The following is a 72,089-nucleotide window of genomic DNA, read 5'->3' on the forward strand; positions in this document are numbered from 1 at the left end:
ATAAATGGGGGGAAAAAAAAATGAAAGAAGAGAGCCTTCTCTATAACCTCAGGAAGGGTACCAATCTATTTATATGCTTCCTGGAATGCTCAGAACATTTAGTCTTACTGGCCACAAGAAACCACTTTTGTTGTGCAAAAGGTTTCACACATGAACTGAAGCCAAAAGTTTTTTTCATGGCACTGTGGGAATTAAAAACATGATTGTACAGTTTTGTGAACTCCAGACAGAAATCAGTCTGTAGACCTGCCTGGTAAAAACTTTCTGAATTTAGGAAAACGCTGCCGCTCCCCCAGGCTCCTTCAAACCATAGTCTTGAAATTCACTTCTTTTGTTACGCAGAGGGAAAGCTGGCACCTCATCAAGGACAATTACTGCTCTTGATTAGCTAAAAACTACGCACACACTATCATTTTTTGTCAGGCTGTCTCTCCCAACCTATCCTTCCTTTTTATCTTACCCGCCTGTTACAAGTCATCAGCATCCTGTGGGGCAAGGAACCCGCTTTTCTCTAGACCTGTACACAAACCAGCTTCAGCCCACTCTTCCACGGGCTGCAATGGAAATACCAGAGACTTATTATAAGCATGATGGGGTTTTTCGTGTCAGAAAGCAAGACAGAGAATAAATTTCAGTAAAATTATAGAGAAATTCAAGTTTAACATAAAAATTAATCATTAAAGACAGATTAGGAAGATTCAATTTGTCAGAGCATCACGATAAGGAATAAGATACAACTTTAGTCCTTTGTTGGAACTTCCAATTATCTATGTAATTGATTTTTCCAGCTATTTAATTTCAGATGTTCCTAATCTATTACTCTACCAGGTGGAACCTAGCTTTTGGATAGCACTTGGCCAAGGATCACTCGTGATCACAACTGTGATTCTTGTGATCCAGTTCAAAGCTGTGAAGTAGACTGGACCGGCACGTTGGGGAGGGGGAAGGTCCAGGAGCTCTAGAAACAGCCAGTCCACCTTCACAGCAGGTAAATACGTCTGCACCCTCGTATTTGAATCTGCAAGTAGGAGAAAACAAACGGAAGCGGAACCCAGCCGTTCTTGCGGCTAGACTGAAATGCGCAGTTGGATATAGAAGCCCAGTTCTCCACGTCAGTGAGGTATGAGCTTGAACTCCAAGCCTTTGTATTCTTTCAACAGCTTCATATTTTTAAGTAAAGGTTTTGTTATTTCAATAGCTCCATACTTTTAATTAAAGGCTAGTTGCTCCTGCTGAGAAGCTGTGTTCGGATGCTGTTCTCATCCTCTGGGCTGGCCCTGGGGAGCAAACCTCAGTGAGCACGCGGCGGTGCTCTTCCCGAGCAGCACGGCTTCGGACGCCACCACACCGGGGTGGAACCGGGCTGTGGTGCGAGGTACGGCTGTCAGTTGCGCTAGAGCAAAGGCAGGCTCGTGCCTTTAAAGTCTGTGGATTTGTTCTGTCCCGCCGTCATTCCGGCATAAAGCACAGCGGGAATTTGACCGCAGGAGCAATATGGGCATGAAAATATGACGAGAACAGACATTCTGGAAGACAGTGTCTGATATTACACCCTAAAAGCAGGCAGGAGAGAGAGCAGGGGATGGACAAGGCAGAGAGGTGAGTCCTGCCTTACAGGTTCTGTCGGGAAAAGCAACAAGTGAGAAGTGTGCGAGTACCTGTAACGAAGCGGAACTGAGCTCTCCTGGTTTTCACGTGAGAGCCACCGTATCACAGCATGACAAGAGAGGGTTGTCAGCCTTTTCTCACTACACATTTCCCTTATTCACTCTGCTTTTTTTTTTAAAAGTCTCCCACATTTATGAATCTGCTAAAACACATAGCTTCTCACCAAAACAGACAAATATGACTGCAAGCTGTCAAGATAACAAAGAGGGCTTGGATGAGGACTCGGGTCACTGGGAAGGCACCGCTTACTATGAAAAGCCCTTGGATGATGCTGAGGAACAACTTGCCAAAATGCACTGGAAAAAAATGAAGCGGCCTGATGATTACAAGAGATCGGTGTGCGCAGTTCCCAGCCACTTTAGTATGAGATGCTCGTGGGTACTCTCCTGTGATGGCTGGACTTGAGAGATTTCAAAGAATTGTACGCAAAAAAAACAAACCCTGCACAGATCTAACTGTTTCCCCTGTAAGGCTACGGGAGAAAAAACAAAAATAAAAAAGGAGAAGCAGTTTCCAATGCAACTGTCTTCTTCCTGCTGTAACATCTTTCATGTGCCCAGCAAAACAAATCCAAACGATCACCACAGACACACACCTCTCAGGAAGTCTGCGCTCACTGCTGGCTTCAAACACTCGCTGGGGTTTTGCAGGGCTGAAGCTATTCCTGCATCAAATCCCAGAATTACAGCGAGACACCACCCTGTCTGTGGTTACCGGCGGCACAGACAAAGCCGTGGAGAGGGTGCTGGGTGCCTCCGACGGTAGAGCACGGGCGGGAGGGGGCTCAGGTTGTCCTCTGCTTCCCCACGGATTTGCCCTCCTGCTGGGAAGTGCGGCAAATCCGTTCAAACCTTGGGGCTGCTGCCAGTTTGTGCTGGCGATGTGCACGCAGCTCCTTCCTCTCCAGTCATCCTCACTGCAGCCTGTCATCTTTTTTTTTTTTTTTTTTCCTGTAGCCTCACAACATTTTAATGCACAAAACTGTGGGTAGGATACCTTTCATGATAATAAATAGGACTAGCAGTGCTTTTGTGAATTTAGGTCAGTGCATCACCCTTAGAGCGCATTATAAATTCATCAGAATCACAGCCTGAAGAAAATTTTATTCCCTGGCATCAGCTGCTTTTAGCCGTGCCGCAGATCTTTAGCAGAATTTAAACTCCAGATTAAGTATTGATTGAGTTTAAATAAATTATAATATGTTATAGCCAGGAAGCTGGGCTGTGACTGGTACGGATGGTTTCCCTTTTTACCTCCCTTCGCACCTCAAGTATTAACAAATTTATTCCTTGCATTACGACTGTAATGAACAACCAATTCAAAAATGTGTAACGCTGAAGTAAGTATTAATTTAAGCAGCACCCTCACCTACTCGACTCAGGAATGAACAGAAATTATAAACTAGGTACAGAATTAACATACCAACTTAAAGGATAACGTGAGCGGGAATAAATTCCTAAAGAATTAGCTACGGGGGAAAAGCAAATGCAGAACTGCAGCTTGTATTAACATCTGATTACATTTCAGGTGCTTTGTGCCTTTTTTTAAGGTTCAAAAATATGTCTGTGATGATGGCTATCCACGGGCTGTAACACAACGGCGGACTCTCTGTCGCGTTTGGCAGCATCAGCTGCTTGTGTACCCAGCACGTTATTTCTGGGCAACTAACAGAGGAGGGTATCACCCCGAACTGTATTTACTAGGGAAGGAAAACGTCCTTCAGCAGGTATTCAAAACGTAACTCTGGTACGGGTACCAAAGCCAACCGAGAAACAAAACCGACCGAAACTTCATGGAGAAGAAAACAACAACTATCTGCAGTTAAAAGAGAACACGAGGACACATAAGGACATATAGTTTTGTGTTTGACCTATTTTGGTTGATTTAATTTTCAGATTTTGTAAGCCAAGCTCCAGTGAGTTTCTGAGGAAAAAATTCTAACTGGCATTTTCCTGTGAGTCAAACCTCACACAAAAAGTGCTTTGTGCATCAAGATAACATTAGGAGCTGTCTAGCTGCACGTAGCAAAGGGCCAGTAGAAAAAAAGAAACACAGAGCTGTGATGGACTTCTCACAGCAATAACACTTTGCACTTCTGTAGTACGTTTGAATTTGAGATCTCTATTTTTTTTTCAGTGCACAATTAAGCCTATCGCTTGGAAACTTCAGTGGAAAACAATTATCACAATTTCATTGAAGAAGAAACTGATGTCCAGAGAAGTTGAATGACCTTCATGAGATCTCACCACAAACAGGACGCCAGTGCATCGTCAGAAACGCCAGGCAGTTTGTTTAGACCTCTGCTTCGGCACGGGCACTAACTCCCATCTACAGACAGCCTGTCTCCCAGCTAAGTTATACGGCAGACTAACATTTCCCCAGTTTCACGAACAATAAAACATCTTTTCATGGCTAAGTAGCTTAGTTCCTGCTGTTGTTCTTACCAAGCTGATGACAGGAACATTCATTCTTTTAATGAAAGTGCAGACAGTTTGGGGTACAACAGCATTTCAAGTCCGCTTAGAGATGGAAGGAGGGACTGAAATGGCATATATACCATATGGCATACAGACATACGGCGTGAGAAACTTGAGTCCGGTTGGCATGGGTAGCAATTGCCCATTTTAAGAGACAACTGTAGAACTTTACCAGCAATGTTGTCTTCAGACCGCACACCTAGGAGGATCCCGATAATCTTTTTCCTCCTAAGTAATTCTCTGTGACTAGAAGTAGCAAGCTTGGAATGTGACTGTTTTTTTTTTCTAGTTACCACTGAGTAGCTGCAATATTTACTGCTTTCTTTCCTTTCTCTGCTAAGAAGTGATTGCTTTTTTTTTTTTCTGAAAAAATATAACAAATTAATGATTTTTCCAAATGCCTCTTTTTCTAGTTCGACCTCACACTGTAGCTGGAATAGCCCAGCCCTTCTTCAAGGCCTTAGTAAGATCAAGAGGCAGTGGAGTTATATTTTGCAGCGCTGTACGTTGTCACCTGCCTACACCTAGCTTAACGACCACCACCGTCTCCTTGGAATTTAACCCCAGGGAAGCCAAGCAGGGCTCCCAGTAGCAGTAGCATACGTAAGTGCATTGCTGCAAGGGTGCATCCGAAGGCCTTCGGGGATTAACACGTAATTAGAAGAGGTGGATGTTGCCATTTCAATCAGGTTTCTTTAACACGAACCCAGAATCACCGCTTTAGCATGGCTACCTGGGAATATGTGAGGGAACTCCTCATGGTCTGGATGTAACCAGTTATTTTGGGGGAATGAACGAGACTCTAATTTGGTAATCCACACTAAAAACAACCCCTGTGCACCTTATGTTACTGTACGGTAGATACTTTAATCAGAGAATGAGGGTTAAGAATTACCTGCGTGCGTTTTCCATACACGTGTACGTGCAAGCACTCAGTAAGACAGAGGAACAGGTGTTGCCATTGGCAGTTGCGGGGTCATGGTTGAGCGGCGTAAAGATGACCAAGATTTTCATAGTTGTAGAGCATGAGTATTTCAGTGTTTCTAAAATTGGTGTCCTATTACTAAGAATTCTCTAGTTTTCACACGGAAAATGCAACAGCATAGCATCTCACTTTCTATCCTCCACTATTCTTTAGGGGTGTAGTAACCTTCCAAATCTTTGCACAGAGAACTGATAAAACGTGTGAAGCCAACCCTTGCAGCCATCCCTGTATCATACATACCTGACACATCAGAAGTTATCCTTTCCCTTTTCCATGCATTTGTGATTTTGATCTTGTACCTTTATGTTCTGTTGTTTTCTCTTTTCTTGAAAATTGATTAAATTTTAGATTTCTAAAATAACAGAGACTATGCAAAGACCTGTGTGATGATGGCTAGCTACAGCTGAAAATTCTTTAGCCTGAAAGCCTGGCAAGAATCTGAAGGGAACTGCTAAAGCAACCTGACAGAAATCCCCTGCAGTGCTTAATAAAAAAACCCAGCCCTCTCTCCTCCCAGCTAAACCCTGAAACAAGGTCAATGCACTAAAGGTTCTGGAAGTAATTTTTTTTATAAATAAATATCCTGGGGAATTAGTGCAGTAAGTGCAACAGTCACATCTCTAAAACAAAGGCAGTTACGAGCACGGGAGCGTTTCCTTTACGCGCTAGGGATAGCGCACATCAGTCAACACAAGATTAAACGCAGCCCGCAGAAGAAAGCAATATTTTATTCTCAGAAAGAAAACATTGATCATAAGCTCAAATCAACAAGTTCTTTAAGCGCGTGCCTAATGCTAAGCCTGTGAACAGTCCCATGTCGTTCGATATGCTGGAGTCACACACCCCCAGAAGAGCGATCGCGGTCCTAACAAGTGCGGTCAATAGCACAGCGATAGACGTAGGAATCTCCCAAACATGAGCTAATGCTGAGCTATCAAGGCTTTGGTGGCTGCTCTGCTGACCAGACTCCGACTCCCCAATGTTCACCTCTGACTGACTCCTGCCTATCGAGGACAGTGCCCTTCTGACCCCTCTGATCAGCTCAGACACTGCATTACTGCCCAGCAATAATTAGTTTTCCTTTAAAAGGGATCAAAAGTTCTAATCTCCTACGACTGCAATCAATGGCAACCGTTTCCCTGGTCTACAGGGCACAAATTACACAAATGTTCACTGTAAACCTAACTAAAGCAACTGAAGGAGGGCATTTTCAGGTGAAAAAAAAAATGTTCTTTTGGCAAGGATGCAATAATTCAGGAAATTTACACACTATTTTGTGACATCACTGGGAGGCTTCGACCTACCTTAGATTAGTGTTTTGAATATTAATTCAACTCTCCCTCCTTCCACTTTATTTTTATCCAGATGAGCTGCTTTTTCATTTGCTGCAAGGAGAAGAGCATGGAAGAAAAGGGGATCGTTCAGGCACAAATTTTCCCTGCATCTGTGATGTTGTTCCCTAAGCAGCATCATCTCCCACCTTCAGGAAACCTGCACAGGTTTCTCGCAGGAAAAGCACGACGTCGGAGCCAGTCGAGAACGGGAAGAAATAAAAGGAAGCAAAACCCAAGCTAAACAAAAGCCCAACCCAAAACCTTTTAATTTCTTCTCCATCAGAACATCAAGTAACAGCCATTTAAATGAAGAAGATATACATGCCTTCCTCTTTTGGAGGTAATTTCCTAGGGTTTAAAATGAGCTAAAAGGCTTACAACTCGGCATTAGCCCAGCCTGGTTTGCAGTTTTGCTTATCACCGCCCGCCATGCCGCTGGGCCTGCTTTCTCTCTTTGAAAGTTCTTCACAGAGCAATTACGTTCTCAAAGCACAGTTGAGAATCCTGATGTTACAGCCATTTCCAGAGGCACGACGTACGTTACTAATTGTAGTAACTGACTGCATTGCACATGCTGAGAGCACCGGTCACCAAAACACCATTATAAATTATCAGGTAAGGGGAACGAGGCCAGCTTTATGTTTCTGACCTGGTGAAGGTGTTGATAGCTCGCGCTGAATGGAAATTCTTGTAAAAAAAAACGAGGCTGGAAAATGTTCTTTTTCCTGAAGTCTTAAAATGGTAAATACTAAATAAACAGCTGCAAGTGAAATCATTCCCTGCTGTCCAGCAACTACTTCTCTACCTAAGAAAGTAGCCATAAATACAGCCAAGTTCAGCTCTGATATCCAAAATAAACAGGGAGCACACAAAGCAGGAATCACTTCATAGGTTTTCCAGTGCATTCTTTTAAATTGCAAGCAGGAAGAACTCTAATCATCCACAGTTCCCAGTTCAGAAGAGATTTGCCTGGATACATTAACTGGACATTACCAAACCGCTGAAAATTACTATAAACAGGACAAACTCAGCAAAATATTTAGCCAAAAAGGAAATGCATGTGCACAACAAGACATAACACTGGAACACTGGCCCAGGTTGCCCAGAGAGGTGGTGGATGCCCCATCCCTGGAAACATTCCAGGCCAGGTTGGCCGGGGCTCTGAGCAACCTGATCTGGTTGGAGATGTCCCTGCTCCTGGCAGGGGGGTTGGACTGGATGGGCTTTGAAGGTCCCTTCCAACCCAAACCATTCTATGATTCTATGATAACGAGCGTATCTCACGAAGAGCAGAATAAAATCCCTATCTTCCGGTGTCTTTACACAGCCGTTTGAGCACGTGAGGAGCCGAGTTACGAACCAACACAGATTTCAAATACTGTGAAGAGAGGTAGCAGACAAATGAAAAGTAGATGCATCTGGCCAGATGCAGGAACTAGGACTGCAAGTCATTTGTTTATATATACACAACCCCTCTCTCTTATCTTGACTGGGATCATGACTGTCTCCAAGAAGCCGACAAGAAACCGCTTGGCACCCTGTTCCCGTTAACTCCTTAGAAGAGCAAACACGGTTCGCATTACAAAAATTGCGGGATTCTTTTCTTCACAGAATATTGTAAACAAACATTTTCTTATTTAATCTATTTAATGAAGTGCTATTTACTACCAGTTTCTGAAGCACTTCAGATAATAAAATCTAAATCCTTGATCCTAGTGGGAATTTTAAGTGCAAGTTTTCTTAAAAGTAATGTTACCCATTAAATGGTTTAATGATGGCTTTAGGAATTTTTAGTCTCACAATTTTTAATGTCTTGATGCCGAAGAGAAGCCATCTTTTGACCTACATTAACCAGTTGAGACTCTTTCAACGGAATACGCAATCAATACAGGAATACCGTCCCACGCATTAGCACTGAACACACCAGAAGGTTAGAAGTTACACAGTTTTCCCACAAAGCCTTTTTTTTTTTATTTTTCCTTGTCGTGATTTTTCTTCATCTGGGAGTGAGTAGGTCCAGTTCTAGATCTAGTACTCTAGAGGCTGGAAAACGATGCATTTTTAGCCCCATAAAACATCAGGCGGTATGCATTTTCCCAGTTTCCCATACGTTGCCCTGAGTACTCTTATCAGAAACCCGCGTCACATATGACAAGGGCTGTAGTCTGCAGGAGAGAAGCCACAGACGGGGCATGACAGTCTGGCAAGGCACCATGAGCATTTTGCAGCATGTTTCATATATATTGCCCCATCCTTCTCTAAGCAGTTTCATTTGGAAGTCTATTTTCTTATTTTTTTGAGCTAAATACCATTACCGGTTTTAAATTCAGATGGAACATGAAGGAGAAAAAGAAGTGCTTTATTTCTTGCTCACATTAAGATTATTTTATCAATTTCTAATTTAGTTCTTCTCCAGTTTTGTTTGTTAGGCATAACTGGGTCAACACTTTCATTCTTTCAGGTTGAAAATCCTGTCTGAAGCAAAGCAAAATTACTTGTCACGAAGCAAAGCAAACGGCTGTGAATAATTTATAAGAAAGTTAAAATATTCTGCTTTTGAGATTTTTAACAGGAGAACAACCTCAAGTTATGAATTATTATAATTACACTGAAATATGCTATCCATCCGCTTATTCCTTTGCGCTGATCACTGCCACAATACTTTTTGCTTGAATGGCTCCCGAGCACTGCGGACATCGACCCTCCAGGCCCGTGGCCAGCGCCCGTCGAACCGTGAATTTATCTGCGACTACAACTCCGCTTCCCACTTGTCTCAATATGTTGATTGGGATTCTTGCAGATTTCTCTCCTTACACAGATAGGCGTTAAATGCCTGGTGGGATGCGAGGCGAGGACTGCGGTAAAACTGAGGGTTCCAGAAGCGCAACTGGTGCTCACAGGAGGTTCTGGGATCGTTAGTAAGACACAACACACAGATCCACACATCCGCTGCTCAGGTACAAAGCAACACTGGTAGTAGATATGTAGGTAGTCAAGTTCTTGAGATTTGTTTAGTTCTGGCTCCTAAAGCCACAGCGTTCAGAGATAACTGTTGACATAATACAAACAGGGTCCTCCTCTGTATAGAGATGGCAGAGTTCAGAAATACAGTGTACTTAAGGGAACAGTAGGATTACAGCAACTTGGTTTGATGAGAATTCAGTTTCACTAATGCTCTTAGTAAAACGCCTGCAATGAACGTGCCAGTTCTCTGTGGTTCCAAGGGAAGAAGATGAATTACTTAATATCAAACTCTGTCACTTCTTTCTTTAAAATCCTTTATACACTTTCTGCAATACAACATCTCTAGCGTGCTAATGCTGACATAAACCACCACAGTTCCCAGCGTCTTTTTCTCATTAATAGACTTCTGACTTTCAGGGTGAAAGTTGAGAAGCAGAAGTGAAATAACTAAATGTAGGAACGGATATATACATAAACCAGCTTCCATAAATAAATTCATATAATTTGTTGCAGCTGCCATTGAAGTCGATAAATTCATACGCCTTCCTGTGACAAACATGATCTTTTACAATCCTGACCCAGTTCTTACACTGAGATCAGACTGGCAAGAGAGGGAAAGGCCAGGGAGTCCACAGGTTCTTACTGGCATGACTGATCCCAATCATTTGCACGTGCAAGATTTCAGCTGTACGTTCAATATTTTCACATGAGGTGTGACCAAACACACTAAGACTATTGCTACCAATGTGTTCCCACAGGCGATACTCCATTATCGAGTCCTACAGGAGGAGTCTGAAGCGTGCAACATCTACCGCTCATCCTTCTTACCACGTTGTTGATCAATGACTGTTTGGAGACAGCCTGAGTCTTGCAGGAACCACAACATCTCTTGTTTTCCAAACTTAGCCCTGGCTCAGAACAGTTCTTAACATGAAACCTCTGCCCAATATTCCCCTAAATCTCCCCCAAAATAACTAAATTCCCGATTGACATACTTCTTATGTTTCTCCCCTCGTTTATCACTCCATGAGGATGCTACAGTTCTTTGATCAAAAGTGGTTGGTGAAGTGAACATTCATTTTGAAGTGGAAGACCTAGCTAAGTAATAGCACAGGGGCCCCAGGCTTGCTGGAAACGGTCCTGCTTTTCTAGGGGACTCATAATTTAAGATTTAGGCCCTCAAATTTTAGATTTCAGGAAAGGCAAAATACCTGTGAACAGGTTCTGAGCATCCCAACCGACTGGCCCCAGACATACCAAGTGTCAATTGTGCTTATTATCTTTTTGTATTTTTATATACTATTTATATTTTATGGGTGAATATTACAGGAATATAAAATTTGGACATTACAAAGCTTCCTTCAAAGTGAAAAACAGTTAGTCTTTTTCTCCTGGAATACCACAGAGTTGTGGCAGCAGCTCCAAGTACATTTCAGATTAATGTCATGGTGATTGCCCTTGAAGGGCTACTGGATATCTTCTCACATTCACGTCCTATTAAATTGTTTTCATTCTTCCACAACTCACCCTTTGTGCAAGCATCATGCAGAATATCACTGCACTGGCCTTCCTAGGCGTGCAACACGCCATGACGTGCCACAGAGGGAGTTCAAAATTACTCTTTGCTCAGTTCCTTCGCACTGGCTAGCAAAGAGAGGAATCACTGCGCTGGTTGCCTGTGCCGTCAGGAATTCCTACTGATTTGACCTTGTCTGACCTTCTATTCCAGCTCACCAATTGGATTTCTCTCAGCTTGGCAGCCGTTAACGTTCTCAGTGGAACTGTATTTCTCTACGGCAGAATTACGCTCCCAGCTTCACTTTTTCTCTTGGCTGCCTACAAACTTGAACCCAAACATCCATACTTTTCATACTTCATTCTTATCCAGCCAATTACTATACGTTTACTAAAAAATGTCGGTGTAATTAACTCAAATCTGTACATTCTTGCGGTGTATAAAAGAAATACGTGCTTTGATTTCCCCCTCAGAATAATGTATTAAACTTCAGAAATTAAAGTTTTGATGTTTGTACTAAGAATTAGAAGTAAACAGTCCCAAGCAGGCCACTACTAAGTGATGCCCGGCATTTGACTGGGCTGCAGGATTTCCAGGATTGCACGTGATGACCATCCTTCTAAGGAACTCCTTTCTGTAAACTAAAAGCAGCCCTGGGCGGGTGGCGATCACCCTTGTGATTTTCAAAACTCCCCCTGTGATTTTAATACCCAATTCCATTAACTTCAGCGCTAGGCCCGCTAATCCTGTAGGTAGGCCAGAAAATCTTTAGCCGTGCGCAGGTGCCTCAGAGATTAAAATGCAAATCACTCACATTTCGCTGCTACTATCAATATAAGAAGGAAGGCAAAGACGGCAGAAGAGAGAGACAGACAGGCTTGGATTAACAGCGAGGCACATCCATCCCATGTGCTTTTTGCCTTTTTCTGAATGAGACTAATTCAATCTTCTTTCCATCATTCTGATCCTACAGTTTTGGAGCCTAAAGCACCAGACAGCTTTCAACAAATGGTAGTCTGGAGAACAAAACCCGCTGCAGGAGGGGGTTCCCTTGTCCCCTTCAGCGGGTTGTTTTCTTATATTATCAAACAAATCAGCAATTTTATTCTGAAGATTTTCCTACAGCCAGAACTTCTGCAGGAAACGTGTAAGGTCTGCTCCTATCATATCATCTTTGGATATTCCGTTATTTTTGTTTGAGAAGATATTGTTTCACCTGAAACAACTGATGGCTACTGATCCCTCCCTCCCTTGGAGGGGATGGCTTTTGGAAGATGGAGAAATGAGTAGCCTTTCCAACAGATTTTACTCCAATGGGATCAGTTATTGCGCCGAGTTACCTGGATTTTCCTTCTTAGACGTAAACAGGGGAGAGAAAAGGATGATATTTGTGATAGTAACTGTATTTTTTACTTTTTTGGTCTTGATTTGTGGATTTTTCAATATTTTTCGCTAAGAAATTATATCCAAGACTCTTTGTATTTGGAAACGTATTCATACGGGAAGGTGGCTGGTACACTGAACAGCCAAATCACATTGCAGAGACCACGGGGAGCTGCCAAATTAAAACCAGGGCTGCCTGAGAAACCAGGGGGAGGCAGGACATCCTATAAATTAAAATGAGAACTTCTTTATACACTCTAATAGAGAGTCATGAAACGTTTGATTTGTCGAGGTTTTGGGGTGGAGAGAAACGTCAAAGGCAGAATTCCTGGTTTTACGAAGACCGTTCAATGCCACTGATTTCAAAGAGATATTTAAGAGGCTGCAAGGCTTTTGCACACATCAGTGCTCTCTCACGGAGAGGAGATGTCTCTGTTAAGTTGAAATTAAGTCCAGTGTTCTGGTTTTGTTAGTGAGGGGGGGCCTAAGGTGGTAGCTTCTGTAGGAAACTGCTAGAAGTCGCTCCCCTTTGTTCAGTGGACTCGGCCGGGCCTAGGGCGGACCTGCTGCTGGCCAAGGCCGAGCCAATTGGTAGCAGAATGTCCCGTGATAACGCCTCTGCGATAACGTATTTAAGAAGGGGAAAACAGGAAAAAGAGGAGGAGAAGATGTGAAGCAGCTGAGCGGGGGGCAGAGAGGGGGAGGCGCGAGCCTCATGGGCCTTGTAGGCCTCACCCTCTGGCCTCCCGCCGGGCAGCCGACTGGGCCCAACTCGGCCCGGCCTGGCTGCAAGAAGTGGAGAGGAGATGAGAAGTGAATAAGATGTAAAAAGGATCCTGAGAGGCGTCTGCCAGCCTGTTGTGAGGAACGGCTGCACACACCAAGGTCAGTTCAGAAGGAGGGGGAGGAGTAATACGGCTTCTGGCCAAGATTCCTCTGCAACTCGTGGTGAAGACCATGGTGGAGCGGGTTGTCCCCCTGCAGCCCATGGAGGTCCACGGAGGGGCAGAGATCCACCTGCAGCCCGTGGAGGACCCCACGCCGGAGCAGGTGGAGGCCTGAAGGAGGCTGTGGCCCGTGGAGGGCCCGCTGGGGCAGCCATTCTGGAGGGACTGCACCCCGTGGAAGAGATGACCCACGCCGGAGCAGTTTCACAAAGGACTGTGGCCCGTGGGAGGGACCCCACGCTGGAGCAGAGGAGGAATGCGAGGAGTTCTTCCCCCGACGATGATACAGCGGCGTAAAACAACGCGTGATGAACTGACCGCGACCCCCATTCCCTTTTCCCCCCCCCGTGCCGCTCGGGAGGGGAAGGTAGTAGAGATAATGTTAAGCCCGGGAAGAGGGAGGGGTGGGGGGAGGTTATCTTGTTCCCTGTCTCATTCTCCTGCTAATTTTAGAAATAAATGAATAGTTTTCCCCAAGTCGAGTCTGTTTTGCCCGTGACGGTAACTTTAAGGATTTCTCCCTGTCCTTATCTCAAACCTTGAGCCGTTTTTCTTATATCATCTCCCCCTGTTCTCTCGGAGGGTGGGGGGAGCGAGAGAGAGACTGCGTAGTCTGGTCCCCATCGGGGCTGAACTACGACATCCAGAAAGCTTATACTTTGATGTAAGATTTATTGGTAATGTCGACAACTACTTCCCAAAACCTTTGTCAGAAAAGGTTCAAGAAATAGATGCCTGCTGTCTCTTCCTCCTCCATACCTGGTCTTCCTGGGCCGAGCTGCTACCTGGTTATAAACAGTTCCGTTTAGGACACCTTGCTGCACTGGAATGATTTTTACTTTATTTTTTTTCAAATGAAAATAGTGCAGTGACTTATACTGTTGGGATTTTTTTTTTTTTTCCTCCGGGCCTAAAACGAGACTCTGCATCTGTGCAGAGGACAGAACATGATATAAGGCAGCTGAGAACTGAAATACTTACCATGATAAATTCCTTGCTTTTGTACACCCATATATTGACGCAATTACTGAGAAAGCAATAACGTAAAATAATTTATGCTTGTGGATCTTAGATTAATAGAATTACTGAGAATTTTCTGTAGCATAAGAATGCGGCAGTTGTCTACTATAAGCAGAAGAAATAAAAAAATATCATGGATGGAAACAAAGAAAAGTGGTGGGAAGTTCTGTTTTCTTTGAACAATTTTTTCCAAACTGCATGTGGAAAGCCACATGAGAAAGGATACAGCGGCTTTCCAGTGCCTAAAGGGGGCTACAGGAAAGATGGGGAGAGACTCTTCAGCAGGGCCTGGTGTGACAGGACGAGGGGTCATGGTTTTAAAATAGAGGGAGGCAGATTCAGACTGGATATTAGGAAAAAATTTTTTTCCAGAACACTGGAACAGAGAGGTGGTGGATGCCCCATCCCTGGAAACATTCCAGGCCAGGTTGGCCGGGGCTCTGAGCAACCTGATCTGGTTGGAGATGTCCCTGCTCCTGGCAGGGGGGTTGGACTGGATGGGCTTTAACGGGCCCTTCCCATCCAAACCCTTCTGTGATTCTATGATATCTGTATACATTGCAGAAAATCGCCTCTGCCCTCTGTAATGCCAATTAGAGAGTAGAGATGTGTCTGTCTTCCATGGCACAGCGTGTGTCTTTATAACCATAGTAGGAACGAAGGAGGAGGCTGGAGATGGCCCTAAGCAGAAACTTAAATTTGTTCCTGTCAATGTTGAGAAAACTGTTTGGACCTTTTTTCTCAAGTGAAGAAGAAAGGACCTGATAAGAAAAGGCTCCAGACCTCCTCGGATGAAAAACTGTTCCTGAGGAGACATCAACAGGGAGAGGAACTAAGAATAAGACTAACAAGAATGAGAAGAACTAGATTAAAGCATTAATCAGCAGGAAAAACGTACTTCTTAAAGGCTGGGAAAGGTAGGAGCAAACAGAGAACTGACAAAAGCAAAGTTCAGCTAGTATTGCAAAAAAAAAAAAAGTTACGAAGATTGCTGAAGGATTTTCAGCTGTAAACAAAAAGAAGGAAAGTAAAGATGGTATCACTAAGCATTTGAGAAAAAGGATGAAACACGGACTACACTAATGTAAATGCATAAAAGAACCAAAATACAGGAAAAAAAAGAAAAAAGCAGGAAATGGGATAAAAAGCTTCATTGATCCTGTACAGAACTCTTACCTCAGATCAAACTACCTGGCAGAACTGACTTGCCTGACAAAGGAATTATAAAATATTAGACGCGTCTGATTAAGGCGTTTGAGGGTGGTGCCACATGAGAAATCATTGGTTCAGCTGAGGACAGGAGTACAAACGGGGATGGGACCGGCGGAGAGAGACACCGTTGTGTCACGCAGAAAACAGAACTGCTGGGCTGGGGACTCCCTAGGAGCTGAGCTTCCCCAAGGACCGGAGCGGGAACAGATGCTGTTTCATGTTTCCAGTAATGGTTGTCATAGAGAACGGAGAAATATGTTAATAAAATTTAATGATGGCACCGCAGAGGGATGAGCTGCAAATACAGGAGATGCTCCAAATATCATGGAGGAAATGACAGGTGATAATGACAAAAAGTGATAGGAACAGGCAGAAATTCAATAGCAGAAAATTCAAAGGGAATAATGATGCTGGTAACCAAGAACATTTCAACCTGGAGTGATGGAGTGGAAAAGGACAGGGTATGGAAAGATCACAGGAGAGTTATACACCCCTCGTAATTAATTTGTGAAAAGGCAAATGCAGTCCTGGCGTGCCTTAGGTGTAGTATTTCCCGTGATAAGCAAATACAGTAGACTGCTGACAAATTGTGCTGCCTGCGCAATTACAGTCACTCACACTCAGCAGAGCATCACGGCAGGTGAGGGCTACTGAAACGATACTCATTTTGCCAAGTCAAAGAGGAACAGCACTATTTTCAGAGAGAACTTCCAGAACAAGCAAATCTGGAAAAGTACACATCCCAGTTTCCATTTTCCTACAGAGCTGGTCTTGTAAGACACCTGCTTCCCCGTGCTCAGGTCTTGGAGACCGACTGGCCGCAGCCTCTCATTCCCAGGTGCCGCCGCATCCTTGCTGCCGAACGGTCAATCTGCTTCCTCAGAAACGCAGAGAAACAGGAGAGCTCGGTGAGCAAGCAGGTCTCTGCCTGGTTACCTCGCTGTTTGACCTCAAGGCAAAGCCAAATGCTGGACCACGAGGCTTTCACTTGGGTGAGCCCCTCGGGTACAACTCTGCCTTCTCAGCATGCCTCAAGGTGGGAAGCAGACTCTGCCTTCCAGCTGAATGAACTATCACATACTGAATCAGAGAGCTTTGCTCAGCACGCATGCTTATCTACCGCTGGTATTCGATTCAAATGCCAAGGCAGCAAATGATCATCCTTCCCCTTGACAAAGGGACCAGAGTACGATCTCTGCGGCACAGCAGCAACAAAGGAGCAGAAAGGGAGAATGTGCTTCCCGTCTGTGACACCGATCCATGCGGCTCACCACTCCATCCTATAATTGGCCCTTCGTCACTACACAGTTTGGGAGACTCCAGCATAAGAAGGACATGGATCATATGGACCAGACACAGACCAGTTGGAGAGGGTCCAGAGGAGGCCACGAAGATGATGAGAGGGCTGGAGCAGCTCTGCTGTGAGGCCAGGCTGAGAGAGCTGGGGCTGTTCAGCCTGGAGAAGAGGAGGCTCCGGGGAGACCTGAGAGTGGCCTCCCAGTGCCCAAAGGGGGCTGCAGGAAAGGTGGGGAGAGACTCTTCAGCAGGGCCTGGTGTGACAGGACGAGGGGTAATGGGTTTAAAATAGAAGGAGATAGATTCAGACTGGACATCAGGAAGAAATGTTTTACACTGAGGGTGGTGGAGCAGTGTCCCAGGTTGCCCAGAGAGGCGGTGGATGCCCCATCCCTGGAAACATTCCAGGCCAGGTTGGCCGGGGCTCTGAGCAACCTGATCCGGTTGGAGATGTCCCTGCTCCTGGCAGGGGGTTGGGCTGGGTGGCCTTGAACGCTCCCTTCCCACCCAAACCATTCTGTGATTCTGTGATTCTATGACTTATTTTAGAGCTGCTCAACAGACAAAGATCTGTTTCAGCTGCCACAAAAGAGCGAGTTCTTTCATAAAGATGGTACAAAAATAAGAATTGTGATATTTTTTTGTCTGTTATTCCAGTTATGCTCACATGCTTGTCTCATGTACCCACGGATCATCTAGATCATTATTATGTTTCTTTTCTTCCCTTCATCATTAATCTGTACCCCGTGAATCTGTGTGCAGGCAATCCTACATGAGATGGAGCCAGCAGGGGACAAAATGAGGCAAAGAGGATTGCATCTGACAGAGCTGTTTAAATAAATTGTTAATTTTCTTAGGATACCGGGGGACCTGTCTGTAGCACCAAATCTCCATGGCTTGTAATCTTCTGAGCCATCTGTCTCCCTGCGCACTAGAGAAGGCTATGGACTTGGGAGGATGATGAAATATTGGGATGTAAACATTGAGGGGGTGGGAGATTATTTGCAATATCTAATCCTCCATCTCGCAAGATGACGGGCTCCCCGGCCTCCCACTGAGGTAAGCGAATACAGGGTGCTCAAAATCTCCAAAGTCCGAGCTCCGAAATACAGACACGTTTAGCAAATTGGATCCATACAGCCGTGACGCGTGAACATGCGTGCCTGTATTTCTGTAGTTTTATTTTTCTTTTAAATAGATATTCCACTCATTAAAAAGAAAACCATTATATTAGCATTTTACGTTGTGTTCAATCACCCCAAACACAGAAAAACCAGCCCACGCAATCTGTTGACCTTTAAGACACACTGCAAAACTGTGTTCTTACTCAGCTTTTCCGGGGGCAGGGACTGGGTTAAAACTGACCAGTACCGACTCATTTTGTATAGGAGGGATTTGAATTGGACGCAAAGAGCTCATATCTTCGTGGTGGGATAGGGCATATGTTACATTTCTAAAATGAAAAAAGTTGGTAATGGGAGGTCTCCTTTTTAGTCCAGGTTGAATATTCAAAATGAGGTCTCTTCCGCGGTCATGAAATGAATTTGTTCCTATATCTCTCTCCTGAGAAATGGTGTGACTTCTTTGAAAGACTAATAAATGTCTTTTCCTCTCGCAAACTCTGCAGTGTAATAATTCCTGTCCTCTCTGGCTTGATATCTCAAGGGAGACAATATATTCTCATGATGGAAGATGAGAGAAGAGCTTGAGGAGACCTGTGCTTCACTTCTAGTTTGAGAACTGAGAGGTCTGAAGGAGTAGGAACCACCTCATATCTTTGGAACGGTCCTTCAGTCACTCTTCTGTGAGTTTCCCCACTGCGGAAGTATTTCTATGCCTATGTAAAGCAGTTTGAAATCTTTGCCAGAAAAGTACAATTTTTTTTAAATGGGAATTGATTATGTATTCATTATAATTACCAAAAAATATTACACACACTTCAAGTTGTTACAGTTCTTTTAAAATTTGTTCTGCGAAACGTACCTATAACATTTTAATAAATAATGAAACAGGTGCCTTCTCCCAAACTCTGATGATAATCAGCTGTAGAACGCCACACAATATCCCTCTGTCCATTTTCCCTCAGCCATCTAATGTAACGAAGCACTGCGCCTTTTCCTAGAAAGTCCAAATAAGAAAGCACACTTTTAACCTTAGCCCAAAACAGCCTTCTGTTGCTTTTTGCAATTCAATGGCCTATCTAAAAAAAAAAAAAAAAAAAATCTAAATCTAAAAATTCTGTATTGAGAAGTGGCTTTTCAATCATGAATACTCCAGTCTTGCTCCTCGACAGCTGAAGACGCTCCCGGACACACACTTTAACTTTAGCCATCCTATTCTACTGCCGAAACAAAATTGCTCATTAAAAGAATCTCAGTGTATGGATGAAAGAACAGATGGGAAGAGAAAATACATTTTCACCTCATCAGGAGATATTCAGTCCAAAATCAAAATAGTGCATCATTATCCTGGGTTTTTTTTTACATTTTCAGTAGTTGTTCCAGTGGGAGGTTGGTGGGCCTTGAGATGAAAACTTTGGCACGTAATCATACAAAACTTCATCCTAGACTCAGGTCAACTCAAGAGCCAGAGCTGCAAGTTTCTTTTAACCCCTTTGAGTCCTTTCTAATGGGAAAACATAAAATACATGAGATATTGCAAGTTGATATATAAATGTCACTGAAATATTTTTCTTGACAAAGCATAAGAACGTGGATATGAGTTCTATTGTATACGGAAGATGGTGCCCTGGGATTTTTAGGCAGAATAACCCAAATAACTTTTCTTTTTACAGCTCCTGATATTTGTATTAGGCAATTCCCTTACTCAAATTATTAGCCTTACTTTTTTACTATGATTTATACAACAGTAGTTTTTTAATTCTCCGTGCTTATTTTTCTTCTTGCCTTGCATTATAGACTGGATATGCTGCAACGGCTACACGTTAGCAAATGCTTCCAGTTCAAACTTTCTCCAAGTTAACATTTTGAGGGCTGAAGACATATATACTCTCAATCTGGAACGGTGACTCAAAGAAGGCATCGCATAGGACCGGCAGACACGACCAGACCGTCGAGCTGACGCACGCTCAGCTGGAGCGGCGGTGGGAGGTCAGGCAAGGTACCCTACATTTAGCTACCTGAATTGCTGCTCCTGCGTTCGTATGAACAACTCGCATAAAAGCTCCTGGTCCAAGACGTCAGCGATTTAAATGGTGGTAGAAGAGGGCAAGCGGAATAATCGACATTTGTCTGCCAAGTTCCGGGTGCAGAATTCTGTTGGGATAAGAGCGGAGCAGGTAAAAGGAGGTAAGATGCTTTACCCTTGTATTTGTCATTTGGTGCAGGTCATGAAAGCAGCACAGTTTACAAGGCTTAAAACTTTGCAAGCGATGAGCCCGTTTCATGGAACTGTGATGAGGAAAACAGTTCTTGGATTTTTTTTCTTCTCATCATCTCTAATATGAATATTTTCGTACACGTCATGCTTCAGATAGGATTTCAGTTAGGGCATTAGCACTGATCCTCTGCCTGTTCTCTGCAAAGGAACTGGGAAAAGATACCTCACCTCCAACCTTCAGCAAGGCATTGGCTGTTTCCTGAACAACCGTTGTGCCCTTCCCTTCAGAAATGTTGTCCAGCAAACCTTTGCAGACTTGTCTAACTTGCAGAACGAAAAAGTACTTTGTTATATGGATTCCAAACATACTTTTTTTTTTTTAACTTCCACTAAAGCCTCCTTGTTCAGCATGTGCTCAGCTCAAAAAGTAACCTATATAATCCCCAACCATGATTTTGTACCTATTAGTTAGGGCCGACTTTTGCACGTCAGCGTGCGCTGCCAGGGAAGGTAGCCAGCCACATGAGACCCGTGTGAGCAAGAACGTGGCCAGAAGGTGAAAGGAAGTGATTATTCCTCTCTCTGTGGCACTTGGGAAACCACATCTGGAAAACGATGTCCAGAGGTGGCCTGCCCGGTACAGGAAAGATTGACACACTGCTGTGAGCCCAGTGGAGGGCCACCAAGCTGGTGAGGGGCTGGAACATGTGATAAAGGAGGAGAGGCTGAGAAAACTGGGCTTGTTCAGCCCTAAGAAGAGAAGGCTTTGGGAGCAACCCTTTGCGTTGTTGAACGGTGGAAGGGACTGCCTAAAGAATCTCCATCCTTGGAGACAGGCAGAACTGGAGCGGGCACAGCCCTCAGCAACCTGGCCTAAGAAGGATCTGCACTGGGCTAGTGGGGGCGAGGACATAAATGAACTCCAAAAAATACATTTCATGTTCTGAGGAGAGCAGTAAGACAGATTCTGCTTATTAGGCTCAATGAGGCAAAGCCGGCTGAAAACAGAGGATTAGGTCTTGGTACAAAGAAGTTGTCTTGCTCTTTTTTTTTTTTTTGGTAAAGATTTATGTAGAAGGAATAAAATAGAATAAAAAAAAAAACCAAGAGATGGAGTTTGGCACACTCAGTTGCCTGGGAAAACACATACCTAGTTACATGACTAAGCAGTGGTCCATTACCAGTTTCTAATTGCCATAATATTTGCCCAATATTTTGTTTTACTTTCACCTTTCCATTAAATATAATTTACTAATTATAACACCTAGTGCTGAAAGATTCCGGTGTGCTCAGGTTTACCTTTAAATCCTGTTTTCATTCAAATGTAATTCCAGGATAACCCTTTTAAGAACTCACAGTGACACTGGATCAGGGCAGCTGTGGTTTGTTTCATCACCTCTTGAAAACCTCAAGGGACGTGGACCCCACAGTGCCACTGGGGACCCTTCTCCAGTGCTGCTCCACCCTCCTGATGAAGATATTTTTCTCAACGTTCTGTCTAAACCCTCCCAAGCTGCAACTTGTGGCCACTGCCCTTTTTTATACTACTTACACCATGACAAAGAGCCTGACTGTTGACTTTGTACCTTCCCTTCCAGCAGGGTTTGGCCGCTGTGAGGTTGCCCTAAGCCTTCTCTTCAGCGGAGTAAACCAGCCGTTCCTACTGAAACCAACTGCAGTTCCCTCCGTGCGGTCAGTGAAACAGAACGACACTCTCTAGTTAACATTTAATAGCTGAATCATCATTTTTGGTGTACTTCTATCTGTTTTCCTGAACAACAACGGATGTAACCCTCTGCCCAGAGCCCACTGGCAGCAGCAGTCTTGCTAATAGGTGATTTTAAACATAAAGTCCTGTTTCTAGTAAGAGCACAAGAATTCTGGTTTAACTTACCGTGCTGTCAATACCTGACAGCGTTCTTCGCCGTAGGCAGTTAATGCTGTTCTTTTGTAATTCCAGCCACAAACACGCTACATCCCCGAATTACCATCACCAGCGCTTGACAATCTGCCATCTTTCTCTCAGAAGCATTCCTCCTCTGACATGTTACAGGATAACATGATAGCAAATGCCTGGTTCTAAGAACCCACGAGTACATTAAAATAAATCTCACCTTACATCAATGGGAATACAAAGCTCTTGTAGTGTGACTTCTATATTTTCTTGCTGCTTTCAGATATTACAAGCTAAACTGGATCAGGCCGGATTAATACTTTCAGAGATTACCAGCGACTAAATTCTTCGTACACTGGTACAAGAGATAATTAGTTATTTGAGCATTTATTCCTACACGAACACTCCCAGATCAGCCCTGGACAGGGTGAGCTCTAACAGGCTGCTCAAAATGCCACCTTTAGAAAGAACATAAAGCAGATGTCCAGAGAAGGTCCGATTAAAAGTACCATGACTTTGGTAGCTTTCCAGTGGGAAGATGGCTATTTTTAAGGAAAAAAGTAAACAAAGTAAAATCTGAAGGTACAGTCTCGCTCTGTTTGGAAAAAAAAAAAACGTATCTCATGGCTTTTGTTCTGATGGTGCAGCACTGCAGGAGTTAATAACAAGATGCCCTCCTGCCTGTTGATGGTTGTCCAGCTTGCTATGGAGCAGAAGGACTTGTTCTACCAGACAAGACCCCTGCAAAAAGGCTCACTCGTCTTTGTGCCTTTTTTCACTTTCACACCTTTTCCAGCCTGTCAGAACTCTAAGAAAATCACTGCAGGTGGAAAAAAACCCGAGACGCTCTATTGTAGAAACCAACCGATTGATACAAATTGCTTAAAAACCATCTTCCACGTTTAAACTAAGAGCTTATTAAAATAGAGAGACCTTCCAACCTATGCCCATACTGTCCATATGGGCTTCAAGTGAGGACTGAGTAATTCTGGGTAATGACGTGTACTCTACAACAGCAGCTGCCTTAAGGTTCCCCTCGCGCTTTGGCTGAGGCTTTCAGGCCAAATTAGGCAGAAGGACGTGAAAAGCTTGACCAGTGAGGCCGGGCACGGCACGACGACTGGCTGCCCTCCCCGCAAAGGGCGTTCGCACAGAGAGGGTGCGGGCTGTCCCCCATGAAGTACCCCCCGCAACGCGACTCGCTGACTGAGATGAGGCGGTTTGAATCCTCTCCTCCCTTCTCAGCGCCGGGCTATCACAACCTACTCATCGCTGTAAAGCCTCCACCGTATTGCTGTAAGCAATTCCAAAACTCAAAAGGCAAAGCAAGCGGTCAACTCGCGCAACGCCAACGCGCTGCTTTTTATTAACAAAATCAATCGCGGTGGAAAAGTTTCAGAAACTTTTATAAGCAACGCTCAATAAACCCAAGAATTTTGGCAGGACCTTAGCAAATAAAAACGTTAATGCTATGGAGTTGCTCTGATCATCGAACAGACGGGTGTTTTCATCACGTTACAAACATCTTGTTTATATATTGCGTCTTGGTGTATCCTTACAAGAGAAAGAAGGTGCCCCCTTTTTCAGAGGAGCCACACTTTTACTAATCTCTCCGTGCCCATGGGCAGTCACTGCTCATCCTGGGTCATCTTTGCTCATGATCTTTTACGACAGTCAGAGGATTTCTTTCTAAAAAAGAAGCTGTAAGGATGAGAAAAAATTAATCATCTCTGAAATGCAGCTGACTGGAACCCCGCGGTAGAAAAGGAGAGTGCAGAGCCCAAGCTAGATCAGAGCGTGGCGGTGAGTACTGTTTTCTTTGTGAAGCATTCAAAAGACATGTTTACAAGGAAAAAAAAAAAAAAAAAAAAAAAGGAAAGCCTTCCATAATATTAATTTACTGTACTAATTCAAACCGAGCTGTGATTTATGAGCTCTGCCGTCTCACCAAGAAGCACTCTGGCTCCCAAGCCGGTAGTTTGTCTTCAGTTTGTCTGCTGGGATTCAAACAAACTACAGCAAAAGCATTTTACATATCCTTGATTCAAGTTATTTCTTTCTACTGATAGGATAACTCTTTATTCTTCCTTTTGCTGCATTCGAAGGGGTTTTTAACTTTCAGAACAATTTTTTTTTTCTAAATTCCAAAACCCATGTTAGTAAAGGGTTTTTAAGAAGCAATCATTCTGGCAATTCAAGTATCATCTCCGTTAATCCTAACAAACTGCATTCAGATAAAATTAATGGGCTGATTTACCAGTAATAAAGCAAGGATGGGACTCTTCTTAACGTACCCCGCTGTGTTCAGATATTACCACACATATGGCAGAGGAGATTACCGGCAGTTCGGAGACCCCCACCATTCTTCAGGCATAACAAAGCAGATTAATGACAGAGGAATAAGGTCAGCTCAGGTATAACGCAACCTTTTCTCCTGATTACTTCAGGGCTAAATTTGCCCCAGCTTAACACAAAATTTCATTTTACTTGCAGATTTGGGTCATTGGGAAGAAATTTTTTACACTGAGGGTGGTGGAGCAGTGTCCCAGGTTGCCCAGAGAGGTGGTGGATGCCCCATCCCTGGAAACATTCCAGGCCAGGTTGGCCGGGGCTCTGAGCAACCTGATCTGGTTGGAGATGTCCCTGCTCCTGGCAGGGGGGTTGGACTGGGTGGGCTTTAAAGGGTCCTTCCCACCCAAACCATTCCGTGATCCTATTCTATGAATATTAGCGAATTCTGTGTCTGAATGAGATGAAGGATCCACAACCCAGGAGATCAAATCTCTCACTTACTCTCTGGCTCGTTCAGGTTCTAGGTAACCAAACCAGCACTTGCCATCTCACAATGGTTGAGAAGAGAAGGACTTGCTCTCCAGGCGTGAAACTTAAAAGCAAAGTAGCACTTCTGAAGGATAATTAAACAAATAGGGGAGATAGCACAGACAATATTTCTGGTGAATTTTGGGCCATTTGGGAAGAATTAAACTAATCGCACACACAGCTGAAAATAATTAATCTGGCAGCTTAAACAGACAAACTGCTCATTGTCATTGTGAGAAAGAAATTAAGACGGAGAACAGTAGGTGAAAAAAGCTAATAGTGTATCTGATAACACAGCTCTGTCCCACGTGAATTCACTGGTAGAGAAGATAGTTATTACCTATAAAATTAAAAGCTATAAATGTAAATAGTGCTTGAGAAAAGCTGGTCTATCTCCAAGACTTCATGTACAATCTCGGCTTGTTTTCTGACAGATTAATTATCTCATAACAAAATCATAAAAACATTTAATTAGATGTGAAGTGAGAATTCGTGTACTCCCATGTAACGGAAACATCAGCAGTGATAAACGCCGGGCAGCTGCGGTGGACGCGTGTTGTACCCGGGTTTATGGGAAGGCAAAGAGAAGCAGGTGTGGTCTATGGGGTAAGCAAGGGATTTCGGGCAAAGGGATCAGGTTTCCAGGTCAAGGATAATTCCTGACGTTTAATTTCGTTGTTTCTGGTGATGCTGATTTATAAGCCTACATAACAAAAATAAGACTCCCTTCACGGCACTCTGGGAGACTGAATTCCCCGTATTTTGTACAGCCTTTCAAGACAGAAAGCGCTTTGAAAATTAACCTACTTCTCTTTTTACCTGGCTTGCAAACTGCCTTCTGTGCCCAGTTTTGTAAAGAATCAGGTAAAAAACAACAAAAAATGAGCTCTGAAGTGAAAGGCAGAGGGGTAGATCCTTCACTTCCCTATGCTTGCACCAGCTTCAGCCACCAGCCTTTATTCCTTCTTTTCCTCTTGAGAGACACACATCTTTTGACCGTTGGAAAAAGACAGCTGGCCCGGGTCAGTGCACTTGCCTGTCCATTGCACGATCTCTGTTAAAACCCACAAACAGACAAGGATGCCCACGACAGCACAATGGCCTCCAGTAGTTACTGATCACAGGTGAAGTGCCACTGCCTGCTGCACGCTCCAGCCGTGCGCTGCGTGCCGAGGCGCGACAAGGAAGCAGGGGCTGTGACAGCTGCGCTTACAATTGCTCCCCTACGAGAACGTACGTGTCCGTTTTATTAGAATCATGGAATCACAGAACTGTTTGGGTTGGAAGGGTCCTTTCAAAGCCCACCCAGTCCAACCCCCCTGCCAGGAGCAGGGACATCTCCAACCAGATCAGGTTGCTCACAGCCCCGGCCAACCTGGCCTGGAATGTTTCCAGGGATGGGGCATCCACCGCCTCTCTGGGCACCCTGGGCCAGTGTTCTACCTCTACATGGAGGAACGTAGCCCATTTTAGTACTCCTGTTACTGGATTAAAGATTTTGCAATGTACTGTAAAGCACTTGAGGGCTTTCTTATGAAAGAAAGCCATAAAAGTGCACTTGAAAAGTTTCTCCTCTATGACAAACAGTTGTATTATAACGGAAAAACTACAGGGTATGAGCTAGAATTTATTAAGCTTTATTACGTTGAATAATGTTTGGATTAATAACAATCAGGTAGAATAAAAGCACAATGTGAATGTGACTAAAAAGAAATATTTAAGCCATGTGGTATTTATTAATAAGCCAACATAATTTTTGACAGCTATCCAAATATCTTAAGAACCTTCTCAAAGTCATGGTCCATCTAGATGCAAAAATCTGTATTTATTTAAATATTGCATATCAAAAGAAAGACAAACATGGAAAATCTAAACACCAAAGTATGTGTATATTCTAACAAAAACAAGTTACCCAATGCAAAAGTCAGTGGAAAGTTTTTGACGGTATTTTTGAACGATTTTTAAAGATTCTTAAGTGCCTAAAGATGCAGATGAATTTGCACAAGAATTTTTTAAATGTTCTAAAAGACATACAGGATCTATGGACTTAAGTTAAATACTAAACAGCACTTTCTTTCAAAACAGGAGTTTGTTCTGTATTACGTTGTGTGCTCACAGACACCGCACAGGAAATAAAAGGTGCGTATGCTTTATTCACTTCCCGCCGTCAGCTCAGTACACGCATTTCTGACAGAACAGAACAGGTCAGTAAGTCATTCTACAACAAAGGAAAATACAGATCCATAGCTGTTTTGGTAGCCTTCTGCACAAACTGACTACAGGATGGCTCTGCCAGACCAGCTGAAGGTCTTATCCCCAGGCCACGGGTAAGGCAGTAGCCATGGAGAGCCACCGTGGGAGGTCACACATCTCAGAGGGGTACAGCAAAAGGACGCCAGGCATCAATCACTGTTTGAAGCAATGAAAAATTTGTACTGGAGGCAAAAACTCTGTTTTTCACAGCGCTCACGCTGTCAAAAGTTAAACAGTGGAGCAGGCTGCCCAGAGAGAGCGCGCAACCTCCATCCTCAGAAATCTCCAAAATCTGGCTGAAGGAGGCCCCAACCTACCTTCGAAGCTGCCCCTGCTCTGAGCATGAGGCAGGACAAGGTGACTTTCAAAGGTCCGTTCCAATCTTAGTTTTCTATGATTCCTTTCCTGAGAAGCCTCCAGAGGATAGAGAAGATCCTTTTGCCCACTCTCCACCTGGGTGCTGCCTGAGGCTTGCCCAAAGGGTATTTATTTATTGGAAAGTAATGGCTTGGGGTAATGATTTCAAACAGAGGGAGGGAGATTTAGATTAGATACTAGGAAAAAAATTTTTACGCTGAGGGTGGTGGAGCAGTGTCCCAGGTTGCCCAGAGAGGCGGTGGATGCCCCACCCCTGGAAACATTCCAGGCCAGGTTGGCCGGGGCTCTGAGCAACCTGATCTGGTTGGAGATGTCCCTGCTCCTGGCAGGGGGGTTGGGCTGGGTGGCCTTGAATGGGCCCTTCCCACCCAAACCCTTCTGTGATTCTATGAAAGTTTGATAAGGGTCAGCAGAGCACTCAGTATGGACACAAATTATCAGAGGCCCCAACAGAAGATGTCGTTCTTAAGTGAAAATATTTAGCTGCTAATTTGAAGTAAATAATCTAAATGTTAAATGTGGCATTTGTGCTTTTACAATGTGTTAAAAAATCACCTTTTTCTTTGCGGCGTGTCTCAGCACGACCAACCAAAACGTTACTGTTTTTTTTTTTCTGTGCCAGAAGTCTGTTAGTTCATTGGTTACAGGACAGGAATGTGCACTTATGCTATACCACCTGGAGGACAAAACCAACTTTTTAGTCACGTGGGAGACAAAGAAGTATAGAAAAAACAAGAACGAAATTCAGTCTTTGGAGATATCAGTTTTAAATACAGAGTACAACTAATTTCTACCTCTGCCTTTCTCCTAATTTCTACTAACTTGCTGCAGTCTTCTGTAAACTGATTTTGAAAACGCCTGTTAGAAAATTGCAAGAAGCTTCAATTTAAGAATAGGATGAAATACAAAATTATCTTTAAGCATAAGCTTAAATTCCATGAAGTTCCCAGTATATATATATATACACACACACTTAATATTAGGCATTTTTTCAATGCCTTTTCTGAAGGAGTATTTTTGTTTCACTTTTTTTGCACTCACATAGTCCCTGATAAGCTACTGATCTTACTAATAAAATGCTGCAAACCAGGAACGTTTCACGCAGCTACCGTTACTTTCATCCAACTGAGTATCTGATGCGCTGGTGGCTGCTGTTGCCGGCCCCCGAAATAGAGCAGTAGAAGGCTACTTCACACAGCAAACGAACGGAGAACTGACATGAGAAAGCAATTATGTGGGAAACGTCGAATCAAGCGTTCCCAGATGGTATATTTATATTGAGAATAAACTGTAAGGGAGCCAAGCTGGAAATCTGCGAAACTTCCACCATTGTTAAAGGGACACGGGCCCTGCGTCTGGGGCCCCGAGACTGCACGAGGGTTTTACAAAACTTAAGACGCAATACAAAATGTCAACTACAACCCAAAGCAGAATTTTTATTTCTTTTGCTACAAACACCCGTCTCAAGTACTAAGAAGTCTAAAAGCGTTATTATGCAGAATCAGAAAATAAAACTGGATGGTGAGAAAAGTCAAGCTGAGTGTTTTCCCGTGTCGCAGCCCGGGCTTTGTGAAACAGAGAAAACAAACAAGAGAGCGATGGATCCCCAAAGAGATATTAGAAAATTGTTTCCATTGTAACAAGCTGCATGGTCAGGTCAGTATTTTTTATTTTTTATAAAAGCTTGGTTGACAGCAACCCTTTAAAGCAAGCAGGCCATTACACGAAATGTCAATGAAACAGAATGAGTAATTGCTCGGATGTAGCAAGCCCAGCAGCAAGAGCAACCAAAGCAGAAAGCAAGAGCGGGTAAGGTCTGCAGACACTCTCGGGACTGTTTACATCACACGTCTTAAGTTTTACGCAAATAAAAACCCCGTTTTAATAAGGACAGACGTTCTGCTTCAGTCCCATTTACCTTTTGGTACAACGAAGTGCAAAAATTAAAAATAATAAACCCAGCAATTTTGTATTCACTAACAGCAGTCATGTTTAACAGCACACACTTTTTCTTTCAGCAAAATTCTGAAGATCAGAAATGGATTAAATTCATGACATTTTTGTCTTTATTTCAACTATCCAAACCTCGAAGTCTCTCTGACCCAGCAGTTTGGTCCACTTTCATTCCTCGCAGAAGTCAGAAGTCTCTGAATTTTTCATTTGAATAAGTTTGTGTATTTGTACATGACGATTTTAAAATTTAGGCTAAAAATGTATATTTTCTGCTGCACGTTGCCTCCAATTTGAGCAAGAATCAGAAAGGAGAAACAGCGTGAACATAAAAAGTGGAGAGAACAAGCTTCTCTAGACATCTTTAAACCTCCCAAATATCTGGGTGAAGTTTCAAACCAGTTATTTCAGCTGAACTCACTCACCCACGTTGAGGCAAACCTACTGCAAATCTGAAGAGAGTGAGTTAGAAATCAAGAACAAATACGGTGTGATGAACACGTAATGAAACGGTAATAACGTTACGATACCAAGGAGCTGTGGTGCATTTGTCAATACTGTAAATATTTTAGCGTTTTCATCCTTAAAATAATTTATTCACATACCCGATGGCCAAATGAGATGTTTTGTAAGGCCAGTCATCTGTTCCACTTGACAAAAAAGTATGTTGTTAGAAAGATTTGAAATGGTCATTAAAGAGAATGAAGATGGTTCTGGTGAACAGCCAGAGCCCGGGACAAGTTGAGTTCTGGACATTAAGGACGTTACTCATGTAAAAGCCTGAGCCCGTCTTCCCTCAGGAATGGGCAAAGTTCCCAGTTCTTCAGACATCTGTTTGATATTACCAGACTCACTAGGGAAGGATTCAAGGAGCACAAAGCTGGCTCAGAACGTCTCGGCCATGGAGGCAAAATCCCATTTTCTGGCTAAAGGAATTTAGGGGGCCGGAAGGGAAGAGGACTTGGAGGGGTCAGCTGGATTTAGGAAGAAATGAGGGACAAAGCAGTTCCAGGGCAGGAAGAACCTCCAAGGTTAGCCAAACACCAGGATGGAGAGAGGAGAGCGCAATCTCAGGTGGATCTAGAGGCAAGCAGAAAGGCATCATCTGAGTATGAGTGGGAGGGGAGAGCCGTGGAACATAGTGGAGGTGGACACTGCCCTTCCTCTCCTTCTCCCCTGCCTGTACCTCTTCTCAGTCCTCCCCTGTTTGCTTGGAATAAGGGACCACTGCTGCTGCCAGGATGTCTGTGATACCTGCTCTCCTCAGCCGGATCCTCTGTTTCTACCCCATGTGAGCAGAAGTGGCCTCCTCTTCCCTTCCACGTACCTACTGCTCACCCTCAATCCTTCCCCAAGCTGCTGAAGAAACGAGAGAAGAGACCAGGTGCCAGAGGCCAATCTGGACCTGGTGCCAACAGGGAAGACTTGGGATGGGCTGAAAAGGCAAAGGCAAGCGTTGGAACAGCTTTGCACTGAGCCGCAGAAGAATGAGAGTCCCCAGAGTGAGACCCCAGCCCTTCCATCCAGGGCAGGTGGTGGGGACACCGCTCAGGATGAAGAGGCCAGCGCTCGTTGCCGCAGTCACAGAGGGTGCGGGCAGACACGGTCCCTCCAGAGGACATCTAAGAGCTGGCAAGGGACTGGAGGAAGGGCAGTGCTGGACCAGAAAGAAACCTGATAAAGAAGATTAATCTAGGGAGAAAAGCATTTTTCAGGGAGCTGCGAGAACTCAAGGAGAAAATGCATCAAAATGATTATACAAATTCCTAGAATGCATCGATGAAATGGACTAAAAAGGGGAGACTTTGTCCATGAATAGCAAGATACCTTTCTGCACTATACGGTACGAACAGATAATTCCAGGAACCAAGAGATATCATGAACAACCATTTCTTCAGATGATCCCAGAACTTGAGCGATACCCAGAAAAGGCTCTCTGCTGAGGAACACCCAGTCGAATGAACTGCACGGGGTGGCAGCGTACCTGAAATTACTTTCATTATAGGAAGTTTGGCTACTTCGGACAGGTTTCCTGAATATTTGTTAGCTCAGCATCCACCATTCTGAGTCACAAATGTCGCAGTAGCTAGCTTACTTTGCCATGCTTGCAGGCCACGGTGTGTCAGAATTCCTAACTGGGTGATTTGTCTAAGCCGGCGACAACAACAAAATGTGCGGTCCGGGGACGGCATCCAAATGACTAACAGAAGATGACTGCCCACAGCCAGGCCTGTTTGGGTTCATCAGCATCCAGAATGGCCGCCATAGCCTAAAAGACAAACAAACCACTAACACCTGAAGGAGGGAAGGATGGAGATGAGCACAACGCTGCTTGCTTTCTCCTCCCGCTGGGTGAGTCACCGCAGACCATACAACTCGCATCTGCATGGATCTGGCCCATCAGTTGGTACGCACTGGCCAGACAGGCCCTACCCACAGCCCTGGAGAGCCCAGCTCCACAAGCTGTTTGTGTGAGTAGAAGTTGAGTGCGGCCGTTGCAATCACAGAATCATAGAATGGTTTGGGTTGGAAGGGACCTCCAAAGGCCACCCAGACCAACCCCCCTGCCAGGAGCAGGGACATCTCCAACCACATCAGGTTGCTCACAGCCCCGGCCAACCTGGCCTGGAATGTTTCCAGGGATGGGGCATCCACCGCCTCTCTGGGCAACCTGGGACACTGCTCCACCACCCTCAGCGTAAAACATTTTTTCCTTATATCCAGTCTGAATCTACCTCGTTCTATTTTAAACCCATTACCCCTTGTCCTGTCACACCAGGCCCTGCTGAAGAGTCTCTCCTGTAGCCCCTTGAGGCAGTGGAAGGCCACTCTCAGGTCTCCCCGGAGCCTCCTCTTCTCCAGGCTGAACAGCCCCAGCTCTCTCAGCCTGGCCTCACAGCAGAGCTGCTCCAGCCCTCTGATCATCCTCGTGGCCTCCCCTGGACCCTCTCCAACTGGTCCATGTCCTTCTTATGTTGGAGGCTCCAGAACTGGACGCAGTACAGTTAACATTGCAGGGACTGGTGAGGTGGACACTAGTGGTAGCACAGCAAATACAAAAAAAAAATGCAAAATCTCTGCAACTGGTTGGAAGAAAACGTAGCAGCGGAGTCTGTTATCTGCACGATTTTCCCCCAACAAGCTATAGGGCCGCACTCAGATTTCAGACAGCAGATCTGGGTCTTCTCTAACTGCAACAAATGGATGTTTGCCAACTACTTCAAAGGAAGCGTTTAAAAATGAGACCGTTAAACAGCTAAGGGAGCTGATGTAATCATATTTTAACCCAATTATCCTTTCCAATACGTATTTGTCAGCATTTAATCCCATCTGCCATTGTGCTGCCCAAGTGCCTCCATTGTATAGGTCTCTCAAGAGTTCTCCAGTCTTGGCTAACCCAACAAATCCTGTGCCATATGCAAATTCTAATTTGCAAATGTTCTCCTGCATTTCCAGACTCTATTAAACAACTGGTCTTATGATGGGCACTCCACAGTTAATTCTTTGCCACTTTGGAACTGTACCAGTTTTTCTGTTTTATTTTCTACCACTTCACCAATCTCTACTCTACAACAGCAATCTACCTCTAGACCTTTGTATACACAGATGCTTTACTAATGACTTTTGAGAGACTTTTTGAAAAAGCACCAAAAAAAAAATTAAAATAACATGAAACGAACAGTTCCTTTAGTCACTCTTATGTTGACACAACAAATGGATGCTAGCAAATTTTGGAACATTCATTTTTATTGTATTTATAACTTTTTTTTTTCCCCTGCGGATGTTTTATTTTTGTCTCTAGTTACTGTTTTAGTCCATTTACCCGGGACTTCAATGAAGTCCCCTGATTCCCAATTTCTAGGAATATCTTTCATACTTTTTCAACAAATAGGTGCAATATCTACTATCCAAGCTGACATAAATTCAGGCAACAGCATATCTTATCTTCTGGCAGAAAACAATCTGTGCCTCAACCAATCTGATTTAATTCAAATGTAACTACAGCCACAGGAGGATAAAAACTCAGCTAAAACAGTTACAACGGTATAAAGATTTATGAACTTTAATATTAAATGACAGTTCTGTTTTTATGATTTAAGATTAGAGGCCCTGATTTTTATTTTTTTTTTTGGTAACTCTGATTCAGCAAAGCATTTTACGGTGAAAGATCCTAATTTTCACTTGCACTGCAAACTCTTTAATAACACTCTTGCAGGGGAAACGAATCTTAGCATATGCAAAAATCAGATCCAGTTGGATTACACGTATGCTTGAGTCCTACGTTGAGTTGAAGCTTGAGAGGAAAAATAGTACACATTTCACTTCCATAAAAAATATATTGATATAATCCAAAGCAGAAAACAGTTTTTATTTGTATCAAGCAAATTTCTTGCAGAACAGTAACTTGACTGATTATTTCAGTTGATGGATGTAGGTAGCTAAATTTGTTCAAGCATTTAGTCCCGGCGTTTCAGATACAGATCCAGGCTAAGAACAGAATTTAACATTTGGAGCCACAGGAATGGCTCATTACTATAAATGTCTGCAATACTAATCAAGAGAGATAATGGTCTAGTCAGGATAATAATTAACATTTAACTGACTTGCAGATGTAAAAACCAGGACCCTCAAAATACAGGCATCAATGAATTGAAGGAAACAGGCATCTAAATTTTTTTTAACTACTTGAATTCCTCTGAGAGACAGCCAAGTTTACTGTATCTGAATTAAAAAAAAAAAAACAAAAACCGAGGATTCCATCAAGAAGCTCAAATGTGAGTTTAAAGCAACAAAGTGACTGCGGTGTAATCCTTACTGCTTATATATGCCAGAATAATATCAACAATTTTTTTTCCAGTACAACTGCCAGCAAGCAAGGAATAGTACTAGACTAAACACAGCATGTAAAAGAGCATAGAGAATTGGGGTCTGTGCGAAAGGAAACGCGAAACCCCGCTGAATGGAGCAGAATGGATTGCAGACCATTCGGAGCGGCGTTATAGGTTTCCCACGTGGGCACTAACAGCAGAGTTCCATGAGGTTTTGGCGATGGTACAACTTGCAACAACAACCAAAACGAGCTTGCTGAATTATTTAAGCGTGAAGTCAACATATCTCAGACAAAAATAGACAACGTACGTTCAGCAAAATAATGTAAAGTACTGAATCAGGGAGGGAACGCAGTGGCTTTCATTCACCCCACTCAGTAGACTCTTTTTTTTTTCTGGAAATGCAACCTGAACGCAAGTCAGGGTACCCAAGGCAGAGCACGGGAGGGGAAATGCAACCGGGGAGGTTTTCACGCCGCGCATCGCCTCCGGTAGGCTGGCAGAGGGAGGAGCTGCACGAGGAAATACTACTCCTTCACTTCCCTTCCCTTCCCTTCGCTCCGTTCAGCTTTGATTAATTCCTGGTAATGCAGTCCCTGGTTTTATTTGCTTGTTTAAAGTCGTCGTTGTTCACAGAACACAGGTGCCTGTGTTTTTTCAGGGACAAGAAGCTAGCTTTGCAGGAAACACATCTTTTCCCTTTCCCATTCAACTGATTTTCTTCTAAGGTGAAGAGAACAACAATTGTCTTTTGCTGGCAACTCAAAATTAGCAGAATTAGCCAGGAACCTTTCAGACCTCCTGCCTTTTCCCAGTATTGTCAACCAGGGAGCGTTTGGTTTCCCACACCTTACAGGCAACCTAGGCCGGCAGCGGGGCCCAGTGCCAAGGCCCACCAGAAGTAAAAGATAACAACAGCAGGCCCGGGGCTCTCCTTCCCTCTCCGCTCTCCCCCGGAAAGAAGAGGAGCCAAACAGCAATTGCTGGATATGTTGGTGGGGATATATGGGACCTGTGAGGGGAGTGAGTAGTGAAGAAATTTTGCTAGGGAGAAGACTCGTATCCCAAAGAGATGAGAGTGAGCAGTAAGTCCTAGGGCCTCAAACGCTGCCCTGTGATGGAGGGGCTGCCCAAGGCAAAGTTCTCCAGGGAGATGGTGTCTCCTGCCAAGCCCTGCTGAAAATGTCACCTACCGTGGTGGACAGCGTGATCAGTTGTCTGTCATTGCAAAAGCTTGCAGCTCCTGCTTCATTAGAAGTCAACACTAATTGCTTTCTGCAGAGCACACAAAAATGAAGCTCTATTGTCAATATCGTAACTAAGAAATAACAACAGCAAAGTCTGAATCAGAGAACAAGATGCAGCAAAACGAACCACTAAAGGCTTCTAAAGACACAAGATTATAATAAAAGATCAAACCATCATTAAATTACTTTAGTAATGAAATGAATGAATTTAGAATGGAATGAATAGAGTAATATCTTACCCAGAAAGGATGCTGCTATAGGAACAAATATTGCATTCATATTCAAAACAATCCTTTATTGCTCATTCCAAAAGTATTTTGGAATTATTGAGTGTTAGGATGAGGAAAAAAAAAACATTAAAGAAATAGCCACTTATAGGACTAATTTTTCAGCTAATTAAGGAAAAGGAGAGTCTGACATCAGATGATCATATTCCAGTAATGTGACAGAAGAAAAAGAAAAATGCCTTTTTTGGGGCACTGAGAAGGTCAGCTCTTTCTACTGCAGCATATCAAACACCTCAGCTTTAAAGAATGACAGAGAAAATTAAAGTAGAAGCAAGCTGCCCAAAAGCATTTTGATTATATGAAAATAAACAGCACCAAAACTGCAATGATAGCTCAATTTTGAGACTAGCAAGGTTGCCTCTCATAGTTTGCTAATTCTTCAGAAATTCTAGCCAAAGATTTTCTTCAGTATCACTATTTATAGTAATATACTCACACCCCACAGACGTACAGCTGGACTTACACAATAAATGCCTGGATACTAAACCCTCCGCTCCCACAAACTTCACCCTCTAACTCTCTTGGGGGATACGCGTGGAAGCAGTATTTACTTTTCTACAGTGGTGTAAAATTAAGTCAATGAAAATGAGCGCTGGGCCCCGACATGTCTCTGAAACACGTTGTCCTACTCTCCAGCTGCGCGAGGCAGTAGGAGTGGGAAAGAGCAGGGTAAGAGGTCCTCAGTGCCGGTTGTGCTCCTCGGAGCATTGGGAAGGGTCTGGATTCAGACCGCTGTAGGATGAGCTATTGTTTCCGCCGCTCTTCCCCTTGTAATCCACCAAGGCTATTTACTGCGGTGTGGGAGGAGGAGTGTATTGAAATAAGAAGGGGAAACGAAGGGCATGAGAAAGATTGTGCAAGTGCTTCACGAGGGTGTTCAGTGGGAGGCTGTTCTTTTTAGAGTCACAAAACAAAAAAAATCCCTTATACCTGAATTTTACATGTTACACAAAAACCCCTGAGATTTTCTATTTGTCTGCTATTTTTTAAACTAACTCGTGCCCCTTCTTAAAATTCCATTTGAGATGTACTGCGTCTACGTTCACAGAGCTATAGTGGGACCAGTGCTATACTGGATAAGATGGCCACAATGTGCTGATCTAGTGTCACTGGACTGCATTTTAAAAACAAATGCACCCTCTCCTAAGACGATCACAGAGGTTCTAAGTTGAGTAGTAGGGTTGCAGCCCCCGTTTGCAGACCAAACTGCTAGAAAAGTTACAATGTGAGTCACATTAAATACTCTCTCAGCCACTATATGATTTGCACATGGTTTTAAATTTGATTGCAGTTTAGAACGGTAAATAAAATGAAGTTTTACTAGTGTCAAGAAGGGATTTTGCTGTAACTTCAAACCTGTTCTTCCAAACCCAGGTTCTCACAGCTGAGAATCTGGTTTCCTCCTGCTACACAAGAACAACTTTCTATCTGATTTCAAGAGACGATTATGTAAGTTAATTGCTTTCAGTAATTTTCACCATCAGTTTCCCCTGCTACTTTTGCATTAAGAATTGATCAGTTTGGGGCTGTTTTTCCTGACATCCAGGCCACAACAGCTTATCAGCAGCACCTTATTTCCTTACACAACAGGAGAACCCCTCCCGGTTTGCCCCTTTTTGGGTATTCATCACCGGCGATCCAGGCCAGAGGCACTTTTGGAAGGGCAATCTGGTGCCTGTAATTCTATAATGCCTTGTAAAGTATTCTAATCTCTTTTTTTTTGGAGTTATTTTCCCTTTCTAGGCTCAGTGCCACTTTCCAGGGGATTTTAAACTAACATTTAAACTTATAAACCTAGTTTAGCAGAATAGATTTTGAAAGTTATAAAATGCTAGCTAACAGAGCCTACCACAAAGGAGTCATTTAATCATCCTCTCCTAGGAAAACGAGCAGGCATCCTGGACGCTGCTTATCAGTATAAGCATCAGTATTATATCAGCATCAGCACAACAACGAAGAGACAACAAAAACCAATTGTCAGCATTTTTGAATCAACTGTTAGATCATCATCTGCATGCTGAATCGTACACCTCTACTCACAGTCATGGAAGAAGAAGGGGATATGCAGTAGATACAGATCTTTTCTCTGAATTTTTATTTCCCTTTCTTTGATATGGACTTGGTAGACTTAGTATTACATTTAAGGAAGAGAAAAGAATGAGGTGCTCTTCTGTGTCAGTCATTCACTGCTTGGGATACACGGTGCAGAGAGAAACAAGAGCTGTGCTGCCCACAGAAATCAGTAAAAAGAAATATCTCTGTAATACATCTCTTCAAATCAGATTAGTTTTGTTCTCAGGCAGAACTCATATTTTAATCTCTTTGTATTGTCTTATCTGTTTTCATTTGGGTTTGCATCTCTTTAAATAGTTCCCTCCCTACTTTTTTTTCCTATTTTAAAAGCTCAGCCTTCCAGTTTGGCATGCAATGCTGTGGCTTTGCAAGGCCTGTGTGGAGTCTGAGCTTGCAAGGCCTCTGCAAAATATGTGCTCTTTGGCTCCATCAGGAGCTGCGAGGAAGGATTTTAGGAACTCGGCAGTTCAACATTTATTTTCACCTTGCAAATACACACTGGAGGCACATACCCTTGATCTTCTCGATGGAACAAAGTGCAAGAAGCAAATGGAAAGGCACTCGGCCTATGGATCTGGAGGCGATCTTTCTTTTGGCCTGAAGGCCGAGATTCTAAGGCCTTTTTCTACATCACTGAGACATTCTGAAAATTGCTGTGCGGTATATACAGTAAGTAGATTAGAGAAGTTCTTTTAGCACTTTGAAGAAGAAATAAGATGATGGACTTCCTTCTGTACTTGCATGAAAATAGACAGCATGCAGAGCAGTATGTGTTTGAGTGACACAAAATAGCTGAAATCGTGTGGCTAGGAGTTGCTGGTTTTGCTCTAGCATACAGAGAGCACTCGCTGTTTAAGTCCTGATCTCTCCATCCATAAATGTGAAAGACAACATTATCTGGCTGGCAGGGATGCTGGGAGATGACGTAACGTTTGCACAGCTATTTTAAAATCTGAAGTACTGTGAATTATGCAGTACAACTGCTGAAAGTGAAGACTTATCCTCTCTAAAGAAAACGAGAATGACAATTTCTAAAGAAAATTATTTTGGAGAGCGTCTTTAACTACCTTAATCTACACTATTTATCTATTTGCTAATTAAAATTGTTTTAGTCTGTTAGAACTGATCAGAACAATTTACATGAAAAAGACACCTGAAGGTAGTTGTCACTTGAAGTGCACTCAATCTGATGAGAACATCATTAAAAAGTTAGCACCGTATTTTGAAAAGGTCCCCGCTTCTTCCACCTCATGTCTTTATAAGCTACTTAGTCAATAATTAAATTCTTTCTATGTCTGTGTTTCCAGTTGGTTAAATCTGGGCTGCTAAGTGGTGCTTTCCTTCCAAGGGATTCATTTACCGAGGAATCCTCTTCGCTGTGATTTAGCCTTTCATCTTGCATGGATGCTGCTTTACTCATCACTAATTCACACCGCACATCACAGGCTACATCACCAGCTGCATCTTCTGGATGGAAACTTTGCATTTCTTCCCCTTTAAGAATATCTGTCATTCTGCAGTCCCCGTCATCAGCTCCTAACAACCTTCCCAGCTGTACGAAAATGCATTCTGAATAAACACTGGAAGGAAGGAAGCATAAATATTTGACAGCATTCACAGTCGAGGCAGGTTATTAAGCACGCTGCATTTCAGAAGAATACTCAAGAATGTCTTTTAGTGAAGTATTACAAGTGAGACTCCAAGTGTTTTTTAATCTACGTAAGCTTTTACTTTGGAAGAGGTTATTATTGCCTGGATATGAGAATAGAAGATTGTGGACAGGCATAATATTTTGCAATTTCATTTTCATTTTAGCTGGGTTTGTGATTATCATATTCTGCACACCTGAATCTTTGCTCCTTGGAATTTTGAGCGTGCCCAAAACAGATGCCGTAACAGAAGTTAAAACGAGAAATGAATGACTTCCTCCCTGTGGAGTCAGTTAATGCTTATCCCATAAGTGCAAAATTTCAGTGATTTGGTCATCTGAAAGACAGCCTGCTTCTGGCATTCTCCAGATGGGAGATGTTTAGGGCTATGGTGCAGCAATATAAAAATGACAGAGGGAGGCATTAAGAGGGAGAGCAAGTTGCCTTTATCCTCTCCCAATACCTTCACTAGAACTTCAACAATGTCTCCAATAATGTCTATGTGACTGCCTGTTTACGTACCAATGGGGTAGAACTGAAGTGGAATATCGAAAGATTACTGGAAGGCCAGTCAAAGGAACTTCAAAAAGCCATATTTTTAGCTTCTTGGCAGAATTCTTAATTTATTTTAATTTGAATTCTAAAGTTTCTCATTTATTTTAGTAGGGTGACTTCAAACTAACTTCAATAACCTAATCTAAATTAGGTCCAAGCATATTCCTTCATTAAAAAAACAGCACAAAGATATGAAATGCTTCCTGTATTTACAGCAACACCAGCCATCTGTTACAAACCTGCTTTGTATATCCATATATCATAAACTGATCCCCAATCACTGTTCTACTCCTAATCTGTGGGTAATTTAATTTCTGGAAATCTTATGGTCTGGGCTGCTGGAAGTCAGGAAATCCTCGCTCCAGCCCTCCTACACCTGTGCAGGGCTCTACTGCGCCCGCACACTGGGTCCAGCTGGGGCTTCTGGCACGCGTGCCTGTGCTGGCAGAGCCAGTTCTTCAGATGATAGAAGATACAGGTTAGCAAGATTTTTCCAGCGATGTCAGTAGAACACTTCTGATGTTGGATTCCATATTAAAACATGGATTTTTGACCAGACATTGGCCTAAACTTAATGTCTTTTCCAAACAGTCCCAATCACTGCAGAAATACCAAAAAAAAAAGTCACTTACACGGTGGGTTTGTTTCACAGTGCTCAAACATGACCAAATAAATTTTCCTATCTGAATTTCTATTGCATGCTCCTTTTCCGTTTCACTTAATGTACAACTTGCCGTACAGTATGGGTCACAGCTTCTGAAAATGCACAACCTGCAGATGGTGTCTACAGAGCATCCCATACAGCTCATTCACAGCAACATGCTGGACACATAACCAGCAAATCCATTCTGCACAATTTTTTTTTTTCCAAGTAAAACTTAATCTTGGCATACTCTTTTGACCACAAGTTATACTGAAGCACATAAAACCAAAGTACATACCCATACTGAACTAACAGTAAAATACAGCAGAACAGATAGTACAGTCACGGAATCACAGAATGGTTTGGGTGGGAAGGGAGCGTTCAAGGCCACCCAGCCCAACCCCCCTGCCAGAAGCAGGGACATCTCCAACCACATCAGGTTGCTCACAGCCCCGGCCAACCTGGCCTGGAATGTTTCCAGGGATGGAGCATCCACCACCTCCCTGGGCAATCTGGGACACTGCTCCACCACCTCCCTGGGCAACCTGGGACACTGCTCCACCACCCCCAGCATAAAATTTTTTTTCCTAATATCTAATCTGAATCTACCTCCCTCTATTTTAAAACCCATTCCCCCTCGTCCTGTCACACCAGGCCCTGCTGAAGAGTCTCTCCCCACCTTTCCTGCAGCCCCCTTTAGGCACTGGGAGCCGCTCTCAGGTCTCCCTGGAGCCTCCTCTGCTCCAGGCTGAACAGCCCCAGCTCTCTCAGCCTGGCCTCACAGCAGAGCTGCTCCAGCCCGCAGAGCATCTGCGTGGCCTCCTCTGGACCCAGTCAACCTGACTGTACATTTACGAGCCTTAGTAGAATAGGAATTATCTTGTATATGCAAAAAAAAGTCACACACTAGCCAAAAAGCGGAGACGTTCAGCGCTGAGCACTCCGTATTTAAGCATTTAATTCACCTCCTCTAACAGAGCAGCTCTAACTATAGGGCACTGAAAGAGCAGGCGTCAGAATAATCAGGCACGTCAGTTCAAACCAAAATGATAAGCTCCTGACAGAAAAGGACGAAGATCAGATAACTCATACTTCTGAAGTTCCTTGAGGTACAGGCTTAAATGCAGAAATATGCGGTAAAGCTTCAGCTGTAAGGGGTTTTAGGTAATGGACATTCAGATCACTGCTTAAACTCAGTTATTTGAGGAGCAATTCAGAATATAAAATGTCTTTGGGCGTTAACATTTATGTGCAAATGCTGGAGGTTTTCTTATATGTCACACTGTAGTACAAAACTGACCTTTGAGGGGGGAAAAAAGCAGCAGGGGAAAAAAAAAATATACTTACTGCCTGTAAGAAAACCACTTAGAACAGTATGAGCATAACGAGTGTATGACTTGCAGTATATTAGTATTAAATGGAGGAATCTGGCTTATAGCAAGCCAAATTTGTGACTGCACAGTCCTACAGTCTGTAACAGCTTTACGAGCAGCACTAGCCAGCACAAAATTAGCCCAGGAACATTAACACTAAAAAGAATACAGTAAAATGTGGAAGTCATTTCAAACTTTCTAGAAAAATGCTAATCGTTCATGGATGAAATATAGTTAAGTAAAAGGTTTTTATTTGTTAGGTATGAATGTACGTACGTTTGAAAATACTATTTCTTCTGATTTTGTATAAGTATCTTGTATCATTTCAATGCAATCTCTTAAATGTGTTACAGCGAGAAGAACTCATATGTCACACAAATTCAGCGTCTTCCATTTGACAAGCTAACTAGTACAGTGGCATAAATTGCATTTTCCTGCTCTGAGACTAAGCACATTATTTTTGTCTAATCCTCCATTTTACACCAAATCCTTCCTGAGGAGTCTTAAAAATTCAGAGCAAAGAACAAGATAATTTTATAATTCCAAATGGGGGCAGGTAGGTTGGCTATACCAATACCTGCCTCGACCAGACAGAGACACGTAGCCTGCAGACGTACCCTGTGTGTGCAATAAAATGGACTTGATGTGGTTCCAATCCTAGTGGGATATAATATGGGCAAGACAAAATGGCTAAAGAATAATTACATATCTGGCATCCAAAAATTAAAAATACGCAAGAGATGAAATCCTGGTTGAGTTAAATGCAAGGGGTGTTTTGTGTAGGGTAAGAAAACCTATGTATCCTGTAGCATTAGGACGTGGCAGAAGGCAACGCCTTTCTCACTGTGCCCTCACAAGCACACGGTTGGCAGCTACAGAAACGAAGCACATGCTGCACCACGACCTCAGTGACGCTCCTGGAGCTTGCGTGCAAAGTCTAACGCCATAGCCGGGGTGTTACTGCGAGATGGGATTGTAACCCACACAGGTCCAACTTCCAACGTGTCAGAAACAAGGCGGTCTGGGCTTCAACGGAGGCTATATTTACCTGCTCTGGTTGCTACATCAGTGACACTGAGATCCGCTAAGGTGGGATGCGGCGATGTGCGGGGAGATGCTGCTCTTGGGGAGATTGCTTTCTTCTAAAGCTGATCTGCACTTTCCTTTTTTTTCATAAGGACATCTTGAAGGAGTATTTCTAAATAGACAGTTCAGATATTCAAAACAGATTCAGATTACACATTAACAATTTTTTTTTTTATGCTGAGGGTGGTGGAGCAGTGTCCCAGGTTGCCCAGAGAGGCGGTGGATGCCCCATCCCTGGAAACATTCCAGGCCAGGTTGGCCGGGGCTGTGAGCAACCTGATCTGGTTGGAGATGTCCCTGCTCCTGGCAGGGGGGTTGGGCTGGGCAGGCTTTGAAGGCCCTTCCCACCCAAATTGTTCTATAATTCTGTGATTCTGTTCTATGCTTCTAAATACTTTCAGCTTTTCTGCTTTCAGGAAACATCACTTCATTTACAGCAAATAAAGTCATAAAATTATTCACTATTTTGTTCCTTCAGAGAAAAACTAGAGCTAACTCTGGGCTGAAAAATAAAACCTTACACAAACCCAGAATTCCTAGGATGAACTACAGAACAAACCCAGGAAAGACTGAATGGGAACAGTTACATGACCTCTAGTTATTGGTTTCATCGGCAATTGTTCCACGGCGTTCATAAACATAACGGTGAATGCAGGGTTTGTTACAAGTGTGTTTTATACAAAACCTGTCAAAAACGCTATCATTACGCATGGATGGATAGAAGGTATAAACTAAATATTTCAAAAAAGGATCAGAGAGTTCTCTCCCACAGCTACAGCAGAAACTGAAGTCAGCTGGAAAATGAGCTCTGCTGTCCTTGGAATTTCTGAACTATTAGGTGAGGCAGGCATTTTAAGGCAAAGAGACACTAAGAAAGCGGTCTGTTTATATTTGAGAAACTCCATCTTGCCAAGATAAAAATGATGTTAATTATCTATATCCAAATGGCTCTTTCTCCAAACGAAAGCCAAATGCAGATAATGCCTCAAGATTGGTTTGGTTGTGTTATGCTCCTCAAACACAACGTGGAAAATTCTAATTCCAGTCTGAAGGGATTTTATTTAAGATTAAAGACTGCGGTGTCTTCATGTCACAGGGCACAATGCATCTTTTACTGTACATTTCTCCATCTTGAATTAATTTGGACACTTCCCATAGCCAACAAACAAGGACACTCCCAACAAAAACTACAGTGTACGAAGCGTAGGACTTCAACATTCTTCCTATGTTTTAATAGCTAAGGAAACTGCAACAGTGCTATAAACCAACCCCAGTCTAAAATAGCACGCCCCTAGACAGAATAGAAAGGACAAAAATATCTGTGAAGCTTACCAAGGCCTACTATGCAGGAAGTGATTTTTGTTTTTTTTCTGTATAGCCTAGTGTATTCAAGGTCAAATTCCCTCTCAAAGAGCTTCTGGATGTCATAGCTGTTACAGAAAGATGTTGTAGAACCTGTGGTCTTCTGAACTGCACCCCATCGTTTGGGGGAAAAAAGAAAGTAAGTAGTTTAAGTCATACTTACATAATTTTACAGCTATGATCAAAAACCTTTACAAAAGTGCTTCAACTTTCTATAAATGAACCCAGAAAAATGTAAGAAGTCACTTCTGCAGGGTGTGTGATCATCTTCACCATGCTTGCCACAAGGAACCATTCTATGGAAGGCTAGGGCTTTATTTATTTTACACAAAATCTCTCTTATTATCCTGTTTAAATAGGATTTAAAAGCTGTTCTGCCTTGATATCTGAAATGAAAAATCAGGTGCCAGCTCCCAGGCAATGGAATAACCCTTTTCTTTGTTTAAAGTATTGCAGGAGGGCGTACAACGTTGTTCTAAGGACTACCAGCTACAAGTAGAACATGGCCTGATGGTGGTGACATTTGCAAGACCTTCACAGCGCTCAGAATTAGCTTCTCTCCTGATGAGGACCGCTAGAGGTAGGAAGGATGAGCGAGGCATTTGTTGGTGTACTAGCACTGGTTAACGTACTTTGAAACAGCCTCTACAGGTTCAGGGAAGCCTCCCTCCAGAGGGCACCTAAAGAGACTCATAGTTGATGAACTTCTTAATTTATTTCCGTTTAATAGTGAACAAACCTGACTCCCAGGTTAAATTTTCTTTTTGGAATCTGCCTGTTTTAATTCATTTAAGATGTGCCACATACACTTGATTTTTCAAACTCTTGCACCATTCTCAGTTAAAGACATAAAATAGATCAGCACTGTTATTAATACAATCTTGCAAATAAAAACTAATTTCTCTGAACCTCTGTAACTGACATTATTTACAATATTACTGTTTCATCTTGTATTAGAGTCATATACGCCATTCCATTATTTCTCCCAGGTCTGAAGTCAGGTTGACATATAATTACTTGACTTATCCCATTTACTCTTTCAAACAATGGGACAACGTAAGTTGTTTTGTTTTTTTTTTTCTCCAGGCCTCTAGAACTTTCACAGGTTTCCAAAACTTATTAAAAATAAATGTTAACAGTCCAAAATGCTCATGAGACACACCTCCTAAAACACTCGGGGAAAATTTCGGTACCTGTTGATGCTGTTTAAAAATGGTCTTGAATAACCATAAGAATGGAAAATATGTCATCAATCTATCCCATTAACACATCATCTACCTCCTTCGTGGTTATGGAATAGAAATATTTACTGGACATGTCTGCTTCCCTCTGGAGTAAGGATGTCACCTTTTTGTCTGGTAATTGTATATAATTGCTTTGTTCCTTTAATCTTAATATATTACCATTCTCTAATGAACACAGACTTTTTCCTAGTTCTTTTGCTTCCCTGATAAACTTTCTACTAGTTCTACTTTTTAAAATTTACATTTGCTGAATTACCCCTCTTCTGGATTTAAATGCTTCCCTCCTACCCCATATGTTTCTTTTTAAATCAGTATAAGGTTTTCTTTCCTAACTTTGAGGTTTTAGGCTTAAGGATAGAAAAGCAAAATCTTGCCAACTACTTCCCCAGCATGATCAATATTTATATTTTCCCCTTACAGCTAACTCATAATCAATTACAGATTTACGAGCATTAGGTAGGATTTTATTATACTCATATATATCTCAAGTAATCATTTCATAATCAGAACAACCACCAATATTTAGTTCCAAGATCAGTTCCTCCATGAGCATTAAGAAGAGGATTACTGTGGATTTCCCATGGAAGATGTAGTGCTTATCAAGTCAGGAAATGGGTATTTATAATTTATAGTTTTTGAAAGAAATTCCAACATTCTCTGGCACAGAGCTTTGAGTGTCTGAGGTCCATGATGGTCCAAACATAAACATTTCACACTGTGCTCACAAGCAGGTTTTTCTGGGCATGCTCTTTGTTTATGTTGGTGTTTGCCACAGATCCTCAAATCGTACGCGTGCCGCCAGCAAAAGCACTTTGACAGCAAATCCACGCGCACGCAGGAATGTATTTTCTAGCTAGTGAAGAATTTGGACCCCGTTGTCAAATAGTCAGCGAGTCCTGATCGTAGTTTTATTACTAGCAAACATAGCTGAATGCATGGTCACAAACGACGGTTTCCCACTGTCCCATTGCTGGCCATCGACAATAAACTGTGACTGGAAATAAATCCTCTCACGCACCCTAGGTAGAGTCCCTCCGAAAAGCCTTCTGTCAATCCTACAGAACAGGCGAGCTACTTACTGAAACTTTGTTAGGAAAGCTACGAGAATGAGGATTAAAATTATTTCACTGGCAGTTACAGCTGCCTAAAACCTTGAAAAACTGGGCCACTAACTTTGCTGAGTTTCAGTTAACCCATCCAGGTAGAAACATTTTCCTCTCTTTGTGAAATCTGTTAGTACCTGTGAATCAAAAGTGATAAACAAATTATCATTACTTAATTTCCTGTTTCAACTAGGGTAAGTACCAAATTATTGCAGACTTCAGATAAAGTGGATCAAGTGGATCATTCTTTTCCATCCAGACCATAGTCTACCAATTCCAGAAATCTTTTTTTTTCTTTTTTTTTTTTTTCTTTTGAGATGACCGCCCTCGCTTTTAGAGCAAGGAAAAAGTGATAAGGCCACTCCTTTCCAAAGCCTTGTCCAAAGGGAAGCTCTCCACATTTTGAACATTTCTCATTTGTAACTAAAACTGGAATGAAGCGGATGGTTTCTAATTGCAGTCCATGCCGCGTTACCCTTTCAGAGACACATCCATTCCACTACCGCAGTCTGTGTACTTCCCACTGACCCCCATAACATCTGGGTCTCCTGCAAGACACACAGCAATTCCAGATCTGATCAAATACGTCAATCTGCATTTTCACTCCGGAAACTCAGGTTCACAGCTGAATATTTCAAAGAAATACGCACTTTCAACTATGGCTGCAGGCTAGTGTTCCCTTGTGTAAGTCATCCATTTTTAGAACTAAATGTACAATTATGCAGCTCAAGTCACGCAGAAGATCCATGGAATTCGTGCGTATTGCTCATGCAAGGGCTTTTTTCTTTCCTCCCTTTTTTTTTTTTTTGGTTAAAGCTTTTATTTATACATAGAAATAGTTCTGAAATGCAGATAAATAGCTGTGTTCAGATAATCAAGGACTGTAAAAGAGGCCATGTCAAAGGACATTTTCCTTGGGTGACTGAAAGCCAGTATGGTACATAAAACTAAATTACAGAAGGCTTTTATTAATCAGTAAATTGCAGTATTTCTTCAGTTACCAAGGCACTTGGCAAACATTTCTCACGTTAGGCAATTAAAAAAGCAATAGCGCTGTTGTCTGGTAACTTGGGAAGCACTTAACTTCAAAATTACAAATTAAAACAAAGACTAGAAATAAAACGATTATCTTTTGTTGCCTATGACTTCTGGACTCGCAATCAGAAGTCAGGGATGCATTGCATCAAAGCTGCCTGGGGGTCACGGAGGAAAGGGATTTCAATTAACAACTGCATGCGAGAAGCTTCTATACGCAAATGAGAAAGGGCGTCAGAGCATTTGTTTATGAAATCGGGGGATTTCAACTGTTTCCTAAGTATCACAGTCTTAACAAGCCCTCTTTAATGATATCTGAAGGAACAAAGCTGTGCTGTAGTATTCAAACCAAATCAGACATTTCACTGAAGCTCTTGAGCAGGCTTTCTTTTTGCTTTCATGTGGAAACCCTAACATTAGACTCAAATTCCATTATTTGGATGGTTTAATTTTAAAAACTACTGATTGCAGTGGGACTACCTTGTGCTTACTCATTTTGAAAGTTTTTGGAAAATCTTGCACTTGAGCTTAAAATTTATGTCACATCTCTCCTGAGAATTAGCTTTCACTCAGCATTTCTGCTGGTGTTTTCTCTTTCCTTCTGGCCTGAAAAAATAAGAACAGCAGCCACTCTTTGTGACTAGCAGCTTTATCTTTGTACTAACTGGAAACTGGAAGAAAAAAAAAGAAAAAGAAAAAAAAAGCCTTACAATGTTGCTTCCTACCTTGCTACCTAACTATTAAAACCTCTCTAGACCAAGTTTTGGGCCAAGAGTCCTGCTGTATCCTACCCAGGCTATCATTTTTAAAAACCAACTCAGACAGCTTGGCATGCTTAGCGGCCAGGCCACCAGAACTTCCCAGGACACATCATAACTTATCAAACGGTTGGAGGGAGCCTGACAGGGGAGTCTATCACGACCCTGACTCGTGTCTGCTGAACGGTTGATAGACTGAAGCTGTCACAGCGAAAATCTCTCTCCTCCTGTAGCCGCCACCTGGGTCAGGGAAGTCAAGAGGATGGGCAAGTTCTGCAGCAAACGGTCACAAGTCAAGGAATACGTGCGGCTGCGTCCACTGCGAGCAGAGATTTTCTTCATAGCTCCTGCATCTCTTCTGCAGCAACATCAGCTCCTCAGAGACAGCTCTTGGAGAATTTTAATTCTCTCTACGGTGTTTTCCATGTCCTGCCATCCACAGTATTTTATTTGCTTCCTATTCAGAAGAAGTACTCAAATTCTCTTACTCCCAACTTTTTATCTTTTTCCAGCAGGAGACTCCTGGGGATGTCTTTCCTCTGCCTAGGTGCTGCCTTCTTTTTTACTGGTTAACCAAAAGCCCTAACCTCAAGGTGATCCCCCCCGCCCCCCGCCTTCCATTTGTTTTTAGGCCTATGTAATCCCAACACAAGTCTAACAGGGAAATGTAAAACCGGATCTGAGCTGTTTTTAAGACAGCACTGAGGGGTGGAGTTGGCTGGAGTTCAATTTTGTGCTGAACAGCTCGCTGTAGCTCAGTAAAGACTTGTGTCATGTTTCTGTTTGTGCGGCTGGAGCAGAGCACAGACTATGCTTTTTCATTTCAAATCATACCTGGACACAAGGCAAACACTTCTAAGCTTTCAGAAAGACAGGTCATAAAATGAACTCCCAGGAGATGTGGGAACCTATGTTATCAGTCCTTTTTCTACCAGAAATAACACGCTCCAATGTAAACATTGCTCTTGGAAGTCATAGTTTCATGTCTTAGCAAACACATGCTTCGTCTACATGACCTGGGGCATATCCAGCATCATATTTACTCAATAGAGCTATTTTATACAGGAATCAGACACAGGAGGAGAAAAAAAAAAAAGACAAAAAAAAGAAAAAGACAAATATCAGTAGTCTACCTTACTCCAAAGCAGTGTTTTCTGCATGTGTGCATGAGGAGAAAGGATAAATCCAGGCCAGCATCTATTTGAAAACCAGATTGTCATGCTTAATGCATTAGACCCTGCACACTGCTGTGTTCAATAAATACAAACGAACTTTCAAAGCACATGTCAGGTTTCAACGCTTAACATGGAGGAGCCAGAGTAACAGGTGAGGCTCTGAGCAACCTGATCTGGTTGGAGATGTCCCTGCTTCCGGCAGGGGGGTTGGGCTGGGTGGGCTTTGAAGGTCCCTTCCCACCCAAACCCTTCTGTGATTCTATGTTCTAGCCTCTTTTGCTACGGTCCAGTGCCACCTCGTGCTGCCCTGCCCCCTGAAATCATCTGCCCCAGTCGCACCGACTTCTGCCGGTCAGGGTCACGTCGGAGCCACGCTGGGTCCTGCCAGCCAGGCCGTGGCCCGCAGTAGATGTTACACCTGGAATCAGGGTGACATTTGTGTGTGAATATAATATATGTGTTTCTATAGTATATATTAATATACACTTCAAGAAGTCTAATATAGGTATTACAAATCTTTATTAACAGGCATTTACTTCAAATCCTGCTTAAACTTGGGGCAGAAGCACTGAACAATGGCACAACTCCACGGCCTTTGCCAATCGTGCTTTAGGACAGCCTCCCAAGGACACGATGGCCTGGCACAAAAGACCGTCCCACACCCATGGAGGATTACCCCGGTCATCCAGGGGAACAAGCCCACTCAACGCTTCTCAATCTGCCTTTGGAGCAGCCCCCTGCGCTCTCATCCATGGGCCTCCACTAAGAATTCCCGACACAGGCAGATCTGGCCTGAATCTACCCACGACGGGGATTAGAGAGATGCACAATTTAACCTCAATTCATAATCCTGCTTAAATCAGGAGCAAGATAAATCACTGAGAGCGATGACAGTAGTGTTCTCGGTGCTCCGCGTGTGACCCCGGCAGATCCCTTCGGAAGTACGGGAAAGAGAGCCGCATTCACTAAAGGAACACGCTGCGTATCTTTCCGTGCTTCCGAGATGCAAACCACGGCAGAGTTTGGAATCGTAGACATAATGAGTTGACTTTCTCAAAGAAATAAATGACTTACTGGACCAAGTTAACTGAATCCCAGATATATTCCCGTTTGCTAGACGGGGCATGTCTCTCTGGAGATACCCTCAACAGCTTACTCCAGAGCCTACGCCTCTCTCTGCTTTTTCATCACCAGCATTAGCAGATTTTTTGACTCCCCAGTTCTGGGTGCCAGCTGTGTCAGGATGCTCTATAACCAGGATGCTCCATTTACTGGGCAAATTTACAGAAAGCGTGTGACCAAAAAGCTGAACTTCCAGGACTTCTGTCCTTTCGGGGACATCTTAACACTTGCAGTCAGTTTATGTCCTTATTCAGGTCAGAGCATAGTGAATTCCTTCTCCCTCTTTTTCAGGAAAACAGGATTTCTGTGGCATTCATCCAGACCAATACTGAGCCATAAAATTATTCCAGTGGCAGCGTTTGTAACCAAACGAAGCGAGGACCAGCGTGTTGTGCCGTGTACACGCCGTGTACCATTTCCCACCACGCGGAAATGAGTTCACACTGCCTCAGTTTCTATAGGTGCCCCCTCCTTGTCTTCATTAAAAGTGCATCATCTCTCTGCAGGGATATCTGGAATACTATTGCCTGCCAGAAACCCATGGCTCTGGAAGAAAAAAAAAAAAAAAAAAAAAAAAAAAAATCTGCTTTTTAAGGAAGAGCCTAATCCCATTACAAGGTCTGATACAGCTGCAGGAGAGATAAACTGGGCAGCCATTTAAAAAATTTAGGTTGGTTATAACAGCCTAAGCTAATCTATTTCTTACTCACTGTATTTCCTAATTCCTTTCCTAACACATTGCCCACAGAATTTCACGGCAAATTATTATTTGTTAAACAATGTTATATGTTAGCAGTAACCACGGTGTTCAGATCCTCACTTTCGGAACATGCATGCTCAGAGCCGAGATTTTTCACCGGATGCGTTGGATGGGGGATGGATGCAAAGTTTATATCGATCAGATTTATTCATGGAAATAATTTCTCAGAAATTTGCCATTTAAGCCGATTTTGAAAGTCTCTAGGAATTATTAAAAAAAAACCCCACCCAAACTCACCAAACCTCTCGCCCTAAATCCACACTCGGACAGTCTGGCCAGCAGTCTGATCCCGCCGTGCTCTATTTTTCCGCCGAGTGACGGTAAACGGAAAAGAGCATTTGCCTCGCCCCGTGCTAGCCGCAATCCCACCGCTGTAACGCGGTGCCTTGGACGGGATGAGACAGAGCAGGCTTCTCACGTGATGCAAAAACGCTTTTTCTCCTACAGTAGAGCACGGTGTTCTATAGGCACCCGCACAGAAGGGTGTAAGGTATTGCCATTCCCATTCCGTAAGAATTTACGCCGGTTTTTCTGAGTCCAGAGCGGCTTGCTACGCTGGGTGAAGCACAGCGACGGACCTTTGCCGTGCATATATCAGAGCAAAGACCCGTGAAGATCAGCAAAAAGATGCTTTTGGACTGTATTTTGTAAAAGCAAAGAACAAACCAATTTTCTCCTTTAATTCCACAGTACCACCTTTCAGATTGATAAAACATTTACAGGAAAAGTTCGCCAGAAAACACAACTCCTTCCTCTGCTCAAAAATGGAAGTATTTTTAAATTATTTTTTTATTCGCAGGAAATTTTTGGTTTATTTTGATCTAGCTCTTTGCTATTTCATTTCCACGCAGAAACAGAACAAAAGGTGAAATGAAAAGAAAATTCCCATCTAAAAAAAAGATGAATTACTACTTCTACCAGACAAGACTTCTGGTTTTGATTTCAACTCCAACTTTTCTCTGCAAAAAAAAAAAAGTTTTCAGGCGAAACATTCCAGACAGCTTGAAATTGGAAGATAATTGGAGAATGAGAAACACGATGACCTACTGCATCTGTAAAAGCTACCTGTCTGAGACTTTTTCAACGTGAATGCCCATCCGCGCAAGGAAATCGGCTCTATCGCCCGCGAGCGGGGGCACACCATGAGCAGCCTGGAAGAACAGAGTCCCACGGCCCCTTGGCTCTAGGGTTTTCCTCGTGTTCACGCTCAGATTTTACTTTTAATGCCGTCTACTTGCTAAGGAGGAGATGAACCCCCTGTAAATACCGCGTCCACCATGCAACTTTCGGTGTTGTATTTTAAATCAAAATGCATGTTTTCATACAGATGTAAAATGCTATTTAACCAATGCCTACAATCTTCCATTTTAGCGGACACATTTAAGTCTCCAAAATCATGGAAAATAATCACCAGCGTCCCCCTCAGCGGAGACGCGTTGAGGCGGATTACAGGAAAATACATTTCATTTCTTTGTTCTGCCCTGGTGCCATTTCACTGTCTCCTTTACACGTACCCACGCCGCTTTTCTATATCCTTCATCTTACAAAGCGTGCTTCACCAACAGGCTAAGTAAACATTTACAGTGATACATAACGCTTCCTGACAACGTCAAGCCAAATAGACTGCGATCCAAGAGCAGGCTTCATTTCCCTCCGTCTCCTCTCCTCAGGCTCGAGCTTGAGTGAAGAGCTGAGCCCTGTTCTGCACCTTGAAGGTCAAAAGAATAGCTTTGAAAAACCAACAGGGAAACAAATTCCGGGGCTGACAGGCTTCCTCCAAGAACCGTCCTCCTCCAGCATCCCGACAACTGAACTCGCTAAGATTGCTAAGAAAACAACCTGTTTATTGTCTATTATCAGAGCGCAGAACGAGAGGAAAAAATCACTGCTGCCCAGATAACAGGCATGCAAAGTGCAGACCCGTAGCTTCTAAGCAGCATTTCAAATCAGGCTAGTTGCAGGTTTGGCATTTGAGAGCAGTTTCTTGTTGCCTTTACGAGGTTTTCATGCAATTGTACAGGCTTGAATGCTCTGGCCGGTCTGGTTTTTAACCCCTTCAATGCTTTCAAATGTCAACTTGAATTAGCAAGTTGCAGTAAACCATCGCCCAAGCTGCTTTCCGTTTTTCTTGGTCAAACACCTTTCTAGACCCTTCCTTAGATCACTCCTTCCCTCAAAAAAGCATCAAATTCTCTCTCAGCCAGTTCTCATCCTGCCTCTTCTTTCCAGCTGATTTTCCAGAGCCAACAACAGCTGGTCCAGAGGACTACGCAAGCTATGCTGTAAGGTTCTTCGGAGGAAGCTGCAGGTCCTCCTTCTGGCAAAGCGGTGGATGCTCACCAGCCCCACGCGGGCAGAGGGACCGATCCTAACGAACACGCCCCGTGCAATTGCCTGGTTCCTGGGGGCACACCATTACACTGTGTGGCTGAGCCGCACGTGGAGCCCCAATGTCACTTCTGTGGCCACCCTTCTCCCGCACCCTGCAAGCCTAGGCTGGCTTCTGAGGCCCTCATGCCAGCAGAGGTATCAAACTGAGAGCGTGGCAAAGAAATGTTGATGTAATGCCTTCCAGGAAAGTGAAGAAAGAAAGAGGAAATGAATGTTTGGCTTTTTGTCCTTTTCTTCTTTAAGTCCCTAATTCATATTCACATTTTTATTGAAAACTGTTTAAAAGACAGTACATCTGCACTCTCTTCCTTCATGGGTTTCAGGAGTCAGGGATTTTTTTTTCTTAAAAAAAACCCCACAAGAACCATTTTCAACATTTTTCAAAAAGATATTCCCCTGTTTCCAGTCCACATCTCTCTCTTCATTTGCATACCACAATCTTAGTGTCTTATGTCACAGTGTCTCATGTCATTTCACAAGTCTAAATGTACAGAAACACGGAACAATCTGGGTGGGAAGGGACCTTCAAAGCCCACCCAGTCCAACCCCCCTGCCAGGAGCAGGGACATCTCCAACCAGATCAGGTTGCTCACAGCCCCGGCCAACCTGGCCTGGAATGTTTCCAGGGATGGGGCATCCACCGCCTCTCTGGGCAACCTGGGACACTGCTCCACCACCCTCAGCATAAAACATTTCTTCCTGATGTCCAGTCTGAATCTACCTCCTTGTCCCAGGACCCTGCTGTCAATGCCAATCACAACCATCCTGAGCACACATATTGTAGAGATATGGGTTCAAAGACAGCTCCGGGATACAAAAAAAAAAACCCCAAAAATAGTACCAGCCTTGTTGCTGGCTCAGGCAGGATTTGCACAGCTATCCCCACACAACGCCAGCAGGAAGGTGAGAAACACTTGCAGTTACTGGGGGAACTGGGGTAAGAAGGGCCAGCAGTGGCCTGGTGGGCTCTCACCAACAGCAATCCTCTCCTCTGCTCTGTCCTCGAACCAGACGGAAATGAGCTTTTCCAGTCTGCCTGTTTAGTCATGCCTCTGAACCTCTCCTCAATTCTACTACTGGTTGTAACCTGAACACTGAGATACTCTATACTAACTCCTACTCTTGCTCTTTCTCGAGAAGCCTTAATCAAACAGTCCTCTTGGGGTTGGTTTTTTTTGTTGTTGTTACTGAGGAAAATAATATCATCCTGTACATAAAGTCACCGAGAATTCATTGTTTCGAGTGTTGTCATATTTTCACTCGCTGCTTACAACAATGCGGACTAACCCGAGACTTTTCTGTGATATAAATATAACTGCAAGTACTTTATGCAATTCCTGTCTAGTCTCTGATTTACTTAGTTTATTTCAGTGTTCTCCATTTTAGTGATTTTCCCTAAGGTCCCAGTAGATGGGTAACTAATTTTAGCGTAAAAGACGCTATCCATACTTCTATAAATCATTTCCACATTGCGAGCTAGCCAGCAGAGAAGAGCGGGGAGATATCTGGTGTAAATTTAATGTAGCTGATTATTTTCAAGTAGATGGACAGAGGAACAAATACTGTAGCAAACATCCACCTAACCCGCCTGCCGTTAAGTATTGCGTTTCTGCAACTCAATTTTATTTAAATGCTAGTTAATTTTGGTGTTTTAATACACCGATCATTCCAGGACAACCATTCATCTAATCTGTGGTCAAGGAATGAACATTCACTTTCTGCTAGGAACCGCACGTTACAGGTAACATTTGTGAAATGAGAGGAATCCATGTCCTTGTGCCTTTGGCAATGAATCCTGCAGCTTCGTATTCACTATGGCCTGAGAAACCTACTTTCAACCCCTTTTGTGAATCGCCTTCCTAATTTCTCTTCTTTTTTAGCAAAAACCACTTTATCTTCTCCAGTGACTTGTACGTTTCTTTTTTCTGGAAACTCAGAGAGAGAAAATACCTCACCTGCACTTGGGACATCACATAAGTGATGCTACCTAAATAACTGGCCCACTTCTTAATGGCTTGGCTTTTCAACAATGTCAATCATTTTTAAATTTATTTTATTTAAACTTTAATCAGGAAAACTTTCAAAGAGGTTTTGAGATGGTGTCTAAAACCTTCTGGGTTACTTTGAAAGTCTAATCGCGAGTTGCCTTTTCAGTCTTGGATTATTTGTCGTGACACACCGGCAGTTTTTGCACTGTCCCAACGTATTGCAGGGCGAAGAGAAACTCACTTTGCACCATGCAAGAAGTTCTGGGTTGAATGGATGGAGGCATTGTTGGCATTTCCTCCAGCCTCGCTCCGGTGACGCTCAGTAAGGGGGATGTACTCCCTCCTTCCCACGCTGCCATGAAGAATACCAACTTGCCGGAACGGGGTGATACGGCACATCTCCTCCTTGTGAGGCACACACAGGAAAATTGCAGTAACACTTTGGTCAAGTCTGCACTCTAAAAATATTAGTGAAGCTACATAGCATCTGCTTTTTCACTGTATTTACTGCATTCTTTGCAACGATATTTTTTTAAAAAAAATTGTTATGTCCCTCCATAGCAAAGATAAATGAAAACAAGACCTAAGTCAAGCCAACCCTGGGGTTTTTTTTTTAGTTAACTTTAAAATGCCATCTCCAGCACACAGCTAGCGTTCTGGCTTCATTTCTGTTTTTATTTATAAGAAATACAAAATACCAGTCTGCATTATAAAACTGACAGTCAACAGACCGCGTTCAGTGGCTGGAACCACGACAGTCGTCTTTTCCCAAGTAGAACAAAACAAAACAAGCCGAATTTTGCTGTCTCACAGTCCTGTTTACCTAGTGAAGACAAGAAGGGCCTTCTAGAGCTAAAGAGAATCAATGTGGTATTGTGTTCAATTCAGCAACCCAAACCCCAAAACCTTCAAGAGCTGCAACGTTAAACTCTGAACAACTCTAAGCTGTCTAAAGTTGACCTACTGGGGATGATCTTTGCAACTGCTGGGTATCAATTGTTGGAGGTGGCAACAAACTCTAACACCATCAGTCTTTCTCATCACAGCCAACTCATTGCGCATCTTTTTTGTGCTTCTCCTGGAAATTGCAGGTGTTCCTGCAGTGTTTATATACTTAGAAAATTATGGAATGGTTTGGGTTGGAAGGGACCTTCAAAGCCCATCCAGTCCAACCCCCCTGCCAGGAGCAGGGACATCTCCAACCACATCAGGTTGCTCAGAGCCCCGGCCAACCTGGCCTGGAATGTTTCCATATGCCTTCCCGCACTGCTCCTCCTACAAGACCTTCTGTGTTTGTTTGGTAGTTGGATTGCCATGAAGCTGTAGGAAACCCAGCACCAACACAACTGTCCCTTGAAGGATCTAGTTCTCATCTAACTGTTTGAATACAGATACTTAAAAACATAACTGGAGGGGTGAATGGAACCCTCAGTTTTTTTCTTGTCTTCTTCAGGACTGTTTTCAAACAGCTTCACACATATACTATCGTGGAGGAGGGCAGTTCTTCATGCTTCGAGAGGCCACAGCTTCCCTCAGCCGCCAGCAACCATGTCAGGAAGAATTAGTGTCACTCTCCCGCACTGCAGCATCTCAGAGCGCAGCTGTCCAGCTCACCTCTCTCCACATGGCCTCACCTTCTCTACCCTCTCAAGTCCATTTTCCAACGACAGGTTGCATCCTGCCGTGGTGCTGACCCTTGATCTGCGGTGGTCATGGTGCAAACAGAACAGTCAGCGTTTGACAAATTTAGCGACGGGCCTGGGGGACGGTTTGCTTTGTGGAAAGAGTTTTCCGATACTGCTGCTTGAACACTGCTACTTCCACAGATTTGTGGTGGAAAATAGATATAGAGTTTGCCATTTTGGCTAAAAATATCCTATAAATACTCAGGAAGTTAATCATGGTACCAAGCGTTAGGATTTGGAAGAAAACAAAATCACAGGCGCTGAGATAAAATGCGGTCAGTAGAATACTGCAGCATCCATTGTTTTTATGACACCAAAGCTCTGTCTCCCTTTTTACAGAAATATTGTCTAGATCATTTATTTAATCACCTTAGCAGCATCCACATACCATCTAGCTTTTATTTCTCACCCATCCAAGTTACTGATAAAATACAGTACGTTAATGGACTTTAAAAAAAAAAATAAATAAAATAGCTTTTTGAGTTGAATGCTTTAAATATCTTGAAATAAAGTACCTGAGAAAAAAAGACTTCAGCTTTATAGTATTGTATTGCTTCTACACATTGGGAGGCTCTGCAGGTCAGTCTCCAATATAAGAAAAAGACATATTCAGCTTATTTTTGTACTTTTTTTTCCTTTCGCTCCTATTTTAGGCCATACACAGAAGGCGGCGCATGGTATATCAAACAAATTGAGCTCTGGTACTTGTTCACAACAGCCATCATCACTCAAAATTTCAGTGTAAGGGAAATTCTACTGCCTGAGCACATCTGCAAACATGAATAAAGATAACATTGTTTTAAAAGTCAAAACAAGGAGTCAAAACTTGAACTACGCAGTACAGACCCAAACCATACACACCGATGATTTTAAAGAGGCAAAATTCTGATTTATTTTTATGAACTCTCTGCAGCGCAAAAATGCCATCAGCATAGAGCTACATAGAGCTACATTAGTTCCCATATTTACACCGGCTATGTCCTACCAGCACTTGCCACAAGAACGTTCTAAAATATCACTATACTTTGCCCTGTCGTCACCTTTTAATTCCAGAACTTCTGTCATTTTAAAACTGCTATGACAAACTGAACACATTTTAAAATTACCCTCAATAAAGACAGCTCAAGGTCAGAGTTTCCTAATGTTGTATATAACTTTAAATTTTGCAGTAAAGTAAGAAGCCGCAAGAACATCTACCCATCTCCTCAAGTCATTTGTACTTTTACATTTATTCTCTCAGTGTATAAAATATGTATAAAGTTTCTTTCTATAAATAGTAACCGTCATATAATTTTAGCAATCCTTCAGGATCCTTCAGGCTAGGGAAGGCGGAGCACCCTTCTCCCGCAGCCCACAGGCTGGGTGGTACACCCTGCAGTGGGGTTCATGTGCAGGTAACAGCTGTACTTGGCTATATTATGCCTAATTTTGCATTTCAAGACCAGGTTGTGGTGCAGCCCCCACGGTGCTTAGGGCTAGGAAGAGGAAAGCAGCATCTCCTCTTCCTCTGACTCACACACACACGAGTTCTCTGCCCTGGAGAGGAGAGGTGACCCACAGCCCCCTGCCTAGCCCTGCTGTCCGTCCTCCTCTTCAGCTAGTTTTACAGAACTACCGAATGGTTTGGGTGGGAAGGGCCCGTTAAAGCCCACCCAGCCCAACCCCCCTGCCAGGAGCAGGGACATCTCCAACCAGATCAGGTTGCTCAGAGCCCCGGCCAACCTGGCCTGGAATGTTTCCAGGGATGGGGCATCCACCGCCTCTCTGGGCAACCTGGGACACTGCTCCACCACCCTCAGCGTAAAAAACTGTAAAAAAATATAAGACGTTGAAGTATTATTTTGACTACTAAGTTCAAAAAACAGCAGCAAAATCCACACATAACCAAATTAAAACAAATAAAACAACCAAACCAGAAAAATCCCAGTCTAAGGGGAGTTTCACCTCCTTTGACTTGATGGAGCATAACTACAGAGCACGAACTGAGCTTTTGGAAAGCAGAAAAGCTACTTTTTTATTTTTAATCTGTGGCTTCTCCAGGGCAGAGGAAGGCAGAGGCAAAATACTCAGGGTTATAGATGACAAGTGACTGTGAAGGACCGTGAAAAGGAATCTTTGGCATCTGAGGTGATGGAAACAGCTCAGGAGAAAAGGAAGCAGAGGTCAGAGGAAGCACTTTGAGTAAGACGGTGCTTTTCCTTCATCGCTAAAGTACATGTTACCGTGAAAATGAGAAACAACTATGTTCATTTGTCCTCTCAATGGCAGAAAATGCCACCTTCTCTGCAATTCATTGATCTCTGATATGTTCTTATCTGACTTCCATGAGGAGAGTGCCTGAATGCTTCACAAAAGATGATTTATTTACCTTCGGAATATTTTTGTGAAATCGAGCATTCACGCTCATTACAGAGATGGATAAGACAGAGAAACTAAATGACTGACCAAACATGACACAAGTCACAAAATTTCATACCCACCTTCCTAAGCTCTTAATTTAAAATAAAGTCTGGGCAGAAGCAATGCACTAGATCAATCTGAAACTACCAGAATATTTTAAAAAAATAAAATAAAATAAAATCACTGTCACAAAGGGAGTGTGTAACCTAGTCAACGTATAAATATACAAAACAAGTTTAAAAGCATGAACAGACAACTGCGCATGCTGCCAACAGAATGTCCCCACGTACATCTTCAGTATCTCCAGGACTCGCAGGACAAAGGCGCCATAGCCAAACGAGAAAGAACAACTGTATAATTCTGGAGGAATGGCTTTTTAACACGGGAGAGCTTTTGGTTGTCTAAAAATAGAACTGGGAAACATAAGAAGCAATGGCATTGTCTCTGAAACTACAATCACGTTTTATTTTTCTCATATTGTCCTCAGTAAAACCTACGATTCAGAGCTCATTCCCGCGTTTTGCACAGAGTTTTTCTCCAGGTGATCTATGTGTCTTTATGGGAAGGCATCACCTCATTCTCACCTTTACTCTGCTCTGCGTAAATGATTTAGAAAGCAGTATAGCCACTGGTACGTTTAAAACTTTCCTTTGAGTAATGATTTTTTTTTTTTTTTTAATATGGCACATCTTTGACACGAGATCACCACGCTGGAAAACATATTTTACACAGTCAAAGCTTTCTGCGGTGGTACACCACGTATATACGATAAGGCAACAGTTGGGAATTAATGCAACACACAGACTTTCCAATCTGACCTTCAGTTGTCCTTCGAATCCCCTCTTCCACCTTCCCACCCGCCTTTGTCTTTTTTTTTTTCATCCTATTCAATGTAAACATCTGCTAAATCAGTGAATTGCAATGTTACTAAAATAACTTAACGATTTGTCCAAAAATTAGAGGAATTAAGTGTTAAATAACTAGACAAAGCCAGATAACAGGAGCAAAGAAGTTCAGGAAGGAAATATATATACACACAAAGAGTCTGGTAAAATAAAAACGGAGTACTTGCAAGAAGGTTTATAAATTAGCTTTTTTTTTTTTAATATAGTTGGCAGGTAGCTTTGAAAATGAAAATAAATCTCATCTAGCTGACAAGAAAGCGCCTCTCGAGGAGATTAGGCACAAGTACACAAGTAATGTTAAATACTAGCGACTTCCGCAGACCCCAAACTGCTCAGCCCAATGGACATCCAGTAGCGCAACCCCAGACCTGTCAGGATATATTATTTTCAGTACAGCAATTATTTCAGTGACCTACTTTTTCCACGACCTGTTTCCTACTCTAGGCAAGAATCGAAGCGTAAAGCAGGAAAGTTTTTATTAATATTAGCAAAGGTTCCCTCTCTCTGGTTTAGACTCTACATTTGAGTCAACAGAAAAGAAATTGGATGTGGACATTTCTGGTGAAATTCTACCGCAAATCAAAGTGGGCAACTCAGTCAGTGGTTTCCCCTGTACGAAATGTTTTATGCTGATGCCTCCTCTAGCTCTTCCAGTGTTGAATGATGAACAGAGAGGCCAAGGTGTGGAGCAGTGGACATGGCTTTGCCAGCCGAGCACCCGTAACATGGGAAACGGCGCTGTGTGACTTAATGCAGCTCATCACTGCCACTTTAAGATGTTCCTTCAGTTTGAGGAGGAAGACAATTAATAGCGGTCTCATCGTTTACGCGTCATGTCCTTATTAACATAGGTTTACATTTCACCGCTGTTCTCTGGTTTTGCCCCTGCTTGGGGCAGAAAAAAAATACATTACTGGTGCCATCTAAGTAGCAGCTTGTCTCCCAGTTGTGCGGGCCCACTTGCACTGGGGATATATTTGGGCAAGACAAGGGACGTGTTTGGGAAAGGCTCTATGCTTTTGTATTGTATAAGGGGTGAGGTTTGATCCTAGGGGCCCTGCTTCCTACGACCCGCCGGGAGCCCGACCCACTCGTACGAACCGCTGTAATATTAACACCTTCAGCGCTTTGCAGGGTATGAAAACTAAGGGCCAATCTTGTCCCTAATTAAATGTTTGCATGTATCACCTATACAGTTTTAGTTCATTATTTATCTTTCCATGTAGAAAGGAGCCGTCTTCACAGCTGCCCGAAACCATTTCACCATCAAAACTGTCACTACTTTTAAACTTGCCAAGGGCTACTTCTCCGAGCCGTACTGTCACTGACTCATCAAATCTGAGATGATGTCTCTGACCTTTGAATCTGTTGTCTTATTTCTCTTTTGACACCAATGACAACTAGAGGAAAAACATAGATGAAACAGTCAGAAAATAACAGTGAAAGCAAGCTGACAATGCCAAATCCATCCAGGGTAGCAGCAGTTCTCAAAGACGCTGAATGCTCCCTGCGAAATAAGGACGTTCTCAGCAGTTGGCTGCTTCTCTGGAATTCAGTTGCTAGGCTCTAAATATTTTGAATTAAAAAAAAAAAAATAAAAAGCAAAGCAATACCTGCATCCTTCTCCAGTGACTTTCAGTGAACACAGAAGAGTGAAAGACCTTGTATAAGGCCCGGTCTTACATATAATTAGCTTTGCACAACACCCAAAGTTTGAAACTTGAATGATAATAAATGCCAAGCTGGTAAATCCTTCCTCGGCGCCATCCAGCCCGAAATGCTGTGCTGAGCTTTAAACGCAGTCAAAGCTCACCCAAGCTATTGATCTGTGTGATGAATCTCATTTAGGAACCGTGATTCCCTTTGAGCTCTCCCAGACAAATAGAAGACTCTACTTTCCCACATCTAATGGCTAATATTACCCAGGAAGGAAGGCAGCTCTTGCATTTACTCGCAAATCAGTTCTGAAGAGTTCTTACTCCAACGTCTACCCTTCTGATTTTGGGCTCCTTGCAGTGTTTCTGAAATGAGGACATCACCTCTCCTCTTTTCTGTTCAGTTCTCACTGGCAGAGATTATCAGAACAAGGGGGTAAACATTTCAACAGAAAACAAAACGCAAAACTCAAGGGAGAGAGCTACCCCAAACCATCAATTCCAGTAAAACTTGAGTATGTAAGAAATCTCAGCAAGACGAACACGTTCTAACATACTGGCAAAATTTGGGTGCTGGAAAAAAATGCACATCGGTAATATGAAATGCATGAAGGGAAAAGGAGAGAAACGCCAGAGCAGGAAAGAATTTCTTCTCCTTCTTTAATGACTTATTCCTTGGTTGAAGCTGAATTCTCCCAAAGACCTACTGTCTTTCAAGAGTTTGTACCACTAAATTCAGGCTGCAGATTATTCTGATGTTATTTACAATATTAGAGAGAGAAATTTCTTTTACAATAATCGCAGACATTAATTCATTAATGATTCCTAAATTTAGGAAATTAATGTGAAGTTGTGAAACAATATATTAAAAACACTCTCACCGCATGATGTTGCCTCAGAATATATAATTAATGTACAGAAACAGAAAGAGTTTAGCAATGAATGAAAGACTTGTGCTCCAAGCTAAATGGGGACCAGTGCATCCATACACAGTGGGGCAAAATCCTAAAAGATAATTACTTGCTCCAAATAAACTCTTCTTGCTTCCCTTTCTAGCCAGTCTCAAATTTGTCCTTTGAAGTTTCCTGTCTGTGTTTGCTTTGGGAATTATTTTAATTTCTGTTCCAGCCACAGGGTTCTTCTTTCTAAGTATCCATTTTCAATAAATATTTTTGAATAAAGGTGTTTTGTGATTCTCACCCAACAGCTTATAGGCATTGGATGGTATTTTACTCGATTTATCTCTTGCGCTCCCCTTTTAGTAAAGTAAATCTGTCTAGTTCTTTCTAACAGGAGCTTTAGGATAGGCTTTGATGGAGTGAGAAATCTAATTATAACTCTCATTTTCAGTGCAATAAACTATATGATGATAATATTTTCACATCATACCATCTAAGGAAAGAGGAGCGAACACAGTTTTGCACCCAGACTAAACCAGTCTGCAGTTCAAAAAGAAAAACACAAACCAAACCAGAGTATTCCACTTGATTTAATTCTCCTCCACTTAAAACTTCTCAATACTCAAGTCAATCATCCTGCATATTTATAATCTCTAAATTTAATACTAGGGACTTCAGGAAACATCCTTCAGGCTAAAAATCAATGTGGTACCATGAGCACTATGAACAACAGCAAGCCAGCACGTGTTCTACACTCAAAATGGCCGGTACAGAGATTTACGACTTGGGATTTTTTAAAACACGATAGCATACAAGTCCATGGTTTCCATAAGCACCACAAACTCTTCCCCTGCCCCCTTTCTGACTTATCTGACTGTCAGGCATTAAGTTTAAGTACTCAGAGAATTCAAATTTGGTCCCTCTAGTCGCAGGAAACCCACGCCAGAAAAACCAATCACAGATAACCATCGCAATAAAAAGAAAAGCCAAATGTTTGGAGGTTACATTCTCCTCCCTTAATAACGTGTTTCATCCAAGGCGAAACCACGCTTGGTGGAGATTTTCAAATCTCTAATAAGGACGTGCACACCAGTTCCTCAAGAACAAGGCATTCAAACCTCTTGAGCATTAAAAACGTTACTCACTTTATGAAGAATTAGGGCAAACATTGGCTGCCAGAGATCGTTAGCACTGCTGAAATCATTACTGCTCTGGATGTCAAGTAGCGTGCTGTTCTCCAGGTGTGAAAGGAAAAATTCCTATAGGAACACTCTGGTTTTTTTGAAACATCCAGATAATTCCAACCAAAATTCTTCAACTTAATCTCACTGAATTACAAAAAAGAAATAACATCTACTTACCAAATCAGTTTGTTTGGACATGAATCACACATTTCAGGTTCAAACATTTTTGGTGAAACAGGTTTCCAAACACGTAAATGCATTTGGAGATTCTGTGGAGACAATACAGAGGCAACATCAATGTTTTTGCAGGGTCTGTTGGTTGGGAGCAGTACAATATTTCACAAAGCATCACAGATATTAGCCCTACGACAATTCAGAAAACCTCTTTTTTAAAATAAATGGGAATTTCAGTATGTATTTTCTATTTCACATAGAGTCAGTCTGTCACTTTTTGGAACACCGTGTCCTGTAAAATGTTTTTTTTAAAAAAAAAAAAAAACAAAAGGACAAGAATTTTCTATTCAGTTACAAGAATGGCTTTCCAGCTAGCACATTCATCAGACAATGAGCAATTCACCAGGGTAACATATGCAGGAGCTTGCTTGTATATATTCATATTGTCTTCTGCCTGAGAAGAGTTAAATAGAGCATATAAATGATGAATACAGAGCATCTTGGGATACACAACAACTAAAATGGGTTAATTAGTGAAAAACATGCATCAGGCTCCACTGTAAATGTTATGGGTTTTTAAACCTATTATATCTGCCGATAGTATTCAGGATTATGGATAACATCACAATAAGAGACGTTAATTTTCCAATGGAGTTGAGCAGAACATATTAAGGCGTAAGAAATATTCGTTGTTGGAATAATAGTTCAGCTGCATCCACATTAAACATACATTAGTGAATACATTTCTTTGACATGCTCGTACAGAAGCGTGATATGTAAGTGACCTAGAAAATACAGACGTCGTATAATCAGCGACAAAAATATTGAGACAGATAGGCCCTGAGATCTTTGATCAAATACATTCTTTGGCAAAGAAACAAAACACGTTATCCTGACAAAAAAAAAAAACCCAAAAACGCTCTTTGGAGCATTGGATCCGCGAATTCCCGAAGCGGCACCCTCGGAGGCGCTCTGCGGCAGGCGTGCTGTCGGCGTTAGACGGGTGAGAAGATACCGATCCGGCCACTGGTCCCCCCTTAACTCCCAGTCCCCTCGCACAGGGCAATACCCTAACTCCTCTCTGCCGCTGCCCGTTGACAGCCTCCCGAGCGAAGGCTCTACATCCCTCCGTGTGTTGTCGCGTTACAGAGGGCTGACCTGACCGCTGTCATCTTGACAAACGAGAAAAAAACACTAGCGGGTGGTAAAAAGATAAATTTTATCCAGAGAAGTAATGAGCTGATTGCTCCCCATTCAAGGAGCTTTAGGGTTTTAAGGACTTTTTTCTTTATCTAAAAGGGTCCTTCCCAGTGTTGTCAACACTTTTCTTTCCACCAAATCAGTGAGATTTGCAGGTTGGCGGAAATAAATACTAAAATGCCACTGGTATTTAATTCAAAATGCTCTGAGTTTTCTGCTATGCCTCTCTGCGTGGCTTGCTGCGTACATGTCAGTGGGCTTCTGAAGGAAGAGACATCAAAATATTTCTTTAGAAGGGATAAATCTCCTCAAAGGTCTGTAGCTGAAGGCAAGAGACTCATGAGAGCCCAAAATACGCTAGCTTGAGATAACAACAGTCATTTGGTTAAACCAATCTTCTGGAATTGAGAAAATGTGCATAAATACTGTTTCATAAAGCCTTTGGAACAGAATCACAGAATGGCTTGGGTTGGAAAGGACCTTAAAAGGTCATCTAGTCCAACCCCCTGCATGATGACATAGCGGCGTGGCCACCCACGGCCTGTGATCACCCTGTCAAATCTTCTGTAGGATGGGCTCGTCCAGAGCCCTGAGCAGGAGAGAAGGGCAACGCTGCTGTAACACAAACTTCTCAACAGAGCAGCGAAGTTTTCTACACTTAAAATAAAAGAATTAGTGAAGTTTTCCATATTTAAGAAATATGATTTTTCATACCAACACTAAAGCAAAACTGTTAAGTCCTCTTTTTAAGGTCTCCATTTTTAACGGAAGAACCACACAACAATTCCAAACACGTAGACAAAGTCTTTCTTCATGTGAATGTTCTCAATTTGTGTTAGGCAATTGACATTTTAAATACGGGTTGGAAGAGGATATACATCAGGGTGTGCAGATAGAAATGTTAAAATACATATTTTATTTTGACAAGTAAAAGCTCTGTCAGGAGGTATTGGATTCACAAAGCTGGAATACATTCATCGTTTTGAAATACGATCCTCTGTCGCGTTCACTTCTGAGACAGGTTAATGTCTTAAATACAAACAAACGCACATCAGACAAACCTAGCCTGATCTGCTTGAGGGGCTGTAAGAATAAAAAGAAAAAAAAAAAAAACTTTTAAGTAGCTTTAGCATGAAAAGGACTGATAATTTTTTTTTTTAAATTTTTACTTATTTGTCTGAAAAATGAACTCTGCCGTTATTCTAATACAAGGCATCTAACAATAAACACATTCAAATGAACGCTTTTTCATTCAGAAGTTCTGTCTAAATATTTCCTATTGTCCAAATGTAACTGAGCAGCGGTATTCCAAACAAATATATTTCAGCGTGACCCAAATAAATTCATCTGTCAAAGACAATAATTACGGTTTATACTAATGTGTTTCCATCGGAGAAACCAGGTTGCAGCTGACGCTCAATAAGAGGCTTTCTAAAGAGAAATATTAAATCACAGCGTCTTCTGGAAACACCACCTTTCCAGTGCTAACAGTATTTCAAACCCTTCTGAACACTGTAATTGCTGATTTATTATTTTTACTACTTATTTTCAGTCATCCTCTAAATCACCCAGACAGATCCAAATACATAACTAAGACTAAGTATGTACAAAACACATAGAAACAGAATGTATCAGAAATTTGCTTTTTTTTCCTCCTCCCCTGTACGTAAACATCTTTCCCTTCAAACCACTGAGTATCTACCACTCCCAAACACAGTCTGTAATTCCTTTTTACGTCCCGGGCCAACTCCTTTGCTTTGAGAACCAGTGGTGGGACCTTGTACCATCAGCACGAGCTAGCAGGTCTTCAGGGCCTCTGAACTTTGAATTTAATTTGTTGTATTCACTAATGGACAACAAAAATCACATAAGAGATGAAGTTTCTTGCCAAAATCTGCTGATACGTTTGTAACAGGGTCCCAAAGCTACAAATCAGAGTAAAACCATACTGAAACCAGAGACCAAGCTCCAAAGTTCCTGTGACTCTGGTGTCTGAACAAGATGCAGCAGTGCTGTATTTTGTGATGACAGCACATAATAAAAAAAAAAATTGATACAAATAATCAGAACTCTATGCAAGGAATTGGTATTCCCAACGCACAAAGTCACTGGATGCCATTTTTTCTGTGGCGGTCTCAGCATCATCACCATGAATACCAACATTCTTACTTGGTCATGATGGAGAATCTTTGAACCGAACCAATACAGATAAATAACAGGCAGGGAATCTACCCATGTAGATATTCGAATTTCTAGATTTCTAACACAGTCTTCTGTAGAAGGTTTCAGAAATGTGATTCTCTGTCAAAAATCCATATCGTTTCCAACCCTTAACTTGAACTGTCTTGAGGCCTACAAGAAAGATGGGGAGAGACTTTTCAGCAGGGCCTGGTGCGACAGGATGAGGGGTCATGGTTTTAAAACAGAGGAAGGGAGATTCAGATTACGTATTAGGAAAAATTTTTTTACGCTGAGGGTGGTGGAGCACTGTCCCAGGTTGCCCAGAGAGGCAGTGGATGCCCCATCCCTGGAAACATTCCAGGCCAGGTTGGCCGGGGCTGTGAGCAACCTGATCCGGTTGGAGATGTCCCTGCTCCTTGCAGGGGGGTTGGACTGGGTGGGTTTTGAAGGTCCCTTCCAATCCAAACCGTTCTATGATTCTATGTTTTATTACAGTACAAACAAACAAGCACCCAAACCACCAGCAGATAAACTAGGTAAAGCTATCCCTCTTTCGTTCTGTGTCCTTGTGTCGTCAGCCACGGGCTGAAATAAAAACATCAAGACTCTCCAAAACCAATGAGAGCAACGAAGGGGATTCCCCCCTGAATTGTCTTCACATTCAGAAGACAAAGGTGAGCTTTGCCACACTGATTCTTCCTTCTTTAAGCCAAAATTAAAGCCAGCTTTTAAAAGCCAAAATCTTTTAAAGTCACAAACTGAATAAAAAGGATGTGCATCGCTCCAGTGTGAGAACAAGTAGCTCAAGTATCCCTGGAAAATCAGTCAACCTGGTTTCACTGCAAGATTGTGTAAGGACTGAAGTTTCACCTCAGCTCACCATCAGCAGGTGTAGGAATGAAATGAGACAAATCATGAGCTGGTACACAGAGAGCTTCATCTGGTTTCATCTCCACCGTCAGGGAGAGGGAAGGGACGCGGCTGAGGCTTGCGGAAGCCCTTTTCCCTGCACCAGAGCTGCTGGGGTCGGCTGTCAGAGGCGGTGTTGTAGGGAGGGCTGTTGTCCCCAGAGCTGTTGCTTGACTGGAAACGTCAAGATGTCACGTTGATACGATGGTCGTGCAGAAGTCAAAAACAGGCACACAAAGCAGCAGGAGGATACGAACTGTAATGTGAACATGCAGAGGTTTTGCTCCTGGGAGACAGGATGGGGACAGTGGGTTATTTCTGCAGCCACTGGAGGAAGGCCAATTCCCATGTGCTTTCAGGATCGCTGTTGGATGGAGAACCCCATTAAGATGCTGGAGGTAGATCCTGTGCACATACAGATGTGCCTTGGTGTTATTTCTTGGGCAATTCCGGTACCGAATATGGTGTAAACTGAAAATTTTCCAGAAGTATGTATTACAAATTAGTATTTTTTTTTTTCTGTGCTGCTCCGCAGGACCCAAGATGTCCCACATCTGTACCGTAAAACTCCTCTCAACACTTCAGCACACATGGCTACTGGCATGGTCCAACTGCACAACCAGGAATTACTGGCATGACTTGTCTCAGTAGATGGTCAGCCAAGCTCTCAGGACATAAGCAGCCCCTTTCTTCTTGAGTTAGTATTTTTTCTATCTCATTACCGATCACTCCGCACAGTCATCATCTCTACTTCTTAGGGTGTGTTTTCCCACTTTCTTGGTCCAGTAGAACTAGCTTAGGTTGTCAAGCCGATCCTCATCCAACAGCTATCCCGCTGGGAGCAGAACAGCTGCCCGCCTTCGGTGACGGAGTCTACGAAGCAGCCGTTGACACTGCAGAAGAACAGGACGGCCCTCTACAGCAGCTCGTGGACTGTACATAGGCATAACAAGAAGTTTTCAATATTTCCTTGTATCTCAGACAGGCCCCAAATATCACCAGAAACAGACCCGTTCAGATAGGCCGCTGCTTCTTTATAGGTTAACGATGTCTTTATGGAATGGACAAAAACTTTATCACATCATAAAAGAACTAAATGACAACAGCCTTATCTTATTACCGGCCTAGAGACTTCCTTCAGGTGTCTGCTCTTGTATTACTATTCCAAATGGAGGAACAAAACAAAGCAGAATACATAAATTGTCTACTAGAAACACTGCAATTAAAAATACGACCAGGAATAACCCTGCATTTGAAAAATAACTGCGAAGTTTGCCTTATTAAAATCAAATGTCTCAGCCACAACCACAGAGTCTGGATTTTCATCATAAAATTTCTATTCCATTAAAAAAAAATATTTTCCATATTAAAACCAATTGATTTGCTGCAACCAAATTTCAGCAAGTCTCTTATGAAAAGAAAATGCAAGAATCACTTAAACGTTAAGAAAAATGAAAGGAAAAAAAACTCCCAAGATGAAAGGCTAGCATGCGCGCACTCCGGCATTTAGACTTTTCTTGTAGATAATTAATATGCTCACATTATTTAATTGAAACATCATGCATCCTGCCACATGTTGTTCCTTAGCCACTCAATGCATATGGACTGTGCTTGCAGGATGGAAATATCCTTGGGAATCATGGATTTTATAGGGAGATGGAAATGACAGATGCGCTTTTAAGTGAGGAAGGATATATAGGTTTGGGGAATTAGCAACGGTCACTGTAATTAAAAGCGTTGCCATATGATGTGTTTACATTGCACAAGGGTATTATGAAACATATTTAGATAAATGTTTGCATTCTCGGGTTTTATACTTTGTCAGATTGCATATAAACTCTCATTCTCACAAAACATTGTAGAACCTTGCACCCTCTACGACAAACAGCCATGTAAATGGCTGAGCAACTCCATAATTCTCCCCCCTAACTTCCCTGTTAGTGGTGGTGCCACCTGAGAAACTAGGGGAGCGAGGTAGGTCAAATGTTTTGGTTCAGCTTATTCTAAACGGAGTGACAATCGGAAAAAAAACCCAAACAAAAAAATTCCTCAAGTCCCAGGATTGCATTCCACTAATTACCATGTCTGAAGAAAAAAATGACTGTCTTTTTTTGTTTTATTTTATAGCACTTTCTACTAATTACGGTATGTTCTCATCATTCACGTATCAGAAATAGGGACCTCAGCCTGCATGCTCAGGAAGAGGACTGACAGGCATCTCCTCTCCTCCTCCCCACATGCCTTGGGCACGTGAATACAGATCCCAGTGGTGGGATACGTGCACAAACTTCCAAGTGGGAAAACGTGTTTCTGTCTTTGATGTTCCACGCGACACAGCCTGTTTACTACAGGTGGTTGGCTAACGGTAAACCATCTCTCAGAAAGCTCTGTCACAGTCACCATCTGAAGACAGGTTAAATTCAGTAAGCGCAAGCCAACGATCACATTTTAATGTGGACAGGGAAGGACTTTGTGTTTGATGCTAAATTTCCTATAGAAAGCCAGTGCTCTATTTTCTTCCTCTCTTCAGGAATTTTTTGGGTTGTCTAGATATGCTGAGGATTTCTCTCTTTGGTTTCATTATGGTAATGGGAGACAGGAACAGTTAAACACACTTGGAAAATTTTGAAGGATCTGAGTATGTCCCGAGGGTTTCTATTTTTGCCTAGTAATTTTAGAATAAACTGTGGAGAGCCTTTTATCTATGCTTTGCGTTCAGTGAAGTCACATCAAAAGGAAAGAACAGATCATTGACATCCATCTGGAAGCTACTCACCACAC

Source organism: Chlamydotis macqueenii, chromosome 8, assembly GCF_036417535.1.
Source record: "Chlamydotis macqueenii isolate bChlMac1 chromosome 8, bChlMac1.mat, whole genome shotgun sequence".
NCBI lineage: Eukaryota > Metazoa > Chordata > Aves > Otidiformes > Otididae > Chlamydotis > Chlamydotis macqueenii.